The sequence below is a fragment of the Cornus florida genome, unplaced genomic scaffold (assembly GCF_030987335.1).
Source record: "Cornus florida cultivar Cherokee Brave unplaced genomic scaffold, ASM3098733v1 CherokeeBrave_3.0.0_Hap2_Chr05, whole genome shotgun sequence".
NCBI lineage: Eukaryota > Viridiplantae > Streptophyta > Magnoliopsida > Cornales > Cornaceae > Cornus > Cornus florida.
Genome location: NW_026775575.1, coordinates 73,157,132 through 73,229,220, shown reverse-complemented (window position 1 = coordinate 73,229,220; position 72,089 = coordinate 73,157,132). Strand labels below are relative to the sequence as shown.

The 72,089-nt window shown below is 33.3% G+C and overlaps 2 long non-coding RNA genes across 3 annotated transcripts; one reads left to right on the top strand and one right to left on the bottom strand.

Moving 5' to 3' along the window:
* The first annotated feature begins 2,701 nt into the window (after positions 1–2,701).
* LOC132306834 (uncharacterized) lies at positions 2,702–9,920 on the top strand. 2 transcript variants are annotated; one of them, XR_009482113.1, is made up of 3 exons: positions 2,702–3,125; positions 3,433–3,583; positions 8,459–9,920. It is a non-coding gene; the product is annotated as an uncharacterized LOC132306834 (long non-coding RNA). The 2 variants fall into 2 exon arrangements; XR_009482112.1 differs by having other exon boundaries at positions 3,433–8,796; positions 9,670–9,920.
* A 24,967-nt stretch (positions 9,921–34,887) lies between these two features.
* On the bottom strand, positions 34,888–38,250 carry LOC132310225 (uncharacterized). Its single transcript, XR_009482578.1, has 3 exons — positions 37,764–38,250; positions 37,537–37,652; positions 34,888–35,359 (listed from the first exon to the last, which is right to left on the bottom strand). It is a non-coding gene; the product is annotated as an uncharacterized LOC132310225 (long non-coding RNA).
* Positions 38,251–72,089: the final 33,839 nt, after the last annotated feature.

The following is a 72,089-nucleotide window of genomic DNA, read 5'->3' as shown; positions in this document are numbered from 1 at the left end:
TTTTGTTTCGTTAAATAGAAATAAGTAAGAAAAGAAAAGAAATAGAAAATAAATGAAAAGTGAAATAAATGAAAAGAAATGTTATTTTCTATCAAGCATTTAGTTAGCATGAAAATTTATTTAGGAAAATTGTATGAAAATATTAGTTGTTAGTTTGGATAGTATGAAAATGAAAAAAAAGTGATTGTGTATACCAAAATTACCCTTATGATTTCAAATACTAAAAAAATAAATAAATTTGTGTTTGATGATGTATATTTTTATCTCAGTTTTAATAAAATTTATTAAATTTAATAATATAATTATTTATATTGTTTAAATTAAAATAATATTTCAAGACTTCTTATGTAGAAGTAGAACTAATTGTTGGGTTTTAATCAAATTAATCTATATAGAAATCAAGAATACTTTAATTAATTAAAGAGTAATTTAGACTCGTACCTGATTGATGATTAATGCACATATACATTTAGAATATCTATGTAATCTTCTGTGAGTTCCTACAAAACATTAGAGCGCTTTATCCCCTTCTGAGAATTGTCGATACTATAGGTCTGAATATGGGTTTTAAAACCCTTATGTATAACAACAATAGGGGGGGGGGACAACTTCTCTATAAATAAGCATATCTAAGTCTCTCTTTCTATCATGAAAACTTAGATATCAATGGTTAGAATTAAATCACACTAAATAAGTTGGAAAACTACAATCCAACAATATAAAACCATACTTCCAATTAGACCACCAAATTGGAAAGTAAAACCCAATTCATCAAGTATCAATAATCACATTGCAATCCTATTTTAGAAAACATAGTGTATAGGACCATAAAATAATTTTTAGTATTTATATATAAAAATTTCCAACAATCTCCCACTTGGTCCATGGATTCTAAGTTTTATAAAAATGGCATTATGGATTGCAACACACTTTAGAAAAAAAAACAAGTGGCCAATCATTTTTATTTTATAAAAAATATAATTATCGAAATAGATGGATTGATACTTTAGAACACTCTACTCCGTAGACTTCCTCAATAGTGGATTATGAATGCGTAGACAAGTAATATATTAATCTAAACAGTTCCATAATCATAAAACCGATTACATCTAAAATTCAAGCAAATATAGTGGTTTTTACTATATTTCATGAGATGTGCAAGCTGCATGCGATCTAAACGCACACCTCACTATTCGTCCCACTTCATACCATTACGGTATGTCACCTGAATATATTACAACAAACCGCCAACATTCTATTCAATGTGAGGGTTTACCGATATGGAACCAATCCCATATTTAGCCCAAGCTATCCTCATGGAGTGTGAAATACTCCCACAGGCAAACTTTAATATTTATGTTTGGATTTATCAATGCAGTATCAATCTCACATCTAGTCCAAACAATCTCATGAGTGAAACACCAGTACCCCCAGACAAATCTTATATTTGGATTTACCGATATGGTGTCAATCTCATATTTAGCCCAAACAACTGTATAAGTGAAATATCACTCTCAGACAACCTTTACTAATTATTTTAGACTTACCGATGTGGTGTCAATCTCACATCTAACCCAAACAATCTCATGAGTGAAATACCACTCCCAGACAAACATTATAGCACGTGCATAAACCATATATATTAAGATAATAATAATGATGCATCATAACTTTATTTTGGATGCAAATAAATGTCACTATAAGGTGTAAAATGGAGGAAAAATATCTGCCACCACAAGGCATAAAAAAAAATAACTGCAATGTAGCATATACAAAAGAAATACCAGACATCATAATATAATGACTCTCGAACACTTATCCAAATCACGTGCTCTTTAAATAGTTTATAATCTGCGGCTGAAGACTTTTAGTGAGAGGATCTGCAATAATCTTTCTGTAACCATATGTGGAAATCTTAATGGCATTTAAACCTTAACCTTCTCACGCTTGAAAATGTACTTTATGCCTATGGGTTTACTACGCTTGGTCACCCTTAAATTGTTTCCATATACTTAATTAATATAATCCTTTAGTGCAAGTCCAAGTATTCTAGTAGTGTAATCTCACTACAAGAAAAACAGTTTTTTACCACGCTTTTTTTACCACGGTTTTAAAAAAACAGTGGTAAAAGACCCATTCTATCACGGTTTTAAAATAACCGAGGTAGAAAGTAAATTTTTTACCAAGATTATTTTAAAACCGTGGTAGAATACCTTTTCCACCACGGTTAATGAATAACCGTGGTAAAAAGTATAATCTTTTACCACGGTTTTAAAATAACTGTGATAGAAAGTATATTCTTTTACCACGGTTATTTTATAACCGTAGTAAAAAGTGAATTAGTTTTTATGTAATTTAGGCGGGTCTTTCTACCACGGTTTTAAAATAACCATGGTAGAAAGTATATTCTTTTATCCCGGTTGAAAAATAATCGTGGTAGTAAATATATGATTTTACCACGATTATTTATAACCGTAGTAGAAAGACTTACTAATTCACTTTCTACGATGATTATTTTATAACCGTGATAAAAAGTGAATTATTTTTAATAATTTAGGTGAGTTTTTTTACTACGACTATTTTAAAACTATAGTAGAAAAATGAAATTTTTTTACTCGCCTCTTGGCGGGTCTTATTCCCGCTAGCGTCAATAAAAATATATATCTATGTAAAATATATATACTCCTCACATGTACAAAAACCACACACTTTACAGAACACACTTTACAGAACACAAACCTATATGTCAAAAGCCGGCCGCCCCTTTCTCGATCTGGTTCACGATTCGGAGGCAACAACGCAGGAGGAAGCTCCACCGCCTGTTGCCGAGGAGAAGCCACCGAAGAAGGAAGAAGATAAGAAATCAGAGCAAGGAGATGAAGAGAAAGCCGGCCACCCCCTTTCTCTCAGACCGTCCAAGCCGTCATTCCTCTTTCTCTCTAAGCCCCACCCTTCTACCGAAGCCACTGAGGGTTGAATCGATGGTCAGCGCAGCGTTAGAGTCGAGAAGATAGCGGCACAGCTGATTGGCGTCGAGATTGAACAAGGATTCGCCCCTTTCTCCAATCCCTAACCCTAGCTCCCTCTCTCATTCGAAGCCCTAAATTCGAAGGACACGAATTGAGGTTTGTATTTTCATCCCCTGTTATATTCATCAAATTGGTACTCAAATAGGTATGGTATGGGATTCGCCCCATACTTCTAACAGAGACTGGTTAATTTGGTGGGATTCGCCCTATACATTTATACATACATAAGATTATATATATATCTATATATATAGCTGATTTTTTTTTTTTTGGTAATAAAAAGCTTAATCACATATCTATACGTATAAAAACTCTACATTTTTATCATACAAAGTCTTTCATTTGCTATGCTCATCTTTATGCGAGCTTATATATCAATATTTATGTGTGTGTTTGTGTGTAGGGTTTGGTAGTGCTGTAGCAGGAAGAGGAATCAAACTGAAATGGAGCAATTTGATGCCTCAAAGGATTCGTCAATGGGTGTAGTAGGTGATTCTCAGTTTGCTTGAACAGAAAAAGGCTGCAATTCGCCTTGGGGTCCCACAAAACTCCAGGTACTCTCCCGCATTTTCTCTATCTTCTCGATCCTTGTTTGTGTGTATGTGTGTGTTTTGGTGATCAATAATTTTATTCATACACGACCATTTTTGTTTGCCTAATAAGTTATACCATTTGCTTGGAGGATATGGGTTGTTCTTTATTTCACGATTGTACATATTTGTGATGTATGTTACAATTGTCCTTGGGCTTTGTTATCATATACAGAGTCTCTGTTTCTTTTTCATACTTTGATATTCAAATTTAATTTCTATACTGGGATTTCACTTAATTTTGACTATAATGAAAATGTTGCTGATGCCGATTGCAGTTGGCTGAAATTTTTGTGTGATTGGTTGTAGTTTTTTTTTTTTTTTTTTTTCTTCGGCAGGAAAATACTAGTTTCATTCCTTATGATGATAATGGTTGTTCACAATTAGAGTTTTTCCTTTAAAAGTATGATGCTTTGTTTGAAATTGATAGAATACTGGATAAAAAATGAACAATTAGAATCTTATGTCTGGTTCGGATCTGTGGTCTTTGTAGGATTCAAAAGTTTTGTTTTCTGAAGATATTTCAATGATTACGAAAACACAAAATTCATGAATTTCAAAACCCATAATCTGCTTGAATTTAAAGCAAAATTCAAAAATCTAGTGTGCTTCCAGATAGCAGTAGATAGGGCATCTGAATTTTTTTTTTTTTTTTTTTTTTTGCGCACTTATCTAGTTTAGTGTATAAATCAGTTTTTCATCATATATATATATATATATATATATATATATATATATATCCATAGCTATATATCTCTTATTGCTCATCTATCTTTGATAAGGATATCAAGTTTAATAAAGTATTGGATGATTATATAATGCATGTCTCCTATAGTTATCACATTTTTTAATGGTACTGATCCATGATGTGTTAGTGTTCTTCATTTCAATAAATTCAGGAAGAATATATAGATCCAACCATATTAATTATATGTATGTTTAATGTATATATATGTGGTTGTTACCAAATTATATATATCAGTCGATCAATGTATGGAATATAATTGTTTCCACCAAACATTCCAAAAGGGATTTGAGTTAATTCCTACAAAATTCATGAACGAGTACTATATTGTTATATAAATGGAAATATAATTTATTATGTATCCAAAAGTTATACATTTATGTTGCATTACATGTAAATTTTTACTAGTGTGCATACATGTGTATGTGAATATTGTAAGTTATATGGTCTTTATGTGCGATAAAATTCTTTTATGATTGCACAATTTTAATGCTTTTTATACTCATACTAAGGGGGGTCACGTGCCTTTAAGTGACCAATTTTGCGGTGTATCTTGAATTTAATTACCTTATTGGTACATCGGTCTGTGTGGAGGCCATTTTTATTTCTTGTTTTAAAATGTTGAAAGCATGGGAGTATGGGATCATTTTATGTGGAGGTTTTGATTGATTGTTGTGGAGAAGTTGTTGATATGTTGTCTATAACTTTACTTAAATTTTTTAGTTTTACATGGAATAGTAGTTTACTTAAATTTTTTACTTTTACATGGAATAGTAGTTTGTCTTTGCATGAAAATTTTGAAGCCTTTCCATCTATTATTGGAACCATACTTTATTTCACAAATTTTATTAGTTAATGCTTTTTTAATTCATGTTATATTCTATCTAAAACACTCACCAAGAATAATTGAAATTTAGAATTCAAAAACTTATAAATCCTATGAAAAATTAATTAAGTTTCCAAGACATTCTTAATTGACAGAACAGAAAAATTAATTAAGTTTCCAAAACTTGTATTCTAACTAAAGTTTTGTTCAAATCCAAATTTTAGTCGATTCAAATCTATAAAAATAAAAAATAAAAATAAATAACTCCAAATTTTCTCATCAACCCCATCTGTTAGGAATGATTTCCAAAACTCTTACTAGAAATTGCAGATGGAGAGATCATGACGATGATTATTTATGGTTTGGTAATTATTGCAAAGAAAAGAGAACCAGTAAGGTAGAATCATGAGTCCCCAATACATAACCCAACTCTGGTGTCGCACGTGTGAATTCCTTAGCCAACTCTCTAGCGTTAAGTTCCTAAATCTCCTTATGTACATCATTTCTCTCCAGTGTTGCTAATAAGGTCCATTTTCTACATTACAGTTAATATGTAAAAGGCTATATGTATCAGTGTTACAATCTCATAAGTGGCCTTTAGAAGTCTCTGTGCTTCATCCGTATGAGCAATACCATCAATAGGCTCTCGAGAGACTTGTTTCTTTGAAGAACTTCCATGACCGGCTTTAGTTGAAACTTGAGAGTAGTGTGTATTGGTATTTCGGAAATGGACTGGTTCAGTCCCTGGAATTCCCAAGCTTGCAGATTTCGATGTCTTTGGCTCCAACATGTTGCTATTGTTCTGTCATTAAAACATTAACATTGATTTAAATGTTAGCGAGGTCACATAACAAATGCATCCATCTTCCTAAGGAAGATTTTGGTGCTTAGAAGCATAAAACATCTATTTGCACACCCTCAATTTGAGTACAAAAAATAAATTGAGTTGCAGACCTATGTGAACGAGTGCAAGTGCGTGTGTAAGATCAAGAGACAGACAGTGAGAGAAAGGGAGAGAGAGACCTGATCAATCGAGCGATATTGAGGTCTTTTAAGTGATGTATTTGAAGCATTTGTATCCTTTCCTGCATCCAATTAACCAAATAAAAAAGTTGGAAACATAAGCTAGCGAATGGACCTTGTCCGAAAACAAACATCTTGATTGAGTTGGTATATATATATGTATATATATGTTACCAAGTAACACACTACTAGGTTTAGAAATGAAACTGAACAATGGAATTAAAACAGAATTTTCTAATAAAACCGAGCACCTTCAGCATTATAGTGAATCAATTCCTCTAGAAATTGAGATACGTGCATTACATATATTTATTTCCACCTTTTCTCCAAGGCATCAATTGGGGTGAAGGGAATTAATTGAAAAATTGGAAGATAAATTTTTTAGGTAAATAAAAAAATACTTACTGCTCCCAGCTGGGCAGAACAAAGAAGGAATCATCTGCCTTTTCAGGCTCTATTACAATACCCTGCTACAGAAAGCAAACAATCATAACTTATGGCAAGAGTAAAATAAAGGGGAAAAAAAAAGAAAAAAGAATGGTACACGATTTTACTTTAAGAGGTTTTCCACAACAAAATGAAAAAAGTTGGAGAAGAATGCTAGGCATGTCATATTTATGACAGATACATTATAACCAAGAAGTAATGCACATGCTTAGAATGAATTCTTGGAAAGCGTTTTGCAAATTGTTATTCATCTTTATCTGTCTTCCTACTTTATTGAAAGCTCAATTTTACTTCTTTAACAAAGCAACTCTTATTTGATTCTCCTAAGACACAATCCGTTTTACTTCAATTATTTAAAAACAATTTTCAATAATTTGAAATTATTTAGAGAACTACAAAGGCTATTTACTGAAATTAAACATTACTATTAAACTAAGATTTTCATAGAACAATTCTCAGAAAATTATCAACAATTTCAAAAAATGCTAGCAGCTGGTTCCCAGTCCTCGACCCATCAACAGAATTCTCTCTCATGTTCTATTCCCCACCTCTCTTTCTCTTCTTTCTAACTTGAAATCTCCATATATAGACTACATTTATATATAAACCATTTGATTTCCGAACCTACCATACATATCACATTAATGTGTCATCATCAACCAGATAAAAAAATAAAAATAAATAGTAAATACTAATAAATAAAAAACTGAACAAACAAACAAAACAAACATTTACACAAAAAAATATGAGCAAATACCAAAATGCATTTCTAATGCTTAAGGTATGAACTTTAGGGCATGTCCATCATGAGGGCACTCTCACCATGAGCACGCCCTCTCAACAATTGAATTGAAAGGCTTCTCTCAATTCAATGTCTGACCGTAGCTTTTTCCTAAATTTCAAATTTCAATTTACAATAAATAATTCGTTTTAGGTCGCATAACCAGTAGTTCCAAAATGGAAAAACCTAAGCTGGTTAGGTGTCTTACCGGTGAACCTTGTGCAAGCAACTTGGGACAGGTTTGGCTGACCAAACTTGGAGAAAAAGCAACTTACCAGGTTTAAAATAGCAGCGTTCCACTGAACTTCTGAAATAAAAAGTTAGTATTTTGATTTTTTTTTTTTTTTTTCACAGCTCACTGTTACTCATTAGAAGACATTTTCAGGGAAAACTTGTCATCTGGATAAACAAAATTTTAGACAACAAAACAAGCCATTCTACAAACCTAACTGAGAGTCTGGGATAGCTGTTAATATTAGGTAGCCTTGTCTAGGACTCAATGTCACATAATTTCTATTTCCAAATCCTCCAGTAAGTATTGTTATATCAAAACATGAAAAACTGTAAATCAGATAACTTTTAAGACTAACTATTTTCCAAATATGGTTATCAATAACAACAATGGCAATAGGTAAAGAAACATGAGAAGTATAGTTAATATCTCCCAAATATAATTCTGATCATGCTTCTCCAAGTTATATTTTATGCATGTTTAAATATTTATAAGAACCAAGGACTGTAGGTTAACAAAAACAAAAAGACCCTCCACTTCTACTTTTTACAAGTAAAAAGACCATTTTAAGTCAAAAATGGTATGAAAGATAAGAAGTGACCTCTCAATAAGAAGTGAGATACCAAAATAAGCAGTAAGCAATAAATTTTTGGTTAGATCTAATCACGTGATATCAGAATAAAACAGAAAGGCGAATGAAAGCACCTTAGCCAACAAATTATTCAAATTATTCACACTGGTAGACAGCTCTTATGATTCTTGTATCCTTTGCTTTGTTGTTATAGATACTGCCAAGATTGCTTAATATTGGGTCTCTCAGCAAACTAGTTGAGGAAATTGTACAGAATTGTTATTTGTAGATGGAAGCACGTGGTTTCAAGATGATAATATTATTATCTTGCACTTCTTTGTGACTTGCATGAGCTAGAAGTTGCAATGGGCTACATATTCAGGTGTTATCATTTACGTACCGGATTTAATCTCTACTCACCTATATGACTTCTTGTCATCTTCAGATTTATTAGCTTTATCGATGCTATGCCAGAAAATTGACGCAGATTTGTTTGTTATCATTATTTGGTAGGCTGACATGATTGTTGTCCATCCTTCTCCTTGTCGACAGGTATGAATCTGCCCCTGACGTCATGCAATACTTTCATAAATTTATCTTTGTTGGAAGCTTTTGCTTTTATATTGTCTAATTTGAACTCATCTGTCATGAAAGAATCTTCCTGATTGTCATTCACGAACTATGTATAAATGTCTTCTGTCATGCTCTTATCGAATTCACTTGTGATTGAAAAGTTTTTTTCCAAATTTGTCGATATGAAACACTTGTGAGAAAAAGGATAAAAAAGGAACTAAATGTTCATTATGCGTTGATGCATTTACTAAGAGGTTATTTAACAAAAAAGTTATAAACAATAATCTGGACTTTCTATCTTGGTGATTAATGTCGGGAACAATGGATATATTTTCCTCGTCGGTAAGTATATAATTTTATAATTGGATTCATTTTTTTCAATGGGTTGCAAACTTAATAGTCACTATTTTTTAGTTCTTTTTCTTTCCTAGCTATGTATGTTTGTTGCTCAGCAACCAAAAGAGAAGAAAAATGAAAACACAATGTGAATTTTATAGAATTCAAACCTCAAACCAGAGCTAGGGTACCAACACCTAGCTTTATAAAATATGGGTCCCGACTCCTCGGTATGCGCAGGGCCTAGGGAAGCCAAACATAAATATTTAATTAAATAAAATAATATATATGTTCCGAAAGAAAGAAAGAAAATCAGCCTTCTTCATTTCAAATGTTTGAATATGGTGTCATGATTTCTTTTGGTGACGGGATGTCAATGACTCAAGATATTGAGTTGACACGAAGAGTAGATCTTTCAATGTACCTTTATTATAATGCTTCCTTTGTTGGGTTTAATTTTGACAATTTTACAACTTGCTTTATATTCTCTAAACTTCAACTATTACATTTTTGTAGGCTAGGATTGCGGTTGCCGTTATATTTTTTGTTGCCGTTATATTTTTTGTATGGCTCATGAAAAAGTTGCATATATGTAATGGAAGAGAGACTAAAACAGAGCAAGAAGATATAAGAATTTTTGTTTTATTTTGGTATGGCATAAGAAGTTAGAAATTTGTATATGGTTAATTTTTGTATAAAACAATGATTTGGAATTGGTTATATATATATATATATATATATATATGATATTGATTAGTTGCAAGTTATTTTGGTTATGATGCTATTTTTAATTTATTTAGTGTTTGCTTCTGGAGTCCTTGCAAGGCTAGTAGTAGGGAAAAAAAAGGCTTCGTGGGGGCTGCACTATTTTTTTTAAAAAAATATATTATACTTTTTACCACGGTTTTGAACTGTGGTAGAAAATTCGTTTTCAACCACGGTTTTGCACCGTGGTAGAAAATTGACTTTCTAACACGGCTTTGCACCGTGGTGCAAAATCGTGGTAGAAAGAATGACTTCACGGTTGGAAAACCTCTTTCTACCATGGTTCCGCACCGTGGTTGAAAGTCTTCTTTCTACTATGGTGAGACCCCGTGGTAAAAAGAGGACTTACTATAACGGCTATTTCTACCACGGTTCAAAATCGTGGTAGAAAGTGTTTTACACCGTGGTGAAAAGTTAATTTTCTTGTAACTCTATGGATCTTAATATCAAGGACATACTTTGCATACCCATGTCTTTTGTTTTAAAAACTTTACATAAAATTCTTAATATTATGTATCACATGAATATCATTGTTACCTTGTAAATTATTATTAACATACAGGATAAGGAAAAACAAAAATGACTCCCATTGAACTTGAGGTATATGTATTTATCTATAATATTCTCTTTGAACATACAATTAATAACCACTGTATCAAAATTGGATACCGCTGCCATAAAACTTGCTTAAACCATAAATGAGTGATAATAAAAGAATGACTCTTAAAGAGTTCTTTAATGAAACTGGAGAAAAAATCTCAAAAAAATTAATATTTAACTTTTGTTTAAGCACTTGGCTATCAATTTTGTCTTATATTCATCATACACTTTTAAAACACCAACTATAGTATACTTTCAAGCTCTAGAATATCTCCTAAGCTAAATAGGCTTAGGAACTAGATTGGAAGTTGAAAGAAGAGACTGCAAGTGAGAAATAACTAAATGAGTGAGAATAGCTGAAAGAGTGAGAATAGGAACTATAAATAAAATCACTAAAAAAAAATGGAATGAAGTCTGAAATAAATGAAATCGATACTGAAAGTTGCTCCTCTGCAAAAAGAAACTACAATATCTTAAACTCCTACTGGATTTAACACTCTCATTAAATATGCATGACATATTCCAATAATCTCCACAGCTCTATAGGACAGTAAAATTTCAAATCCTTTAATCTTTCAAAATGCCCAATAAAATAATCATTGATAGTGTGAGTATTAAGTTCCTTGATATTTGCATTATATAACTCTGTTTCTATAAGACATTCCGACACTTTATATTTTCTGCAACTTTATTCTGCGCAGGAGAACTAGGAATGATATACTGTTACACAATGTCATGCTCTTTAAGTATGTACTGAAAGTAGTACAATTTACACCCTCCTTATCCATTCTACTAATAAAACTCACCACCTTAGTCCGTTCTTAAAACCATAATCACTATACCCAACTACTTTCAACTTTAGTCTAGTATATTTTACACACATCAAGTGCTTCGGACTTCTGGTGAATTAAGTATACAATCATATCTTGAGAACCCATCAATGAAGACAATAAAATACCTTTACCGCAAACGAATTACAATAAGAAATGGACTACAAAATTTGGTATAAATATAGTCTAAAAGACCAAATGACCGACTAGCCTCAAAATTGCGTTTCTCTGCATTTATCCTTTGATACAACTAACGCATAAAATTTGTGACTCAATAATCTCATCCTTGACTAAGCGTTCAAGTCTCTTTTAAGAGACATTCCCAAATATCCTATGCATGACATAGATGAATCCTCTTTAACCAAAACACAATTTTATTCAAACGGTATAAGTCAATTGAAAAATAAGAAGCAGATATGATCACATCCGGATCCATCTATCATGTCTACATCTATACTTTTACCAAGTTTGGCTCGAATATTAACATGACAATTTTCTTTCCTACTTCGTTTTTCTTTTTCCCCACAATAGCCTTTTCCTTTTTTGATGTCTTTTTATTTTTACAGAACCAACATTTATCATTCCATGATCAATGTTTTTTCATGTATTGTTTTGTCTTTTTTTATTCTTTTTAGTCATACACACTTTCTTGCCGCCTAGTTTCTTCTTGAAACTATTCTTGATGTCACGGCAAGTTGAGCTGACTCAATTTTAACGCCTTTGAGTCGCTCCTCTTCAATCACACAAAGTGCTAACAGTTGGTTAATATCACATTTAACTTCTTGTGAATTATAATAGCAGAGAATAGATCACCATGTGAACTAATAACTTATCATCATATATGATTCCCTACTACCTCAGATCATTAACCAGCTTGCACATTATATAGATAGGCTCCCTTACTGAACCATTGACATCATAGTTAACTAACATAAACCATGTCAGATAATAGTATTGTAATTGCTTCTTAATGCCCATTAACTATTTCTTGATAAAATCAAAAAGCTCATTAGTAGTATCAAAAATCAGAATCCCTCAATAGTATCACCAATAGAAGCATAAATTAACCTAATGGCATAGTAGTACCTTTAGTCTACATAAAAAAATGTAACAACTTTTCTACCTAAGAAGATTCTGCATTGGGCATATAGGTTTCTTCCTAAAAAAAAAAAAATACAGACTCGTAGTCCAAGAAACCCAATTTAATATTAAAACCTGTCTTCTAAGCAATATAATTTTAACCATTCAATGGTTCAATTCCTAAGAGCTATCTTTAAATTCCGGAAGTGTCTGTAACCTGAATAAATGTTATATTGAATAACACCACATAAACAACATATAAAATAATATGTCACAATTTTAGGGATTATTACTTTAATTCGTGCTTGGGGTTTTAAGCCGAATTTCTCAGGGTATTTTACTATGTGCAAAATTGTCCACCCTGCGAGAATAGATACAATGCCATCTAAAAATCACCTTTTAGTAAAATTTTAGATTTTACTTTACCTCACAAACCTGCGATAAAATCTCACATAGACTTATTTAATTATACTTCAATTATTGCTAAACACTTCCACTACTTTTTGGTAAGGGGGGGTTAGTTATAATACAAGCACTCTCAAATATTTTACTTACTTATCATACATTAAGACATTGATCACCTTTTGGCAAGACAAACGCCCTTATGTAAGTACGTGCAATGTAAGCCCTTAATAAGGTCAATGCCTTAAAATTTTAATAAAATAATAACCTCCATGGGCGTGTCACCTTTTGGCAGACATCACCCACTTTAGCTATTACGTTTGATACAGTCACCTTACTGGTCTTCCTAAACCCCAAGGAAGAACCTATATTGCAGAAGTTCTATTTATTTAAGTTCAACTTCTTTATAAATATTATAAATTAAATCCAAATATTATGGAATACTTAATTTCACTATAATATAAACGGCTTTAATACGAATAAAGTAAAGACTCCTCATATATATTAAGAAATTACAGTGAACAATATAATAATAACATGCACATCAATCGAGATTTAAAAAAATCTCAATTCTTTATATACTTTAATTAAAATAAAATAACAAAAAAACTTGATGCATGTATATTATATCACATTATATATCCAATGAACAATTTAAAGTACTTAAATTTTTAAATCAATTAGATCAAAAATACTTGCTTATGGCACACAAGACCCCATAAGTTTTTCAATTTGAAATTAAACAAATATCACGAATTACTCAATAAAAGCATTAGATGTATGGCTAAACCGCCATGCAACTTTACATTAAACTAAAAATCACTTGCGCATGTAAATTCAAGATATATACAGTATCCTCATAACAAAGATTTCAAATAATACTTCAAGAAGTATATGTATAATTGTGCATGCAAACCAATTTTTAATAACCCAGTGTACAGTCATTTGAAAAAGAATTTTAATCTCAATGTACATGTGTGCATTTGATGTATGTATATGTAAACACATGCAAACAACTAAACTCACTTTAGATTCATGAAACCACAAATTTTATTATCCTTCATGTTCGTACTAAGCATATGTGGTCGTTCATAACTTCAAATAATGTACTAAAGCCAAAAATTTTAAACGGTAAATATAATATCCAATCATACTTGAGACTTTATGTAATCAAACTTCACACTTGAAGTCTCCTCAAATAGTCTATTAACATACATATTACAACCGTATATATGTAATGGGCAGATTAATCTCTCCTTAATCTTATTTAATTATTCAAGGTGTCTCAGAACACAAACTCATTCATTTGGGTTAAATACTCATCAAGTTTTGACTTGGCATCCCCTAGTTTATTAATGCATGCATTAATACATAAATTGGATATTATATATAAATTAAATATTAAATAAACATAAAATTCATATATCTTTTCAAACAGATTTATTCAAACATATAAACAATAGTATATATGCTGGACAAGTCATGTTTCAAAAAAAAAAACATGTATACCTAATTCTTTAGTTCAGTACAAACAAAACTCCATAATCATTCTCGTTCCGCGTGTCATTCAATTCAAGTTATGCTTTGAAATCGAGATTAACAAACCCAAATAGCTTTGTTTAGATTCAAGAATAATGTTTCAGATTGTTACGGTTACTTTGCACCTTGTCAAAGATCTTTACCTATAGATTCATTAATATAGACTGCCCTCAATGTAGACGAACTAACATATGTAAAGTATTTCAAGAACAGACCTGATGCCCACGCCATATAGCATTCGAATCACTTTAGACCGAAATAGTGAACGTGAACAATAATGAATCAACTGAAACAAAAATTCAAGCAAGAGTGCAAAATCGATACACCCAATGGATGTATGCACCGAATAGATTCGTTTCAATTGCACAACTACAAATAATAAAATATATTCAATTATTTCATCTTGACTTCTACTATAATAATCCTAAGTTTAATCTTGGCTTTGATATCAATTGTTGGGTTTTAATCAAATTAATCCATGTAGTAATCAAGAATACTTTAATTAATTAAAGAGTATTTTAGACTCGTACTTGATTGATGATTAACGCACATGTACCTTTAGAATATCCATGTAATTCTCTGTGAGTTCATGTAAAACATTAGAGTGTTTTACCCCCTCCTGAAAGTTGTCGATACAATGGGTCTGACAACAACAGGATGGGACGACTTCTCTACAAACAAGTATATCTAAATCTCCCTTTCTATCATGGAAACTTATATATCAATGGTTAGAATTAAATTACACCAAATAAGTTGGAAAATTACAATCCAACAGTATAAAACCATACTCCCAATTAGACCACCAAATTGGAAAGTACAACCCAATCCATCAAGTATCAATAATCACATTACAATCCTATTTTAGAAAACATAGTGCATTATTTATATATAAAAATTTCCAACACAAACTATTCATTTAAGAGAAATAAGGAAGCTTAAAAATACAAAATAAATAAATTTTGGGCTCATGGACTCATGGGTTTTCAATCAAAGAATACAAAAAGAGCAAAATATATATTATTCTCTCTATAAATAATAGAAGTGTATATATATATATATATATCAGATACAATGTATATATTTGGAACAAAAAAAAAAACAAAAAACAAAAAAAAACAAAATACTCCAAATAGTATTGCAAGAGAACACGTTTAGACACCTTTTATAAGTCCACTAAAATAGAAATTGTTAGAGAACTTGCCTCTTTAAAACTCAGTAGAAAAGAAACTCAGTTAGAAAAGAAAGAAGTTAATTGTTTTGCATGATTCAGTTGTTGGATAAAATAGGAATGTCAAATAAAGAAAAACAGCTTTCACTTCACGTGTTTTGTGTGAGAAAATTTTGAAAGAAACTAGTTTAATGCAGGAAAACTATATTTTCTATTAGGATTCTTTTTCCATTTATCCAAATTTTAAAAAAATTTAAAAATTTTCTCTTTCCTTTCTTTTATAGTTGATTTCATCTAATCAAAAGAAGCGTTATATGCCGCGTAAAAAAAAAGAGTGAAAGTATTTGTCACTAAGGATCCATTTGGTTAGACGAAAAATTATGCCGGAAAGTGAAAGTGAAAGAGAGGAAATGGAAATCAAGTTTTTATCATGCATTTGGTTAGCAAGAATTTTTTTTCAAGAAAATTATGAGAAAAATATTATTTTATGAGTTTGGAAAGCATGAAAGTGCAAAGAAAGTGATTGTAGTTACCAAAACTACCCTTTTAGTTATAAGATTACTTTATACTCTTTTGAAACATTCTCTATCTTCTGAATTATGAACAAAATTAAAATTTTAAGTTCAAAATGAAACTGATATTTAATAATTTTATATATGTGATTATAAGTACAAGTTTAATTAATAAAAAAATTTGTTTTGAAAAATATTTAGGAAAAAAGATTGAAGTTAATATATATATTTTTAGTCATAGACAAAAAAAACAGTTGAGTCTAAACGAAATACAATGCTTCAACTAAATTATACGAATTAAATTATAAATTGTACGCTAATCCTAATTTTTCACCTAACACTCTGCTCTTAAATATTTAGATTTATATACATATATATATGACTCTAAATCATTATTAATTATGGAAAGAAAAAAATATAATAAAACTTTAATTTTGTATGCACATATAAAACTATATACAATTAAAATAGTATTACATTATTATATAAGCAATTTACAACAGAAAGGAACTGACTTATTAATGAAGTTTGTAGAGAAAGTGGCATGGGCATAATAGGAAATTAAGATATAAAGACACCACTTTGACGAGAAAGTAAAATTTTCCTGTGTTTTTTACAAGAAACATTTTGAGAAAAATTAAGCGGTTACGAGAAATTTACTTTATAAAAATTTTCTCTTTTACGTTAACCAAATTCCTAACAGATTTAAAAAATTTCTGTTTCTTTTCTTTTCTATATATTTCATACTAACCAAACCAACCCGAGAAAAGGAAGAAAATCAAGAATAATTATTCTAAAATCCACCTCACAAAAAATTTGCTATAAACTATTTCCACTATCAAGCATAACATTACAATTTTTTTCAAACCAGACTTGCTTTCTTACACAGTTTTATACACACACACACACACAATTATATGTGTATCCATGCACTTTCACTACAAGTGCCTGATCTGGGCATTTGTCATGGAGCCATTGGTCATATTTGTTATTAGAGTTCGGCAATATATATATGTATATAATAATATGCATAATTATTTGGTCAATATGAACATCATACATGACCATTGCTCAATGACATAATCACAATATTGAATTTGACACGGACAGGCAGCTTACCATTAAGCATTGTGTGACCACTTTAAGTTGAATCAAAATAATATGTATAATTATTTTCTCTGTATATCATTAAGGTTCTAGAATTTTCACGTTTTCAAAATAAAAAAAAAAAAAAAAATCATTTCCAATCAACAACAGCTCATTATATCTTGCATGATACTAACTTATAAATTAAATCTCTATAAAAGAGAGTGGTCGGTAAATGAACCGGTATGCAAAAAAAAAAATTTAAGCCCTTAAATAATAATAAAAAAAAGTTAAAGGAATTAGGAGCCATGACCTCTAAAACACCAAATAAGAGCTTAAGCCTACTGAGCCATAAAAGTAACTCTTCATTCTTAGCAATTACTGTATTTATTATATAGAAAGAGAGCCTTTTATTTTCAGCACACTATTCACATGCCCCTAAAGTATTTTATGTCTATGTATTTTACACTTGCAACTATTGTAATATAAATATTTGCCTATATTTATTTGTTCACCAGTAAATAAATAAAATAAATTTCTTCTTATTATTATTTTTGAGTAGCAAGTGTGACAAAGAATGTATATTTGATTATTCTCTATTATTGTTTTTGTTAATATGTCAGGTTAAAAATAATGCGTTAGCGATCCCACACTTAACAAACAAGTTTGGGAACGAGGTCAACTGATATAAAGCCAAAGGGTAAGATAAATTCAAGGAGATATGGATAACTACTTACCATCATCTCGAATGACTTTTTGGATTCGTACTTGATTAACAAGAAAAGTGAACATGTCCCCTAGGTGGACACTACCATCAATCTCATATAAAATGATTGGCCGGGTAACTCAAAAGGGACTACACAAATTAAATACAAAATTAATTTGGCTGTCGGAGTACACCTGACTGGTACCACATCAATCATTACTTCTCTTGTCTTGCAAAGTTTTGACGCTAAAACTTACACTCTCATACGTTTCGAAGCTAAAAAGGAAAAATTAAAAAAATGCCCTCTGAAATCAAGTCCCAGACTTTTCCATCTTCTCCCCCAATTTCTCTTAGAGGAATGTGGAGAATAATGTTTGAATCTCTGTAATTCAAATTCCTCCTAATCAGATCCATCTCCATTTGCCAGGCCCCAACTATTCATGCTCTCTCTCTCTCTCTCTCTCTCTCTCTCTCTCTCTCTCTCACACACACACACACACACACAAAACTACCTTTTAGTTATAAAAATAGATAATAAAAAAATGTTGAAAATAAGATCCCTCCAATTTCACGAGTTCATTTACGTTTAGAGAGAGGCAAAAAAAAAAAAAAAAAAAAAAAAAAAAAAATTGTCTCTTTAAAAGGGAGAAAAGGATATAGGAAATCCAACTGATAATTATAGGTATAATAGGAATTTAAAATATAACTTCACAACTTTCTCGAGAAACAAAATTTTTCGCGTGTTTTATATAGGAATCGTTTTTCTCGTTTAAGAGAAAATTAGCTACTTGCGATAATTTCAGTTTTCTAAAAATTTTTCGTTTCATCCTAAACAAACGCACAAAAAGTCTAAATTTTTTTCAATTCATTTCCTTTCTTGCTAGTTCTATCTACCAAACGAATGCAAAAGTAAAAAGAAATAAGTAGTCAGAAGAGAGTAGAATGAATAGTAGCTGAGAGACAAATTTTAGAAGGATTTGAAGCAAAAAGGGTGGAATTCAAATCCGCGGAGATTACTCAAGTCAAAGACCTGACCCAAATTCCTTCCAACTTCACGTTCAATATGCGTGTTAAGAAGAAGGATTTGAAGCTGAAACAGATCAACACCCTTTTAAGATTCCACATCCCAGAAAAATGAAAGAGGAGTTGAACGAGTCCCAGTGGAGCAGTGCAACATCCATAACTATTTGAGCCAAAGTTAATTTGAGGATGCCTCAATCGATCAAATATTTTATCAACTAATTTTCTTTAAATGGAAAGAGAATCAAAGCATCAAAACCTAGTGTAACTAGGGTCAACCAGTGTCTATTTGGATCTGAAACGCTCTCGTTGTAGTCGGGTCATTTTACCTACACGGGTTGGCGTACCCGACATATCCAGGCGGGGCCCTTGGTATGGCACCCGATTAAGGACTAAGAATGGCTCTAATACCAACTGCAACGAGCTTGGTGATTCGTAATCCAACTCAAAAAGTTTAAATTATTAGATGAAACTAATTCACAACTCATATATACTCATCTTTTTTTCATCCATATTCAATGTTGGACAAATCTCCTTCTGTAACACCTAATTACATTGTCATGTTTGGCCCTTGGTCAACAATTCCATCCCCTTTTAAGGTCCAAGGTGAATTTCGAAGAATAATGTTCAACAATACTTGCCTCATCTTTACCTAATTGTCAAATGATATGTGTACATTTTAAACTTTAAATAAGAGAGAAAGTAAATATATATATATATATATATATATATATATATAATATATATTATTCTATCGATTCATATTTTAAATTTAAAAAAGAGTACAAGTTATTTTATCTTTGTGTTATGTAGGAGGTTTCTCCTCATCAGTGTAGAGGCAAGTGAAACACTTCAATATCACCGCGAAAAACACTATTTTCACCTTCCACATATGACATTTGTGTGTACAAATCTACAGTATTATCTTTAATGGATTGATCTAGAAAAATAAAAAGTGATCAGCTAATTTTTTTTTTGTCACATCTTCCAAGTTCCTTAATATTTGTCTCACAAGGCATGCCAAAATATGTTTGTTTATAATACTTGGTCTTCAATTGCGAACGCAGGTCCAAGAACATAATAAAGAATACCAAATACAAAATTCATTTTTTTTTTTGTTGTAAATGGCCAAGAAGATTACGCAAATGTCGAAGAGAAGGAATATATATATATATATATATATATATTGGTAAGTAAGAAGGAATAATATTCTTCTTAAGCTGGTTTTTTTTTTTTTTTTTCCTAATTTCTCAGAAAAATAATTAATAACAACAATAACAAGCAAAAACTTATCCTTTAACTAAAAAAAAAAAAAAAAACAATGACAAGCAAAAACTTAATCACAATTTACTTCTTTTTACTCCAATTCTTCTGTCATGAGATTCCAAAAACACAACACAACATACTCTTTTTTTGACACATTACAAATAAATAAATAAAAAACACCTCAACACGTATAAAGAACAAAAAAAAAAAAAATTACAAATTGGTTTGTTCCTGTGTTATTGTGGTGTGTGTCGAGAGAGGTCTTCAATTCTTTAGATTTGTTTTGCGTGTGTATATATATACACACACTTTTTCTCTGACCGATTATAACTCTGCATGCCGATTGGCCCAATTAAATAATTAATAACAACTATAACAAGGAAAAACTTAATCACAATTCACTTCTTTTTATTCCAATTCATGAGTATACAAAAACACACAACAACAGCATACTCTTTTTTCTACACATTACAAATAAATAAATAAAAACACCCCAACTACGTATTAAAAAAAAAAAAATTACAAATTGGTTTGTACCCATCTTATTTAGTCCAGTGGCCATTTTGTTTATGAGGTTCTGCGCATGAGATTGTTATTAATGGCAGCTTGCAGGATTATCTATTTACCAAATAGAACCATGAGCACGCTGTGGGTATGGAGGAGGAGGATGACGAGGCATGGCATGGCCGGCAAAGCCCTTCTGGCTGATGGTACTGGTGCTGGGATTCTTGCCGGTGCCCGGGTTTGGTGCCGGACGGACGACTGGACGATTCTGCAGGGATTGCATTAAAAGATATTCATTTTTCATCAAACCTAACCCTACTGTCCCTTCATTCAGGACCCTACTAGCTTCATATGGTTTGATGCTTAGAAGGAAAAGTAGTGCCATAATGGCTAGTACAACAGTACTTGGAGGCTTCATGTTGTTGATAATAAGCATGCAAAGAGAATATATATATATATATAGTTGTTAACACTTAACACTACAATTAATGGAGAATAGGTGCAGGGATAGGGTTGTATAACTTGTATTTATAGGCATCAAACAATCAACTTATATTGCATTGTGTCGTGACTTGCATTTTTCATGGTTTTAACTTGATCAAAGGGGCTTTGACTGTTGACTAATAGAATTTGACTTTGAATGCATATGTATTGGGAAGTCCTAAAGGTGGAAACTGCGTTTCAACCTGAATCCCATTTTTATATTCTTTTTGGCAATTACGTACGTGAATCCCATTTCTTTCTCTTTATCTTCTTCTATTAATATTTTCAAATTTCACCATACATTTGCTTCTTTGTCCACAAAGCTGTTGTGATCTTGAGTTCAAACCATATTAAATTTAAGAAAAAACACATCAAATGTCTTTGGCCAATGACATACCTAATTAACCATCCTAAAAGAGGACGGGAGGTGTTCCAGTGGCAAGTTTATTTTTCAAAATAAAAGGTCAAAAATTCAACTGGACCAACGCAAGTGTGTGTCTTTTGCCATAATAAATAAATAAATAAATAAGAGACCAGAAAGAGTAGAAGTTGAGGCAAACCATAATTTTGGGAGAAAGACCAAACCGGCCACCAGTTAGAGTAGATAATATAATAACAGTGGAAAGGATTGTAAGGGTTGGATCACAACGTCTAAGTATACGGATCAACTGTGTTTCATTATTTAATTAAGTCCTTTCATTTCAATAACTATCTCGATCTCTTATTATTTTTTAGTTTAATTTTTAGGGTCTTGTTTTGAGTTTTATTGGTGTATACATGTTCTACTTCTTTGATGTACCTAGAACTGATTTTAGAAACCTTTCTTTTTTTTTTTTTGTTTTTTTGTTTTTTTTTTTGTTTTCCAAGAACGTTGATAAAACTGAATGTGGAGAGGATATATAAAATGCATGGTATATATAGGATGTGTATTTATATGCATCAATTAACCCATTAATCAGTATGACTTGAACTTTTCATATTTTCAGTTTTGACTGTTAACTAGTAGGGTAAACTAATGGTTTAGCTTGAAATTGAATGGGTCATAGAGGGGAAAAAACTGGGTTCAACTTCAACCGAAGAGCTTATTGGATCAAACACCTTACCCCTCCCTCCCTAACAAATGCCTAAACAGTGTATATATATCTTAGTAAAATAGAAATAAAAATAAAAAAATAAAAAAATTTACAAATTAAATTTAAACTGAATTTGGACAAGATCTGTTGAAAAATCTCCTTTTTGAATAATTTTTAGTGTAAAAATGAACAAATAAAGGGCAATTAATCTTGCTCCACCTCTCTTTTTCAGGTTTCAAAAGTATCCACGTGGATGGACCAAGTCTCGTGTTTCTTTATTTGTGGAACTGTGTATATACGTTTGCTAAGGTTTTATGCGACATTCTTATGAAAAAAGGAATTCAAATCCGCGGAGATGAGTCAAGCTACTCAAACACCCGACCCGTATTCCCTACCAAGTTTATGTCCAATTCAATATGCTTACTGTGGAGAATGTTTTGAACTATGAAGCACGGATACCGACACGGGTACGATACGACACGGACACGACAATACGGCAAATTTCAAAAAAATAGGACACGGCCACGGCAAGGATACGGTAATAAAATAATAATATATATTTTTGGGAAAATTACATATAAACAGAGTCAAAGTTCCATATTTACTTAGAGGCTGAGTCAAAGTTCCATATTTTTCTAAAATGGATTGCTGAGGTGGCACATGGTTTTTTACTGTTTAAAAATTGTGGTACCTAAAATACCCTTCCGCGAAGGTATTACTTTTTCTTCGAAGGTACTACTTTTTTGAACTAAAGGTACTACTTTTTGGTGTCCAGGTACCATGTTTTTTAAACACCCGCGAAAGTACTACTTTTTCTCCGAAGGTACTACTTTTTTGAACTGAAGGTACTACTTTTTTGAACTAAAGGTACTACTTTTTTGTTAGGGAAGGGCATTTTAGGCACCACAATTTTCTAAACAGTAAAAAACCATGTGCCACCTCAGCAATCCATTTTAGAGAAATATGGAACTTTGACTCAGTCTCTAAGTAAATATGGAACTTTAACTCCATTTATATGTAATTTTCCCTATATTTTTATTATATATAAAATTTTAATTTCTCTTAATTTTTAATTTACATTAATAGACATGATCCATTTAAATTAAGTCCAATCCAAATTTTATTAAAATTCAAACAATAAATGCGTAATATATCTTTATATCCAATACTAGAATTTGTATCAATACTGGAATAGTTTTAACTTTGTAACCAAACACAACAGAAGATAAGATTAGCTTTGTAACCAAACACAGAAGATTGCAATCTTATCTTTCTATCTTCTTCCTCGGTCTTCCCAAGTTTGACTGTTTCTCTCTCTCTTCAAAATTGAATTCCTCTTTTATTAACCAACAACCATTCACTGACAGAGGAAGAAAAAGGCGATCAAGCCTTTGGTTGAGATCTGTTCGCAACCGGACAAGAGAGACTTTAGCAGAATCGGAATTCTTGCCGGACGCCATCTCCTCATTCTCTTAACTTTCTATCTTCCTTCTCCTCCATCAATAACCAACCAGAGCATGATTCTTCATCATCTCTATGTTGATTTCCCTTCTCCCTTCCAGTATTTCTCTCATCCCTTCCATTTTTTTTTTATTAATTTGAACTACCGTGTCCTACACCGGTGTCCTCCAGTGTACCAGCCGTGTCCTCCAGCGTATCTCGACCGTGTCCTCAGGCGTGTCCGATTTGAAAAAATGAATAAAAAAATAGGACACCGGTAGATCCGTGTTGGACACGTGTCGGACACCGGTACTTCAGCCCTATAACACGTGTTCGTGCTTCATAGGTTTTGAAGCTAAAAGAGAAGGTATGTTACTATAGCTTACCCTTTAAAAAAAAAAAAAAAAAAAAAAATGTTACTACACTTCCCAAAATAGAGTTGAACAGTCCTAAATAGAGCAGTGTGGCCAGACATATGTAATGATGGATTGATACATGTTCATTTTGAATTCTAAATACAAGTTGAAGAAAATTAAAGGTTTTTCTTATTTTTTCGTTAAACATTTCAAATTCCAAAGAGAATAGTATCATTTTGCAATTATGTCATATTAATGATTTGGACAAAATACCTACTCAGACAAGTAAGACATTTGAATAGTTGCATGAAATATAAGATTATTCACCCTTTATTTTTTTTTGGATAAAGTACAGAGACACCGCCTGATATTTGAGCTAAGGATATGCATATAAAAGTTTGTCTATATTTGGACAACCATACCCCTTTTGAAATTTGTTATCAAAACAGAGCCTTAAAAAATATGAAAAGTTCATTTTACCCTTCTCCATCTCTCTCATAACCAAATTATAAAATATCAAAATACTTAATAACCAAATTATCCTTCTCCATCTCTCTCATTATTTTATTAAATTTAATTATAAAATATCAAAATACTTAATAACCAAATTATCCTTCTCCATCTCTCTCTCCTCCGCACCTCCACCCTTCGTACTAAGGAAAATGATAAATGCGAGGAAAGAAAATTCAAAAGATTGAAAAATTATATAACTAAATATTTCATAACAATCAATACATCGGGAGTGAAAGAAAGGGAGGAGCTTACAAAAAAAGCACATATCAGTTTAACGGCAGAGAGCAGTAATTGTGATGTTCCTATATGTGGATTCGTTCACATTCCTACAATAGTCTTTGGTTTTACTTCAAGTTTCAAGTTTGCAAAGGATCAATTGTTGTTTAGCTAACTGTCCTTAAAGTGATGGTTTTGTATAAATATGCATCTTCTTGTCTTTTGATTCATTTGTTGCATCTTGCTGGCTGCTGCATTAAAAGGAGAAGCACCCCCTGGACTCCCTCTCTTCAAGACCTCAGCCAAGATAAGAAACCCGATCGTCCGGACGCAAAACTGATCGTTCCTAGGTTCTCGTCCCAATTGGAGCACTTATCGTCCAAGTTTCCACTTCAAAAATGCTATCAAGGATGAGTTGAAGTTCTTTCCTATATCTTAAAGAAAAACGAATACAAAACATCTCAGTTGTAGAACCTTTGATTTGGGGCCTAATAAACACCTCTGGCGTGGGAAGAGCTCCAGAGATCTTCGGCCGACGGCAGAGGTCAGCGGCGGCGGTAGAGAGTTGGTGATGATCTGCGAGGGGTTGACGTCACCAAAAAACAAGGCTGAAAATGGAGCGCATGGGTGCGTTCGGCACGAGTTAGATCTACTTGCAGGAGCGTGCCGGGCGCCTGGGTGGTGTTGATGAACTCCATCGCCGTCTTGTGTGTGTGTATATATATATATATGTATCTGTATATACATATATATATATATATATGTGTGGGTGTGTGTGTATAAATTATGTTTCACCAGTTTACTTACATATGGCCACAAATTTTGTGTACCATATGATCTGCGAGACAGGGCTATCTATTGAAGGTTGGCATACTGGAAATTTACATCCCCTGAGAATTTGTGTGACAACATATGTGCGTTGGTGTTGGGGTGGAGGAAGAGAGAACGGAGAGGAGGGAAGGAAAGAAGTTATGGGTACGAGGTTAGAAAGAACATTTCAATATTTAAATTGGTCAATATAAAAATTAAAGGGACCCAAAAATCAGGTAAGTTTTACCCGTGTGTCCTTTTGGCAAATTCCAGAAGGTATTGTTGTACTTTACCCTTCTTTTTTTAATTCATGGATAAGAAATTTACACACACCTATTATTGTTAATGGATTGATTTGGGAAAATAAAAGTCATCAAGAAACGTAAATGGATTGATTTGAAAAAATAATAGTGGTCTTATTAAAAATAATCTTTAAATTCGTAAATTCTATCATTTCAAAAAAAAAAATTAAATGATTAGCTAAGAAAATACAGATATTGAAGACTTTTTTTTTTGTGAATGACCCATGCGTTTTTTATTTTTTATTTTGTTTGTAAATGATCACCCATTTTAATTAGATAATGAAGTTTTATTTTGAATTGTGACATACGTCAAGAGGTGATTATGTTTGTGACTCAGACGAACGCATGAATTGTGGCAGAAACTAAACTACAGGTTATGAACTATTTCCTTCTGCAATACCTCACATGTAACAAATGTCGGACTCGTAAAATTTTGTTAGGGGGTGGACGAGCTTTTATTTTGTGGGACCAAATTTATATAGTGGATCCATTTTTATAATTTTAATAATATCTTCATCATAAATTCTCAAAAAATTAAAGTATAAAATGCGGTGTGGGAAACTGAAATTTTAGTGGACATCTTCCTAAATTCTTTAAAATTTAAAATATAAAATGAGAAATATTAAATATTTGCATATAGTTTTTAGTCATGGAACCGGCTCGAGATGATTACGTACGTAGTACCATCTCTTTGAATATTTAATAGGAAATGTATTCTTATAGTAGTGCATGCATGTCAGTTTCTTTTTGATACACTCCATACATAAGAAGAAAAAATTTACAACAAACAATAACAAGCAAAAATTTAATTACAATTAATTCACTTTTCCTTTATTCAAATTGAGTATGCAAAAATACACACCAACAGCATACTATCTTATTTTCACACAACAAATAAAAAAAAAAAAAAAAAAAAAGAATACCCCAACTACATGCAGAGAACAAAAAGAACACCTATTGTGTTTGGGAGAGACTGAAATTGTTAATGATGAATTTAATTATTTACCAACGCTATATAGCCACACCAAATGGAGCCATGGGCTTTGAGTGGGCGTCTGGAGGAGGAAGAGCATGAGCAGCAAAGCCTTTTGGGGTGAGGGTGCCTGGGTTTGGCGACGGAAGGACGGGTACTGCACGTTTCGGCAGGGATTGCATCAAAAGATTTTCATTTTTCATCCACCCTACTGTCATCCTACTAGCTTCATTCGGTTTGATGCTTAGAACGAAAAGTAGTGCCATAACGGCTACAACAATACTTGCAGACTTCATAATCTTGCTGATAAACATGCAAAGAGTATAATGTGTGTGTGTATATGTAGCTGTTAGAACAAAATTAATGAAGAATAGATGCAGGATAGGGGTGTATTTATATGCATCAAGCGGTCAACTTCATATGGTATTATGACTTGATTTTTTCATGGTTTTAAGTTAACAAGGAATTTGACCGTTGACTATATGGCGGGGTTAATGAGTAATAGTTTTGAATTGAATTGGTATCCCTGCGTGTTGGTAAGTCTAAGGGAAAAAAAAAATCTGATCAGATTGAAATCATACAAATAAATCAACAACCTTTTGATTTCGTTTTCGTTTTCATTTTATTGCTGTAAGTAGTTTGGGTAATTCCATTAAAATGACACAGCAAATAATAGTTTGGGTAGTTGAAATAAATAAAAGTTATTTTTTAGTTTTATAAATCCAAAAAAAAAAAAAAAAAAAACACATCTCATCAGATTGAAATCATACAAATAAATCAACAACCTATTGATTTCGTTTTCGTTTTATTGCTGTAAGTAGAAAACACAATGGAGAAATGACTAGAAACATTATATTTTACAAGGTTGGTTGTGGAAAGGATACAAAGCTCTGGCTGGTTTTTTGGTTACCAAATGGCCCAATTGTAAAGTAGTTGGGATTAAATGACTTGAAAATTCTTCAACTGGACTCTTCAGTCACATTTGATAGCCTAATTTCTAATGGACATTGGATGGTACCTCCAAGGGCGAATCCAGAAATTGTTAATATGGGAGCTAATATTAAACAAGGGGGAATTGGGGATCGAAAGATTAAAAAGTTTGAAAATTTTAGAAAAAATAGGATTAGACTTTAGAGGAAGAGAAGGAGTGAACTCTCTGATTTGTGCAAGATTAAGAATTTAAGAATTCTCTGTGCTTTGACTTAGTGATTGTTTAGGGTTTGTTTGACTTGGCCCTATTTAGTTGGACCTTTGTTTTAAAATTGTGGCTTAAATATTGGGCTTGTTTGGATAGGTTAAAATTGAGGAGCTAATACTACTACTACTAATTTTTTCTTTTTTAAAACATTGGGCTAAATATACCTATACTAAAATAAATATATAAAAAATTAGGGGGGGGGGCTCAAGCCCACCCAAGCCCCCCCTTGGATCCGCCACTGGGTACCTCTAAACTTCCTTTTTCAGCAGTACTCTATGCAACCACCCTCAGAGGAAAGTGATAATATTATGTGAATGCCTAGCTCATCTGGTGCTTACTCATTCTCCCAAACATTTGCTTACTTTGCTCCTCCTTCCCCATCCTTTATATGGCACAAATTAATGTGGTTCAAATACCATATCCCTAAGCACAGCTGCATTGCTTGGCTTGCAGTAAGGGGTAGGCTGTCTACATTGGATTCAAAGCCTATGCTTAATAAGCATTATGTTAACATGTGCTATCTCTGTCTGGCTTAGAGTGAATCACTGGACCATTTATTCTTTAGATGTAAGTTCAGTTCGCATGTATGGAATGCTATACAAGAGGTTACAGGCTTCTACATTCTTCCCAACTCCTGCAATGAACTAATCTATTGGTGCTCAACACATTGGTCTTCTGGTAACTTTCTGGTTCACAAACTCTTGTTGTCTACGGCAATTTATTATCTTTGGCTTGAGAGAAATGGAAGAGCCTTCAGGAATTCATACACTAGCCCTAATCACATCTTCTCCCAAGTCTAGTCTTGTGTCCGAGCTAAGCTTACAACAACCAAGATGAAGAATTGTGTTGAACTTAGGAGTATTTCAACTGAGGATGATCTTCACAGCTTTTTTGTTCAAGCTTGTGGAGCAAAATATGGGCACTCTTGGTTGATAACATAAAGCTGATATTAGAGATATTGGTTGGATGGATTGAAACATAGCAGCTGCCCTTTGGGTCAATCACTTTGTCTTAGTCAGTACCAGCAAGTTTTGTTCTACCATACTTGAATGGTTGTTGTGCATTGTGTTGATGGCATCGGCCTTTTTGTTGTTTTGTTTTCCCCTCATTGTGGGCACCATGTAATTACTCTATTACCTTCAATACAAGCTTACCCTTAACTTAAAAAAAAAAAAAAAAACCCACTGAAGATATTATCAAATTTAACAAAAACACAAGAAATTGATTTTTTCATGCACTTTTTTAATAAATTCCTGTACTATTTCCTGGTTCCCAGCTAGGTTAGTTTTGGTTTTGCTACTTGTAGCTTTTGCCCTTTGGTGGCTGTCTTTGGAATTTTTCTATTTTTATTGTTTTATTCATTGAATTTTTTCCTTTAGGCAAGACTCAACAAAAAGGGGGAATAAAATTCTATTTTTTCAATTGCTAAAAAGATGAATAAAAAATATATAGATTAAAAAGAAAAGACTATACAAGAACTGGACCAGCCCAAAAACAACTTATGATAAGTAACAAAGCCCATGAATGGGGAATAACTGCCAAAAATAGAAGTATAGTGGCATAAGGCCCAAGATACTGAGTAAATAAAATGTACAAGGATGGTGTCAGGCTAGAGCTTTCTCGTCACAAGAGTAATGAATTCTCTTTATTTAATTACGAATTGTAAGATGTAGAAAATAATTTATTGAAATTTTTTATATATTTCAAAAACTATTTCAATTTAGTTGGGTATTATTCAATCCATACCTCAACACATGCCAAATCAATTATCTTTTAGGAAAACCCTGAATCCTTTATGTGCAGTGGGGAGATCAGGTGTCTTTCCTGTCCGAGCTGAATCGATCGATGTCTATATTCCAAAAATATGTGGTATAACTATACCATATACTATAGTATTATTTACTTAAATATTATCTAAAAATATAATGTATATAAATATAATAATTATTCTAAAATAATAATTTATAACTATATAATTACTTTTAATATAGTTTAATATAATAAAATAAAACTATAAGATAATATAACCTGATTAGAAGTCGAGACTAGAATTTGATTCTGTGACCTTAAGATAGATTCGCCCCGCTATGGTGCTAACAGACTCAGTGGTGTCTATCTCCCAGGATACAACTACTTTTACTTCCTTCGATAGTAGCACTGCGAACCAAAGGAATAGGCGAACCGGCTCGGTGTAGTACTCTCTGACTCAAACTCGGAAAAAATAAGGGCTCGTACCCACAGACACTTATAGAAGAAGAGAGAGGAAGGAGAGAATTCAGAATTAGAGAAAAGGATTTTGAATTGGAGTACTTTAGAATGAACCCAAGGGGGGTTTATATAGGCGTCATAGTGCCTTTTGGTTTTAATATTTTTTCGATGTGGGACAAACATTTATCACATTTTGCAAACCCATTTAGGCTTATCAAACACTTTACTTTGGAGCTAATTTCTCATTTATCTAGAAACGGATTTGAGAAAGTAAATATACCACGTTTATTTCCTTGCAGAGAGGAACGTTCTCGTCTATAGATCCGCAAAAAATTCTTAGTGGAATCTATTCAAAATCTCATCCAAAGTTTATGTTTTTAATGCCCCCATTTTCAACAATCCCTCACATGAATGGAAATTTGCGTAAATTACAAATGAAAAAGATGAAGAAGATACAGACACTAGAGATAGTACTATTGAAAAGTAACTGCATCAGGATAGGCAGCTTTTGGCCTTAAACCTTCCCTAGTGTATTACTATTGGATTTACTGGCTAACCAGTGAACATGATGTCTTGAACTGTTCAGCCGTTAATGTAAACCAAGACAATAGCAAACACACAGTTCCTTCCTGCACAAAGTTTGTTCTCATGGTTGTGTTCATATGGCCCTGAACAATTCCTGTTATTTTATAAGTGCTCTAGAATACTTAGCCTTAGAAGTTCTCATAGAAGCGGCCCCACTTCACACTCATATAGGTGACTTTTTATTAAGAGTATCCTACTATACCTCACTTAAATTTTCAAAGTATAAGAGTCATTAAAAGCATTGCATTTCCTACTCATCGATGTAGGTAACACTGTCTCACTATAGTAATGGGTTGAAGATTAAATCTTCTCAGTGCTTCTGGTGAGCCATTCAAAATTTCAGTTGTCCCTTTGAACCTAGATCTTGGGAAATCCAGTCAACTAGGTTGGGTTTCCATTAAGACGACTTTTTAGCTTTCGGCTTTAATCCCATTCCTCTCGATGAACTATACACTTACTCTCTTGTTAAACCTTTTGAAAACGGATCCGCTAAATTATCTTTTGACCTGATATAATCTATTGAGATTATCCCATTTGAGAGCAATTGTTTAACAGTATTGTGTCGTCGACGTATATGTCGAGACTTACCGTTATACATATTACTTTATGCCCTTCCAATTACTGATTGACTATCTTAATGTATACACATAGCGGGCACAGGTTTAGGCCAATTTGGAATATCATCTAAGAAATTACGAAGCCACTCAGCTTCTTCACCAACTTTATCTAAAGCAATAAATTTAGATTCCATAGTGGATCTGGCAATACAAGTCTGTTTTGAAGATTTCTAAGATATGGCACTTCCTCCAATAGTAAAGACATAGCCACTGGTGGATTTAGAATCCTTCGTATCTGATATCCAATTAGCATCACTATATCTTTCAAGTACTACTAGATATCTAGAATAATGTAATCCATAACTTATGGTATATCTTAAATATCTTAGAATCCTGATTATTACAGTGCAATGGTTCTTTCCTGGATTACTTGTATATTTACTCAATTTATTAACTGAGTATGCTATGTCTGGTCGTGTGCAATTCATCAAATACATTAAGCTTCCTATAATGCTAGAATACTCAAGTTCTGTTATGTTAGGACTAGTATTTTTCGACAAATGAAGATTTACATCAACAAGAGTCTTTACAAGACTACTATCTTTTTTATTAAACTTTTCAAATATTTTCTCAATATAGTGAGATTGAGATAATACTAGACCATCTGATGTTCTAGAAATCTTAATTCCTAGTATGACATTAGCTATGCCTAAATCTTTTATATCGAAGTTTTTGGTCAATATCTTTTTAGTAGTTTTGATTATAACATCATTACTACCCATTATTAGCATATCATCCACATATAGGCACACAATGACATATCCATTTTAAGTGTTTTTCACATAAACACATTTATCACACTCATTAATTCTAAAACCATTTGACAACATCACTTTGTCAAATTTTTCATGCCATTATTTAGGTGCTTGTTTTAATCCATATAAGGATTTTATAAGTTTGCACACTTTCTTTTCTTTTCCTGGGACAATAAAACCTTCAGGTTGTTCCATATAGATTTACTCCTCTAATTCACCATTCAAGAATGCAGTCTTAATATCTATTTACTGTATTTCTAAATTTCGCAATGCCGCAATAGCTAGTAACAATCTAATGGATGTTATTCTTCTGACTGGTGAATATGTATAAAAATAATCCAAGCATTCTTCTTGCCTGTATCCCTTAGCAATAAGCATAGCTTTATATTTATATATTGAACCATCAAGCTTCATCTTCCTCTGGAAAATCCACTTATACCCTAAAGGTTTAGTACTAGGAGGAAGATCTGCCAACTCCTAAGTACGATTTTGCATGATGGATTCAATTTCACTATTTATGACTTCTTTCTATAAAGGAGTTTCAAGAGAAGACATAACTTCCTTATAACTTTGTGGCTCATTCTCCAATATATACGTCAGAAAATCAGGACCAAATGACTTAGACGTTCTAACTCTTTTACTACTTCTAGGTTCTTCCTTATTTTCATCCTATAGAGACTCTTGATCTATATTTTCTTGTATATTTCTATTAGCAATATCATGATTTTTTTTAAGAGGATTTTTACAAGGAAATATATCTTCAAAGAAACAAGTATTCCTTAACTTAATAATTGTATTGATATGGATGTCAAGAATGTCTGATTTATGCATAAGGAAAACGATATGCATTATTATTCTGTGCACATGTAGCCTATGAAAATACCATCAAAAGTTTTTGATCCTATCTTAACTTTCTTAAGAGTAGGAACCACAACCTTAGTTAAACACTCCCACACTATTAAGAATTTATAGGAAGGTTTTTGGCCTTTTCATAATTCATAAGGTGTCACATATTTTTTTTTTTTTTTTTTTTTTGAGGTATTTTGTTGAGAACATAATTAGCAGAAAAGAAAGCTTCCCCCCACAAATTCTTTGTTAAACCAGAACTTATGAATATAACATTCATCATTTCTTTTAAGGTACGGTTTTTGCATTCAGTAACACCGTTCTGTTGATGTGAATAAGGAGTTATAGTTTGATGAATAATACCATGTTCTGAGCAAATGTCAGCGAATGGTGCTTCGTATTCACCACTTCTATCACTTCTAAACACCTTTATATTTTTGCCAAGTTGATTCTCAGCCTCATTCTTGTAATGTTTAAACATTTCCAAGACTTCATCTTTACTTCTTAACAAGTATATATAACAATATCTTGTGCAATCATCAATAAAAGTAATAAAATACTTTTTTCTCACCTCTGGTTGGCACAGATTTTATGTTGTAAGGTAGAACATTATTTTCTGTTGCCACATTTTAAACTCCGCCCCATTAAATTTTTCGGGCTTCTCCTCATGACTGACGGGAACATTAGGCATAGTAGTACTTGTACTTGCCATTCGTCTTATATATATTAAATATATATACCATAGTTAAGTCAAATTTACAGAAATAAGATAACAACAATAGTTAAATAATTAAATTATAGTATAAGCCAAATATGTCTTAAGATTATATTCCAAAAATATGTGGTATAACTATACCATATACTATAGTATTATTTATTTAAATATTATCTGAAAATATAATGTATATAAATATAATTATTATTATAAAATAATAATCTATAAATATATAATTACTTATAATATATAGTTTAATATAATAAAATAAAACTATAAGATAAAAGAACCTGATTAGAAGTCGAGGCTAGAATTTGATTTTATATCTTTAAGACAAATTCACCCTGCTATGGTTTTAACGGACTCAGTAGCATCTATCTCTAGTATAAGCCGAATTTATCTTAAGATTGTATTCCAAAAATATGTAGTATAACTATACCATACATTAAAGTATTATTTATTTAAATATTATCTGAAAATATAATGTATATAAATATAATTATTATTATAAAATAATAATCTATAAATATATAATTACTTATAATATATAATTTAATATAATAAAATAAAACTATAAGATAAAAGAACTTAATTAGAAGTCTAGGCTAGAATTTGATTCTATGTTCTTAAAACAGATTCACCCCGCTATGGTGAATGGACTCAATGGCCACTACCACAAATTAGGGTTCTTGCCACAAGACACTTCGTGACAAAACTTTCAAATTTCGTGGCGAAATCCTTTTAGCCACGAGGAACAGCTTGTGACTCGATCGTGGGTGTAATCCCGTCACAGAATGCCAATAACCACGACTAAAAATTTTCATGGCAAAATGTGAAACTTTTGCCACAAATTTGAACTCGTGGTAAAATACCTTCTATTGCCACAAGCTATCTCATGGCTAAAATATTATACTTTCGTGGCAGGTAGCAATCCCGATATAGGAATTCATCGTCGCTAATTCAATCCTTTTGCAACGAAAATATTTATCGTGGTAAAATAAATCTTTTCCCCCACGGAATTTATTCGTGGCTATAAATTTAATTGCCCACGAATATATGTCGTGACAAATATCAAAAATAGGCCACAAAGTTTATTCGTGGCTCTAATTATAATTATCCACGAGTATATGTCATGGCAACTATCCAAAATAGGCTACGAAATTTATCCGTGGCTATTCTATTATTAATAAAATAAAATTTAATTTAATAACCAAAAATATATATTGTGACAAATACCAAAAATAGAATACATATTTTATCGTGGCACAATAAAAATTTATGACAAACCTATAAATTATTAATATTATAAACAAAAGAAATAATATATAAAAAAAAAATTATCACATCAACACGATTATGCAAACAAATGAATACTTGATATTGCATAAGTTACACCAACCAAAAAATGTATTGTTTAAAGTCCATCGCATAACAAAATGAGTCTTAGCTTCTAAAACAATTCAACTCCAATAATTTGGGCCAAAACAAGCTAGTATCTTAAATAAAATGTTTCAAGATCTTAGACAAAAATGAGCTATAGATTCCTAAACAAAGGGTTCAAAGACCTGGACATAAAATACTTAAACCATCTTAAACAAAAAGAGCTTGAATTCTTGTAACATGAGCCCATCCAACAATCTGCAAAACCAACGATGATTAAAATACAATTAGTACCTATGTCAAAAAACAATAAAAAATAAAAAATAAAAAAAGAATCCGAAGCTGAATTTATAAAATATATTACATGAAAGAAAAAGAGAATAAAAATACCAATAGAAAAGATTATTCAACTTCTAGAGGTTAAGGAATAATATAAATACAGAAGACAAAATATTATTAAGATTTTGAAAAATCAACATTAAGTAAGAATATCTACTTTGTGAAACAAAATTGATCATATTACTTTTTTATAAGCTTGTCACTTCTTAATAACTTACAATTTCTATTAGGTGGAGAATTAGACCATGAGTTTTAATAACTCAAGTCTCGATTTTTGACTATTTGGCTATTCATTACACTAAGTAAGAAGTTACTAACTTTATTTTTAATCAACCAACAACCATTCCGAGACAAAAACTTAACTAATGAAAAATTAATCAATAGCCTTGTATTGATGCATCACAGAAATCTTCTCCTCTTTTTCTTCTCCCACCCCACCCTCAAAGAAACAAAAATAAAAAAGTTATAGACAATTGCACATTTATAAACTCACCTTACAAGTAAGTTCTCCTTGAAAGGTTAAGCCTCCAGTAACCAAAAAGTTTCCACTCACTGCTGATTTGCGCTTGTGTAAAACCTTCTCACACTCTCTCTTTGTGAACAAAGCTTATGTTGCTGGGATTTATATCATTGTTCCTAACAGTAGGACAAGGTCCCATTTCAGATATCTGTGTACCAAAGTCCACTGGAGCTACTTGGCATCCATGTAATAAGAAGCAAGAGAGCAAGTTCGACTAAAATAAAGACTCTGGTGATCAATACCGGAGAAAGCTTCTCGAACTTCTGGACTCCGATGGGAGTGATAGACGTGTTTTAGCTGCTGCCAAATATGACAAATGCGCAATTAAGGCATGGTCGATAATCCCCCCTTTTTTTTTCTTTTTTTTTTTTTTATATTATTATTATTGCATCCGTAATCAAAATCCTAATGTTACAATAATTTAGTTTGTACTTACTTGTCACTTAGTTATTGGAATCTAGAAGATTATGTATGTTCGAAGAATAAATTGATCAATCTAGTTGAAAATTTTGACTAACGACAATTAAACAACATTGAAATTAGTTGTTAATGAATTATGTGTTTTTTTACTTATTAATGAAGTAAGTTTGTGTTGACTTTAAACAGGATAAAGTCCATTTGTCTCCACTTATGGCATCCACCAACTGCACATATTCATCTTCGTGTTAGCAGTTTTCCATCTACTTTATTCTATAATCACCTTGGCTTTAGGCAGATTAAAGGTATATTATTAAACTCTCTCTCTCCCCCTCTCTCTCTCTATATATATATACACGTGTATCAGTAAGTATATAAATTTTACGCGCGTATACTTATGTATGTGTGTGTATATAAATATACATTGAGTTTCTAGCAATGAATTGTAGATGAGGAAGTGGAAGGCATGGGAAATGGAAACAAAAACAACATAGTATCAGTACTCACATGGTAATTTTTTACTTAGCAAGTAATAGGCCTCTTCTAACATAATAGTGCACTTCTAGTTCTACCTCATGACTAGCTAATATTATCTGCAGTTTGTTTTATTATTCAAAAATTGATCTATTATATACATTAATTGTTACTACTTATAGGCTTTATATGGAACCATTATGCCACTATTTACTTAATTAATAATATCTGATGATGCATCTTAAGCATTCTTACAAGTACAGAATTTCAAATCAATATGCAAAAGCACAAACATTTAGACTAATCATGCAATAAGCATATGTTGAAAATGAGTCAATGAAGACAATGGGGTTGTGTCCCGCAGATCCAGAGAGATTTAGGTGGACCAAAAATATTGTATTTCTAAAGGGAGAAAAATCTTAAAACCTGCAACATATTGGCAGAAAACCAAAGGATATATCAAATGTTCAAAACTCTCAACATATATCAGATTTTCAACTCATATAAATTATTCTTAAAAATCTATCCAAAACAAAAAAAATTTGCAATTGAAGCGCACAAAACAAATTCACATGAAAAAAATCAAGATAGACCCAAATTCATTCTTGAAACCCTAAATACAAAATTAAAACTTCAAAATCCCCTGATTGTAAATCAAATCCCCAATAGAGGTGAGAGTTCTTACTAGTTATAGAGAGGTCGAGTGAAATATTGACGTAAAGAGCGGATGGATCAAATCCCCAGTAGTAGACCGTTAAAGATTAGATATAGACATACCAGGAGCAGCAACACCAAAACTCACTGCCAAAATTAAAAATAAAAAACATTAGGCATCTCTTGATAGCATATATCTTGAAAACATGTATGATTAATACATAAAACCCTAAAGAAGTTCTCAAATTTTTTACTTACAAAATGGAAGCCTAGCATTAACTTCGGTCGTCTATGGTGATGAAGAAGTAGCCGATGACGGTTGTGCGCTCATGAAGTGATTGTGAGTGAAGGTGGAGCGAGAGATTCGGTCTGAATCGTCTTCCGTAATCTATATATGAGATAAGATAGAGAGAGGCTGGGATATATTGAAAAGTCCATCGTCGAAGTAGGAATCGAATAGAAAACTAGGGCTTGAGTTCTGTTAATAGAGAGAAGGTTATGTTTGGCGAAGAAAGGGGCAGCAATACCAAAACAATTAAAGGTTGGGTTAAGGGGCGGGAATTTTAATTAATTTAGCTAGCGCGCGAGGCCTAAGGGGCGGGAATTTTAATTTTTTTTAGGTTTTTGGAACAAAATATAAAGAATTTCTTGCGAAGTGTTTATTAAAAAACTAATTTTTTTCATATAAATAGAATTGCTTTTTACTTTAATAAAAAATATTCATCTATTTATAAAATAAAATAATATTTTATTTTATTTATTTAATAAATTAATTAAGGCTGGAATTTTATATTTTTAGGTGACAAAATATGAAGAATTTCTTGCAAAATGTTTATTAAAAAACTAATTTTTACATAAATAGATTTTTTTCAAACCTAATATTCTCATTTATTTCAGTATCTCACTTTGTCTTTGCATCTTTTTTTTTTCCCTTAGCTCCAGCCGTCAATCATTACAAACCTAATCTTCCTTACTAGGACCTCTACCTCTCCGCTTCAAACTGGATTTTAATTTCATCTTAGCAAGGATTGATTTATTTTCTTCAAACAGATATGTTAAAACATTATATTTGCCCATGAAAATTTGAGGTAGATTTTGAAAAGGGAGAAATATAAATAGTTAGTTCAATTTTTTTTAAGAATAGTTTTCTATCTTAAAAAAATTTAAAATAACATAAAAAGGTAGGAAAGACAATTTTTCATGAGTTGTTTTCTAAAAACAGAATTAAGAGAAGATACATTCAATATTAGGATTTGGAATGATTGGTGGTCAAAGCTAAAGGAAAAGAAATATGTGGATGACAGATACACAGATGGGACCAAAAAGAGGGAAAAAAAAAAAAAATAGACATGTTGGGTTTTACACTAAAAAAATGAGTATAATCCATGTTTTGTATTTTTTTTTTTTTTAAGTTTAAAATAGGTATCAACCTCTTATTAGGACACGTTAGTATGCAGGACAAAATTTGTCTTGATGGCCAGGACTGAAGTATTATCCTTATATATATATATATATATATATATATATATATATATATATAGGGAGTAAAATTTGTGATAGAAATTATAATTAAAATAATATACACCATAAGTATAATTTAATTAGTGGAATAAAATCCCATTAAACCATAATTAATATAATATAATTTTGTTTTTATAAAAATATTCCCAACAGGAACTGCTTCCCTCTTTGGCTAACACGTGTCCTTACGTAATTACTTGTACCAAATGGCTTCCTTTGATGAAGTCACGTGTCGCTTCATGATTGTACCTTATTTGCACATTACTTTTCCAATTGGAAACATTCTCTTTTTGTTCATGCTAAGAAACATACTTATGTACATACCCATCGACTCCCATTGAGACTTGAAACACTTTAAAAGGTTAGCGAGTACCACTAGGCTACATCGTTTAGTATTTCTCTCTATTGACAGTAATATAAGTATCATTCATTATCTCTTAATTAAAATTTTTATTGTTATTGTACTATTTTTCGTCGATTGATCAATAAAATTGTTAAATAAACATATGTGTGTGGAATTATTATGTTACATTTGATTTATTAATATTTTTACATACATTTATATTTGGTTTCGTTCATTATGTCTAATAGAGTACATACCTTAAGTCTTCTTCTCAGTGACACCAATTTAAGTTTATTCATTATCTATTAATTAGAAAACTGAAATAAATGAGTACATATGGGCTGAGTGTTAGTCATATCTAATAACTTCAGCTTTTTAGTCAGAATACGAAGCACCGGGCACGTTATAGTATAATGTTATAAGGGAAGATTTGTTCTACATCGGATCCAGATGGGAAAGTAAATTGGTATATATGGGTTGTATGTTAGCCACATCTTTTGGGTCAGATCGCGAAGCACGTACTTGGCCTGTTACATTTGATATCAAAGTCAGACTTATACTTTAATCCAGTGTCATGCCAAGCGCCCAGCCTATGCCCTTTTACCCTGTTTAATGACTAAAAAATACATAGGTGGGATTACTATGTTCCATTATTTGACTATATTAATGGATTTATATCTATAATTAAAAATTAAAATCATGAAATTACTTGTAATGAAAAGAAAAAATTATAATCAAGTCCTAATATCTTTTATTCCATTTAATTCCTAAATCACTAAATCTTTTATTTATACCCTTACTAAATAGAAGTAAAATTTTGTAGTTGTAAATTTATTCAAGATTTGGTATATGATCTATATTTTTTATTATATCTTTAATTTTTAATTACTTAAAAATATTACACTATGGATTTATATATATAAAGATAATGATTAATTTAAATTCAATATAAGAATGTTTGGTATTTTTTTTTTTTTATCTTTTCTGTATGACAAGGAGTGGTATTTAAAAATGGTCAAATTTAAAGGAGATGCCATTTTGGAGTTTATTAATAATTAATTAATTTTTTTAGGAATTTGGTGTTGTAGACCCCTTATTTAAGGAATTACAAAAACTAAATAAATAATTAATTAATAATAGTCAACAAAGTTATGGATTGCGTGGCAAAATAGTTCCTAATTGCCACGAAAATAAATTCGTTGCAAAAAATGGCATTTCGCCACAAGGATTGAAAATTCGTGACAAAAGATACTATTTGCCACGAATAAATCATCGTTGCGAATTACTAATAAATTTGCCACGAAAATAGTTACGTGGCAATAGACCATGTCATAGCCACAATTGATAATTCGTGGCAGAATCTATCTTTTAGCCACGGGAAAAAAAACTTCGTGCCAAAAAAATATTTTTGCCACAAGAATAACATCATGGCAAATTGTAAAGCGATTTGCCACGAAAATATATACGTGGCAAAAGAAACATATAATTGCCACGAATTTTTATTTGTGGCACAAATAGCATTTTACCACAACTTTTTATGTCGTCTCTAATTCAGCATGGCAAAATTGACATTTTACCAAAAGTTTTTAGGTTGTCCCTAATATTCGTGGCAAGAACTAGTATTTGCCATGAAAAATTTACTCCGTGGCAAACATTCATATATTAGCCACAAGAAGTTAATTTTGTGGCCAAAAGATACTTTTTGCCACAAAATTTTACGCGTGGCAAAAAATTTCGTGGCAAAAACCCAAATTTGTTGTAGTGGGCGTCTATCTCCCAAGATAGAACGATTTTTACTTCTTTCGGTAGCAGTACTATAAATCAAAGGAATAGGCGAACCAGCTCAGTATAGTACTCTCTAACTCAAATTCGGACTCAGAGTGACTGACTAAACTTAGACTAGGGGTGACTAAGGCTCAAACCCAAAAATAAGGGCTCGTACCCACAGACACTTATGCTACGTTTGGCTTGTAGGAATAAAATGGAATGAAATGCCCATTCCAACCATTCATTTGTTTGGTGTGCATGAATGAAATGAAATGACCATTCCAATGGAATGAAAATTCATTCCAGGGAATGAAAATCCATTCCATTACTAAACCTATGGAATGGCCATTCCATTCCATAGTAAGATTAAATATTTTTGTAATATTCCCAATAAACCCTTCATCACATTCCAATAAGGAAAAAATATTTTGTATAGACCAAAAATCTTTCACATTTCATTTTTTACGTTTCTCGAGCTTTTTTATTAGATGTAGTAAAGGTCGTTCACATTTCCTCTCTGCTGAATATACCCAGAGCTGCCATTGACAAAAAGTTACAGGACCTTCAACCATATATATATATATATATATATATATATATTAGCCTTTACATCAGCTTCTTAGGTTAAGTATTCAACCCGTTTTTAGATAAAATTGTGCTGACAGAATATTAATTAGATTGATTTTATTAAAAAGTAATGAAAAGGGTATTTTTAGGAAAAAAATCATTCCATTTCAGATTTAATGATAGTCAACCAAACAATTGAATGCTAATAATTATTTCATTCCATGACGATTCACCATGTCACACCAAACATTAGAATGGTAATACTCATTTCATTCCATTCTCATTTTCATTTCAAGTTATATTCCATTTCATTCCTGCACACCAAACGTAGCCTTATAGAAGAAGAGAGAGGAAGGAGAGAATTCAGAATTAGAGAAAATGATTCTGAATTGGAGTACTTTGGAATGAACCCAATAAGGTTTTATATAGGCCACATGGTGCCTTTTGGTTTTAATATTTTTCAGATGTGGGACAAACATTTCTCACATTTTGCAAATTCATTTAGGTTTATCAAACACCTACTTTGGAGCTAATTACTCATTCACTCGGAAACGGATTTGAGAAAGTAAATATACCACGTTCATCTATTTGAGGAGAGGAGCGCGCTCGTCTATAGATTCACAAAATTTTTTTAACAAAATCTATTCAAAATCTCATCCAAAATTTATATTTTTAATGCCTCCATTTCTAACAATTTCGATGCCCAGCGTAATAGTTAATCTAGGCCTTGCAAAGCCTCATCCCAGAACTGTATTTATTTGTTTGTGCCTGTGCACCGATTCCTGTATCCTGATTGCTTCTATATTTGAGATAACATTTTATAGTCAATTTAGGTTGTTTTGGGAAATTCATTGTAATATAAATTAATAAAATAAAAATAAAAATAAAAATAAAAAGACAAAGATCATTCCAAAAAAAAAGAAAACCACCAAATGAAAGTCCCATAACTGAACAGTCAAGTATTTGTAAAAAAAAATAAAAAATTCAAAGGTCAGAAGAGACCAGAATGAATAGCAGCTGAGACAAATTTTACGAAAACGATGGTAATCAAATCTGCGGAGATTACTTAAGTCAAAGACCCGACCCGTATTCCTTCCAATTTCGTGTTCAAAATGCGTGTTAAGAAGGATTTGAAGCTGAAAGATCAACGCCCCTTTAAGATATTAAAAAAAAAGAGTTGAACTAGTGACAGTGGAGAAACATGTGTAAGTTTGTGCTTAGTTAATTAGAGGATGCCTCAATCGATCAACTAATTTTTAAACATAGTTGAACTAGGGTTAGGTAGAATTAATATTTGACTCAAAAGTTTAAGTTAGTAAATGAGACTAATACCCAACTTATATAGTTATGCACTTTTTTATTCGTATTCGATGTGGGACAAATTCCCCACCCGATATCCCTGATTCTGTTATGTGTACCTTTTTAATTTTAATTAAGAAAGAAAGTTTTATCTATATATATATATATATATATATATATATATATATATATATATTATTCTTTTTATTCATATTTTAAATTTTTTTTAAAAAAAACACAGGTCATTTTGTCTTTATGTTATGTAAGAGGTTTCTCCTCATTAATGAGGAGGCAACCGAAATACTTAAATGTCCCCATAAAAAAAATGATTTTTCAATTTCCACATGTAACATTTGTGTGTAAAAATTTACAGTATTATCTTTAATGGATTGATCTAGAAAAATAAAAGTGATTTGCTTTGGGTGTTTTTTTTTTTATTTTTTATTTTTTCACGTCTTCCCAGTTCCTTAATATTTGTCTCACCACTGGGCATGCCAAAATATGTTTGTTTATAATACTTGAATTTCAATCGTAAACACAGGTGTACCAAAGCTAGCATTGCTAAGAACACAATGAAGAATACAAAATTCATTTTTATTTGGTTGTAAATGGCCAAGAAGATTAGGCAATTAAATGTCGAATTGAAGGAATAATATTCTTCTTAAGCTGGTGTTTTTTTTTCCTAATTTTCTTAAGCTGGTTTTTCTACCTTGAAACAAGGATTTTATTAATGAAGAAATCTAAAGGGAAGGGAGCTGAGAGAGAACTAATGTAAAAAATAAGTAGAGTTGTGTTGTTGCGGTGTGTGTAGAGAGAGGTCTTCAATTCTTTATGTTGGCCTAAGGATTTTATCTAAAGGTCAATCTTATGTTTTGATGATTACAAACCATTAATGATGTTTAAGTACTAATGTTTTCATTGAGTGATATATAGTTGATCAATATTCAATCCTCAATGTTGAGCTAGAAGATTCATTCCAAGCATTACAAATACTCAAGCTATGGATTCAAGGAAGCCTTAAAAGTTGCAAGAGATCAAAGGCATATTCAATTAAAGAAAAACTCGAACTTTAAAGATCATTCAAGCATTTCAAAGAAAGAAAACAAATCTTCATCAAGCCTAAATGATCATGGTCAAGAATGAAGAAAAGGGGTAGATAAGATGGTGAGAGCTTAAGATTTAATGTCAAAGTATTTTTGAATTCATTTGAAGCTCATCTCTATAGGACCATGCATATCATACATCATATGCTCCTACATCATTAGCAATAGACTTTGAACTTCAATACACATATATTTAACATATGAAGTCTTTGCTAAGAATGAGTTAGTTCAAGCTTGCATAAGCTTTAAAAGAACTCAACTTAAGCTAGAAATGCTAGGACCATGCACATTAATCACAATACTTATTTTGGTCTCTAAAAAGAAAAGGAAAAGGCATTGAATTAATTTTTCATCTTTAAAGCCTTTGTTGCCAAAATTTGGTAAATAACTCTTGGACACAATGCACTTGAAATTTATCATCTTCATATGTCCTAAGACTCTTAGAAATAGGCCTTGAACTTAATTGAATCATTCATCAAAGTCCTAGGTGCTAGAAAGATGGATATCTCAAAAGAAGCTATTTTCAGCTTAGAAAATTTCAAACCAGCTTGCACTAAAACTACTATAACTATTTGTGTAGTTGGAATTTTTACACAAGGTCAGTGGCATTGGAAAGCTGACTTCGAGCCCTTGAGTTTAGACTCAAATTTCACCTAAAAAGGATTTGAATTGAGAGAGATATAACCATCGCAAGATGACTGATTCTGCTCTGCGAAAATTCTGACCAGGTTGCACTAAAATGGCCATAACCATTTCTGTGTTTAGAATTTTTGAGCAAGGGTAGTGGCATTAGAAAGCTTACTTCAAGGTAATAAATTTAGACTCAAATTTCACCTCATTTGGAGTTTTATGGACTGAGTTATGTCCATCTGAAGTCATGAACTTTTTCTGTCCAAACCAATTCAGCAGTAGCCTTCATGAAGCAAGAGCCACCTCTATAAGAAATAGAGCCAGCTCTCTTAAGGCTAATAGAGCCTGCTCAATGAAAAATTAGAGAAGGCTCAATGAGATGGAGAAGGCTCCATGAAATAAAAGAGAAGGCTCAATGAGATGGAGAAGGCTCCATGAAATAAAGGAGAAGGCTCTTTTCAATTCCAGTAGGCTTTTTAACGAAGGACTAATGTTTCCAACCAAAGAGCAGGCTCCAAAGAAATATAGAGCAGGCTCTCAAAGCTAGGGAGCCGCCTCTCTTGTTTTACAGAGCAGGCTCTTTCTAAGGAATAAATGAACAAAGAGACGGCTCACTTGTTTTAAGAGCAGGCTCTTTCTGGGTTTTGAACTGCAACGGAATTATTTTCATTAAATGTTTCCCAACAACCTGTAACAGCTATATTGAGTCTCAAAATTCTATAAATACAGAGGGCTAGCATGCTAAATAAACTATCATTGTTGAGAGACATTATATTGCATCAAAGAGAGCTGTTGTTCTCATATCTTCTATTCTTCTTTCTCATTTCACGCTTATTCTATTTTTGAGAGATTCAATCAAGCATAAAGATCAAAAGGGCTTTTGCTCTTGTCTTAATCTTCATAGAGTTTCTGCTCTATTATACTTCTTAAAAGAGCATTAAAGAACATTCATTCAAGTGCATCCCAAGAGAGCTTTTTGCTCTACCATTATACAGAGCTTTTGTTCTGCATTTTTTTCTCATCATCTCTCATACATTTCATACTTAGAGTTTGAGCTTCACTTGACTTCATATATACTCTATTGTGAGGTTTGATTTGTATCAGTTCTTGAGAGGATTTCTTGTACTACAAATTCTATCTACAAATCTGCTGTAAGACTAAGAGGAAGAGTTTCCCTTAGCAAAGAAATTGTAAGGGCTGGTGTGGCCAATGTAAAACTAAGAGAGGTGGTCTCTTAGCAAGGATATTGTAAGGGTTGGTGTGACCCAAAGGAAGACTAAGAGAGGTTTTCTCTTAGCAAGGAGTTACTTCTAATCAAGGTTTGCTCTCCACCCGTAAGGAGAAGCTATATTGGATTGGGAAGTCTCAAGAGGGATCTTGAGCCGAGGAGTAGGAGTTTTCCGAACCTCGCAAAAATCGCCGTGTTATAGTTTGCAATTTCTCTTCCCTTATCTCTTTTATAATTGTGCTATAAATTGTTTACTTTCATATCTTGATTTCATATGTTGATTATTGCACAATAGGTTATATTGTTAATTAGAAATTGTATTTCTATAATTTGCGAAAATTGGCCATTGACTCTATTCACCCCCCCTCTAGAGTCAATTCTTGAGTAACACTTTAGATTCTCTCTCTCTCTCTCTATATATATATATATATATATATATATACACTTATTCTCCCGTTATTTCTGTCTTAAATTATATGTTTACAGTTCTGCATGCCAATTGGTCCAATCCTTTTTTATACAAAAAATTATTAAATAGTTTTGGGACATTTGACACTGATAATTAATTCAATAAAAACGAAATTTATATGTAATATGTTAATACCTTTTGTACATGAGAAAAAATATTAATTTCTCATAATTAATAACAAACAAAAACTTAATCACAATTCACTTCTTTTTATTTCAATTCTTCTGTCATGAGTACACAAAAACACACCACAACCGAACGAAAAAAAATATATATATATTACAAATTGGTTTGTTCCTGTCTTATTTAGTCCAGTGGCCATTGTGCATGTTTATGAGGTTCTGTGCATGAGATTGTTATTAATGGCAGCTTGCAGGATTATTTATTAACCAAGTAGAACCATGAGCGCATTGTGGGTATGGAGCAGGAGGAGGATGACGAGGTATAGCATGGCCGGCAAAGCCCTTCTTTCTGATGGTACTGGTGCTGGGAGTCTTGCTGGTGCCCGGGTTTGGTGCCGGAAGACGGCTGGACTTTTCTGCAGGAATTGCATCAAAAGATATTCATTTTTCATCAACCCTAACCCTACTGTCCCTTCATTCAGGACCCTACTAGCTTCATATGGTTTGATGCTTAGAAGGAAAAGTAGTACCATAATGGCTACAACAATACTTGGATATTTCATCTTGGTGATAAGCGTATATGCAAAGAGTATAAAGTTGTCAAAACACAATTAATGGAGATTAGATGCTGGGAGAGGGGTGTATTTATATATGCATCAAGCAAACATGCAACTGGTGTGTGTGTGTGTGTGTATATATATATAGATATGACATTTGGAGTTGAAATCTTTCATGGTTTTAACTTGATCAAAGGGCTTTGAATGTCGATTATGCAGCAGGGTTACTAATAGACTTGAATTTGAATGGGTACTTTACGTTTGTATTGGGAAGTTCTAAAGGAAAAAATGCTTTTCAACGTTAATTTTTTGTTTTGGCAAGTATTCTCTCTCTTTAGGATGGCGATTTGCCTAAATTTGTACATGTCTTATTTAATTTGGACAAATTTATACCACTCTCATTCCCGCGATGGGTTTTGATTTCAGAATCCATACCCACCCCGGTATGAGATACGTGTACCTGTGCCCGACCTGCCCAGGCCAGCCCCGTTTACAAATTTTTTTTTTTTTTGGTTATCTAAATAAATAAATTGATAAAATCTATAAATTCTATATAATGAAAACAATGATAATGTGCATATATCTATTACAAGACGAGTTTGGATTTAGATATTAAACTCGTCCCAGGTTACGAGGTGGGTATGGGTTTTGAGAAACATTTGTCCCGTCCAGCCCCGCTCTTTATTTTTAATATAATATATATCGTTACGAGGTGGGTATGGGTTTTGAGAAACATTTGTCCCGCCCGGCCCCGCTCTTCATTTTTAATAGCTTTTGAGAAACATTTGTCCCGCCCGGCCCCGCTCTTTATTTTTAATATAATATTATATTAAAAATAAAGAGCGGGGCCGGGCGGGACAAATGTTTCTCAAAACCCATACCCACCTCGTAACCTGCTACAAGTTTAATATCTATATCCAAACTCGCCTACATAAACAATTCTTATACTCGTACCACTAGGGCCAGTGCAAAGCGGGGCTCTGGTGGGGCGGTACAAATTGTAATCCCTATTTCTCTTTGTCTTCTTCTTTTATATATATATATTTATTTATATTTTAATTTCACCATAGATTTGCAAGCAATTTCATGAACAATTCAGTTATTTCATAAAAAGAAATAGAACAAAAGAGAAGTGTGATATACATAGAGTGATGTACTAACGTTGTCGACCTATTCCACCACATAATATGATATTATTCACTTTGAATCCGAACCCGCACGATTTTGTTCTTGAATTTTGTATATATATTTATATTTTAATTTCACCATAGAATTTCATTTTTCATCCACCCTACTGTCATCCTACTAGCTTCATTTTTCATTTTTACTTATTTATTTAATTTCACCTTTCATTTGCAGGTAATTCCATTAAAATGACACTAGCATGTAATAGTTTGGGTAGTTAAAATAACTAAAAGTCAATTTTTATTTTTATTTTTTATAAATCTAAAATAAAATTAAAAAAAAAAAAAAAAAAACATGTAATCAGATTGAAATCTTACAAATAGAGAGAAAAAGAAAAATGAGGTGGGTATGGAGCGGATTTGCCTAAATTCATATAATTATGGACAAATCTATACCTGCCTCGTACCCGCGACGGGTTTTAATTTCAAAATCCATACCCACCCCGGTAAGAGATGCGTATACTCGTGCCCGCCCTTACCAGGCCAGCTCCGTTTTTAATTTTTTATTTATTTTTGGTTATCTATATAAATAAATTGATAAAATCTATACATTCTATGCAATGAAAATAATGATATATATATATATATATATATATATATATATATATATATATATATAATAAAGTATAAAGAGCGGGGTGGTATAGATGTTTCTCAAAACTCGTACTCGTCCCGTAATCTGCGATGGGTTTAATATCTAAATCCATACTCGCCTATAAAGGAAAAATAAACGCGAATATAAATTTTCTGGATCTTAACTACGTGATTTTTCATCAAATCGAGAAAGTATGGAAAAAGAGATCTCATACCTTTTAAATGATTGATTAATCGTCAACATTCCGAGAATAACAGTGAATTGGATTGCTCATCTTTTAGCCTTGAATACCAGTAAACCTGTAACGACCCGAAAAGATACTAAAATAATAATAAAAATATATAAAAAATTTGGCATGACCTTCGCAGAAAATGTCCCTCAACAACCTATTGAAATACAAAAATAAATGTAATGGCCTCACTGGACCTTAAATCTAACTTATCATGTCCCAACGTACAGTTCAGATATTATACTACATTCCCAAAATGGTTACATACATACAAAAGTCCCGTTCCTCCATCTCATCCAAACATGGAACCCACTTAAGTTACATCAAATTACAGTCCATAAAATGTAGCTAGAATTAAAAGTCCATAACTTACAACATTATACTAATTAAACTAAAGTTTTACGAGTTAATTAATATTACATTTATAAAATATTAGAGAGTTTTAATACAAAAGATAGCAAAAATAAAATAGGTCTCCGTGCTCGTCTAAAATCGTGGTGGATCGTGGTTCACCACCTCTTTTCCATGTCCTGAAATATGTTAAAAATAATGGGGTGAGCATAAGCTCAGTAGGAAGTGTCTAAGACACACTTCTTATGACTCCGTGAATTTACATAAGGAAGAGGTAAAAAGAAATGGGGTCATACTATGAGGAATACATATTCTCAACCACAACAATAAATATGTAACAAATGTCAACCATCACCATTTTACTAAAATACCATTAAGTGCAATGTTATGCATATGTCGCTCCCCATTTCCAAAACAACTCCGTTTCAACAAACAAACCGTTAGTGTAATCCGACCCAAGGCACCTTCAAGGCGTCACGAATGGAGGGTTGACTAACTATCCACGACCACAAGGCACCTCCAAGGCGTTGCATCCGGCCTAGTTAGCTCAACCATACTTCATTCTAGACTACACTAATAACACGGACCACTAGGCGCCTCCTAGGCGTCCGGTTTTCGCAAACTCCTTTAAAAAATATTTTTTTCCAAGAACAATTCATTTATTTTAAAATATTTTTCCCCTTATTTATTCCCCAATGGATGCATGAATGCTCCATGTTTCATTTCATCAATTCCACTATAATGCTCCCACATACTTATTCAAATAAATTAATAAATTACTAAAAGTACACAATTCATTTTCTCATCCCACATTTTGATAGCAATTTAAATATATAATTCACAAATTTATTTCCATAATTATACCATAAATTTTTTTATAGCAATTGAGATCATGAAAACAAACCAACACTAAGCATACTTCTTTACAAGTTAAAAATTATCATACTAATAAGCCATTTAACACACAACGCACATTTATCACCATCAACATAAATAACCCTAACAAATATAATCAAAAAAAAATTAAAATTAAGCATGCTTAAAGTCAATTTAAAGGGGAAATTCACAAGAAATCCAAGAATTAGTGGATTAGAGCACCCCTACCTCAAATTGATGAAAACCCCCAATTTGATCCCAAGAACCCTAGAATTTCGAACTCCCTAGAGAGCACTAAAGTTGAAATTGCTGGTACCCACACGTAGATCTCGCCGTACTCTCTGACTTTGCTTCACAAGGTTCTACCAAACTCCAATCGAGTGAAGTTAGATCAAGTCTTGAACTTGCAAAAAGAAAAAAAAAAAAGAAGAAACTGCCGAGGTGAGAATGATGCAGTAGAGAGCTAATGATCTGCGAAATGGCCTTATAGCCTTTTGTTATGCTTTTAACTTATTGGTGGGGCCCACTTGCTTTTTGAAATAAAAGAATTATTTTATAACTTTAATATATATGTACATATACATATAGAATTATAACTATTACATTCTCCCTAACTTTAAAAGATTTCGTCCCTGAAATCAAGCCATACCTGAGGGAGAAAACAACTCTGGATACTTGGAGCGAACCTACTATTCGAGCTCCCAAGTAGCCTCCTCAACTCTGTGATGCCTCTAAAGAACCTTTACCAACGATATCGTCTTTTTCCTGAACACCTTCTGCTGTGTGTCAAGGATCTGAACTGGTCCCTCCTTGTAGGAAACATCCTCATCAATGTCCACATCAATCCAACTCAAAATGTGAGACGGATCTGTCTTGTACTTCCATAGCATCGACAAATGAAAGACATTATGAACCCTGTCCATCTGTGGTGGCAATGTTAGTCTATAGGCAACCTTTCCTACAAGGTCTAAGATCTCAAAAGGTCCAATAAATCGTGGCGACAACTTGCCACTCTTCCCGAACCTCATCAACCCCTTCCTTGGAGAAACCCGAAGAAAAACGTGGTCTCCCACCTCAAAGGATAGCGGTCGCTCCGCTTATCTGCATAACTCTTCTGTCGGCTCTGAGCTGTAAGCAATCTCTGTCTGATCAGCTTAATCTTCTCAGTAGTCTCGAGTATAATGTCGGGTCCTAAGGCGACTGTCTCGCCCACCTCAGTCCAACAGACAGGAGACCTACAAGGTCTACCATACAACGCCTCAAATGGAGCCATCTAAATACTCGCCTGATAACTGTTGTTGTAGGCAAACTCAATAAGTGGAAGATGATCCTCCCAACTACCACCCAAGTCAAGTAAACAGGCTCGAAGCATATCCTCCAAGATCTGGATGGTACGCTCCGACTGGCCGTCCGTCTGTGGATGGAATGCAGTACTAAGGTGCAACGCTGAGCCAAACGCTGCTTGAAGTCCTTCCTAGAACTTCGAGGTGAACTTAGCATCCCTATCCGACACAATAGCCACTGGAACTCCATGCAATCTCACAATCTCTTTCACATAAAGTACACCGAGTGCCTCTGCATCATCTGTTGCCTTAATAGGCAAAAAGTGAGCCGTCTTGGTCAATCTATCGATAATGACCCATACGGCTTCATTTCCCCTCCGTGACCTAGGAAGACCCGTCACAAAATCCATTGCTATCTCCTCCTATTTCCACTGCGCTACTGGCAATAGCTGCAATAAACTAGCTAGTCTCTGGTGCTCGACCTTCACCTGCTAACAGGTAAGGCACTTAGTTACAAACTGTGCAACATCCTTCTTCATTCCATTCCACCAATACTGACGTCTTAGATTGTGATACATTTTGGTACTACCCGAATGAACTGTAAAGCGGGAAGTGTGAAAATCCCGTAAAACGTCCTCACGACAAACTATGGGAACAACCAACAAACCCCTGAACCGTAGACCTCCATCTACATGTAAGGTCCAATCCTTTACGGTCTCGCCACTGGAGATCAAGGTGTAAATGGCATCCAATCATGTATCTGTGACTCAATCACCCGTCTAACAAGAGTGGGCTGAGCCACGAGACTAAATAAGAATGCTGACTCACTGCCATCATCATTATCAAAGCAATACAATCCCATTTCAGCCAAATCTTCAAGCATCTTCCACTTCTGAATGGCTAAACTAGCTAAAATCCCATGAGATTTCCGGCTTAAAGCATCAGCTACCACATTTGCCTTACCCGGATGATACTGCAAATCAAAGTTGTAGTCTTCTAAAAACTCAACCCATCGCCTTTGTCTATTGTTCAAGTCCTTTTGGGAAAAAAGATACTTGAGACTTTTGTGATCCGAGAACACCTCGAATCTCTCACCATACAAATAGTATGTCCAACATTTCAAGGCAAAAACGACTGCTGCTAGCTCTAAGTCATGAGTAGGGTGGTTATTCTCGTGAGTCTTCAACTGTCGAGACCCATAAGCCACTACTCTACCATCTTGCATCAGTACACAACCCAAACCATCACATGAGGCGTCACAATAGATCACGTAACCCAAGCCACGCTCAGGTATCACCAACACTGGAGCCGTAGTCAACCTTGTTTTCAACTCTTGAAAGGATGACTCGCAGGCCTCATTCCATGCAAACTTGATCCCTTTCTGGGTTAATCTGGTCATAGAAGCTGCCAAACGGGAAAAATCCTTCACAAATCTTCGATAATACCCCGCTAGGCCAAGGAAACTCTGGATCTCAAAGACATTCTTGGGTTGCTCCCAATTCAGAACTGCCTCTATCTTTGAAGAATCAATTGAAACCCCACCTTTCGAGACAACATGTCCCAAAAACTTCACCTCTTGTAGCCAAAACTCACACTTTTCATATTTGGCGTACAAACGGTGCTCCCGTAAAATCTACAACACTATACTTAAATGGACCTCATGCTCCTCCCGAGTTCGTGAATACACAAGAATATCATCCACGAAAACTATCACAAACTGATCTAAGTAATCGTAGAAGACACGGTTCATCAAGTCCATAAATGCCGCTGGTGCGTTAGTCAAACCAAAGGGCATGACAAGAAACTCATAATGTCCATACTGCGTACGAAAAACGGTCTTTGGAATATCCTCTTCTCTAACCCGCAACTCATAATAACCTGACCTTAAGTCAATTTTCGAAAAACAACTGGCTTCCCTCAACTGATCAAACAAATCATCTATCCTTGTCAAATGATACTTGTTCTTAATGGTGGCATGATTCAACTTCCAGTAATCAATGCACAACCTCAAAGAACCATCTTTCTTCTTAGAGAACAAGACCGGTGCACTCCACGGTGACACACTCGGTCGGATGAAGCCTTTCATTCTCAATTCATCAAGCTGCTTCTTCAATTCTTCTAATTCAATTGGTGCCATACGATACGGTGCCATAGAAATTGGCGCGGTACCAGGCATCAAATCAATAGCAAACTCCACCTCTCGGTGTGGAGGCAACTCAGTTAAATCCCCCGGAAACACATCCAGAAAATCGCGCACAATCACCGGATAATCAACCCCACAAAACTCAACATCATCATCGGCGAAAAGGCTAGCCAAGAAGAATGTATGCCGATTCCGACCTCTAACACCATAAAACGCAGGAATGAGAGAATTACATCGATCTCCCACAAAGCAAAAACAATCCCCATCCGGGTACACACTGAAACTCTGCCCCTAAAGCAATCAATAACAGCTCTGAAGGATGACAACCAATCCATCCCAAGAATGACGTCAAATCTTGTCATCTCGAGAAGGATGAGATCGAACTCCAGTACTCGTCCGGCAATAGTAATGGAACAACCCTTACAAACTCTACTAAGAGCAACTGAACCCCCGATAGGCGTGTCAACACAAAGCTGTCTGTCTAACTGACTGACCTCCAAACCCAATGCCCATGCAAATGATGAAGCAATGAATGAATAGGAAGCACCAGAATCAAACAACACACGAGCCCAAGAATGGGACACAAGAAACGTACCCCTGACAACTGAAGGACTGGATGGTGGCTCGGCTGGAGTGAGTGCAAACACACGACCCTGGGTCCTCTGCCTCTGAGAACCGCCTGCCTGATAACCAGACTGTTGAGTGGGTGCATTAGAAGAAGCTCCCCTACCCGGTCGAGAGCTCTGGGCTGGCATAGCTGGCTGAGATAGCTGAGGTGGTAGTGGCGGTCGAAACCCTGACTGAACTGTGGCAAACTGCATTTGCCTCTGCTGTGAACCTCCACCTCTACCCAAACCACTTCCTCGCTGTGGACAATCTTTCACCCTATGGCCTTATTGGCCATACCCAAAACATCCACCAGATCCCACCTGAATCTGAGTACACTAGGACTTGTGATGCCCTGACTGCCCATACTTGAAACAAATCACTTGAGCTACCTGAGCCTGAGTGCATTGGGACTTGTAATGTCCCGGCTGTCCGCATTTAAAACAAGTAACATTCGGTCTAGAAGACCCCATGGACACTAAAGCTGTGGGTGCAGATCTGGCTGGCTGCTATCCCCTGAACCCTGACTGCTCATGCCTCTGTTTCTTACTTGATTGACCCTCAGAGAAAGCACTTATACTCCTGTTGTGCTTGTAGGATTCCTTAATAGCCTTAGTGTCCCTATTTTCAGCCTCAACTACTAAGGCCTTTCGTACTGCTTTTGCATACACTGTCGGTTCTGAAGCGGCCACAAATGGCCTGATGGTAGAATCAAGGCCATCAACAAATTTCTCTATCTTTCCTTCCTCATCATTAGCAATCCCCGGTGCAAACCTCAAAAGCGATGTAAACTTGTTCTCATACTCTGTAACTGTCATGCTTCCTTACTTCAACCCATCAAACTCTTTCTTTAGTTCCCTCCGCTTAGGTGCCGGAAAGTACTTCTCATAGTACAATTTCTTAAAAGCATCATATGTCATAGTATCCAAATCATGCGTGTCTGAAACAGTCTTCTACCATATCTTAGCATCACCAATAAAATTGTAAGTTGCCAATGTGATCTTCAACTTGTCCGTTGCCAAATTCATGGCATTAATATGCTTCTCCACCCTATCCATGAAACTATCCACAATAAGCGGATCTAGGCCTTCCTCAAATAGAGTTAGCATCAATTTCACAAACTTTGCAATGTGGTAAAGAGGATCATCTAACTCATTTGTCTTTGGAGGTGGTGGTGGTGGTGCCGGTGGTGGCACAAACTGTGACGATGATGCACCTGCCAGTCGATATGCATAAAAAATAGTCGCCTGAACGGCTAACCTAAATTGCTACCTATTTATCTGAAAAGGTGGATCAACGGTCCCCCTCATTTGTCCCTCTCTTGGTAGGACCAAATCACGCAACAAGATATCTTCCTCAACTTGCTCCTGATCCCTTTCCACGGGATTGGAGCTAGAACTTTCCCCGAGATCCCTTCATGTTGGCATGACGCTATAAGAAAAAAGGAAACGGATCAATAACGATGACAATAAAATACGCACGAGAACGGAATCCTCACATGAATGACTTGACAAATATAGAAACACATAAACACCTTCCTTGCTCTCAGAATACTCAACTAATGAGAAACATGATCATGCTAATAATATACAACAACATTAAGTACTTAGCCCGTAATCATATAAGCAATTAAACAATTAAGCATGCCTTTCAAATAATTAAGCATCTTAACACATAGGCATATAAGCATGCAATCACGTAAGTAATTAAGCAAGTAAGCAAATAACCAAACTCCCCATGCAATCCTAGGTAGGCCTCTACCCGTCGTCCTAATGGTATTCGAACCATCACTCTGATACCAAATTTGTAACGACCCGAAAAGATACCAAAATAATAATAAAAATCTATAAAAATTTTGGCATGACCTTTGTAGAAAATGTCCCTCAACAACCTGTTAAAATACAAAAATAAATGCAATGGCCTCACTGGGCCTTAAATCTAACTTACCATGTCCCAACGTATAATTCAGATATTATACTACATTTCCAAAATGGTTACATACATACAAAAGTCCCGTTCCTCCATATCATCCAAACATGGAACCCACTTAAGTTACATCAAATTACAGTCCATAAAATGTAGCTAGAGTTAAAAGTCCATAGCTTACAACATTATACTAATTAAACTAAAGTTTTACGAGTTAGTTAATATTACATTTATAAAATATTAGAGAGTTTTAATACAAAAGATAGCAAAAATAAAATAGGTCTCCATGCTCATCTAAAATCGTGGTGGATCGTCGTCCGCCACCTCTTTTTCATGTCCTGAAAGATGTTAAAAATAATGGGGTGAGCATAAGCTCAGTAGGAAGTGTCTAAGACACATTTCTTATGACCCCGTGAATTCACATAAAGAAGAGGTAAAAAGAAATGGGGTCATACTATGAGGAATACATATTCTCAACCACAATAATAAATATGTAGCAAATGTCAACCAATCACCGTTTTACTAAAATGCCATGAAGTGCAATGTTATGCATATGTCACTCCCCATTTCCAAAACAATTCCGTTTCAACAAACAAACTGTTAGTGTAATCCGACCCAAGGCACCTCCAAGGCGTCACGAATGGAGGGTTGGCTAACTATCCACGACCACAAGGCACCTCCAAGGCGTCGCATCCTGCCTAGTTAGCTCAACCATACTCCATTCTAGACTACACTAACAACACGGACCACTAGGCGCCTCCTAGGCGTCCGGTTTGTGCAAACTCCTTTAAAAAATATTTTTTTCCAAGAACAATTCATTTATTTAAAAACATTTTTCCCCTTATTTCTTCCCCAATGGATGCATGAATGCTCTATGCTTCATTTCATCAATTCCACTATAATGCTCCCACATACTTGTTCAAATAAATTAATAAATTACTAAAAGTATACAATTCATTTTCTCATCCCACATTTTGATAGCAATTTAAATATACAATTCACAAATTTATTTCCATAATTATACCATAAGTTTTTTTATAGCAATTGAGATCATGAAAACAAACCAACACTAAGCATACTTCTTTATAAGTTAAAAATTATCATACTAATAATTCATTTAACACACAACGTACATTTATCACCATCAACATAAATAACCCTAACAAATATAATCACAAAAAATTAAAATTAAGCATGCTTAAAGTCAATTTAAATGGGAAATTCACAAGAAATCCAAGAATTAGTGGATTAGAGCATCCCTACCTCAAATTGATGAAAACTCCCAATTTGATCCCAAGAACCCTAGAATTTCGAACTCCCTAGAGAGCACTAAAGTTGAAATTACTGGTACCCACGCGTAAATCTCGCTGTGCTCTCCGACTTTGCTTCACAAGGTTCTACCAAATTCCAATTGAGTGAAGCTAGATCAAGTCTTGAACTTGCAAAAAGAAAAAAAAGAAGAAACTGCCGAGGTGAGAATGATGCAGCAGATAGAGAGAGAAGCTAATGATCTACAAAATGGCCTTATGACCTTTTGTTATGCTTTTAACTTATTGGTGGAGCCCACTTGCTTTTTGAAATAAAAGAATTATTTTATAACTTTAATATATATGTACATATACATATAGAATTATAACTATTACAAAACCTTCACCTTTATATCCCCGAAATACATAGTTTTGTGGAAACCCTATATCTCTCACTCTCGATTATTCTGTATTTTGTAGGTTTGTGCGTGAATAACCGAATAATCAACGTGAGAGATATATCATGCATATAGATCGGGCTAGAGATTAGGATCAAAAGGGATTCTTATTCTAGTTCCAATTAAAGAACATAGGTCGTTTTGTCTTTATGTTATGTAGAAGGTTTCTCTTTATCGATGAGGAGGCAACCGAAATACTTAAATGTCCCCATGAAAAATATGATTTTTCACTTTCCACACATGTAACATGTGTAAAAATCTACAGTATTATCTTTAATGGATTGATCTAGAAAACTAAAAGTGATTTGCTTTGTTTTTATTATTTTTTTCTTTTTCCACATCTTCCAAGTTCCTTAATATTTGTCTCACCACGGGCATGCCAAAATATGTTTGTTTATAATACTTGGACTTCAGTCGCAAACGCAGGTATTACCAAAGCTAGCTTGCTAAGAACACAATGAAGAATACAAAATTCATTTTTATTTGGTTGTAAATGGCCGAGAAGATTAGGCAATTAAATGTCGAATTGAAGGAATAATATTCTTCTTAAGCTGGTGTTTTTTTTTTCCCCTAATTTTCTTAAGCTGGTTTTTCCACCTTAAAACAATGATTTTATTAATGGAGAAATCTAAAGCGAAGGGAGGAGAGAGAGAACTGATGTAAAAAAATAAGTAGAGTTGTGTTGTTGTGGTGTGTGTAGAGAGAGAGGTATTCAATTCTTTAGATTTTCTCTCTCTCTCTCTCTCTCTCTCTCTCTCTATATATATATATATATATATATATATGTATATTTTTATTCTCTGACCCATTATTTCTGTCTTGACATAAAAAAAATTATATGTTTATAGCTCTGCATGCCAATTGGCCCAATACACTTTTGATACAAAAAAATTGTTAAATAGTTTTGGAACATTTGACACTAATAATTAATTCAATAAAAATGAAATTTATATGTAATATGTTAATACCTATTGTACATGAGAAAAAAATATTAATTTCTCATAATTAATGACAACAATAACAAACAAAAACTTAAACACAATTCACTTCTTTTTATTCCAATTCTTCTGTCATGAGTATACAAAAACACACAACAGCAGCGTACTCTTTTTGTTACGCATTACAAATAAATAAATAAAAACACCTCATCACGTATAAAGAACGAAAAATAAAATAAAATAAAATAAAATAATTACAAATTGGTTTGTTCCTGTCTTATTTAGTTCAGTGGCCATTGTGTTTATGAGGTTCTGTGCATGAGATTGTTATTAATGGCAGCTTGCAGGATTATTTATTTACCAAATAGAACCATGAGCACGCTGTGGGTATGGAGGAGGAGGAGGATGACGAGGTATAGCATGGCCGGCAAAGCCCTTCTGGCTGATGGTACTGGTGCTGGGATTCTTGCTGGTGCCCGGGTTTGGTGCTGGACGGACAACTGGACGATTTTGCAGGGATTGCATCAAAAGATATTCATTTTTCATCAACCCTAACCCTACTGTCCCTTCATTCAGGACCCTACTAGCTTCATATGGTTTGATGCTTACAAGGAAAAGTAGTGCCATAATGGCTAGTACAACGGTACTTGGAGGCTTCATGTTGTTGATAATAAGCATGCAAAGAGAATATATATATATATATATATATATATATATATATATATAGTTGTTAACACTACAATTAATGGAGAATAGATGCAGGGATAGGGTTGTATAACTTGTATTTATATGCATCAAGCAATCAACTTATATTGCATTGTGTTGTGACTTGTATTTTTCTTGGTTTTAACTTGATCAAAGGGACTTTGACGGTTGACAAATGGAATTGGACTTTGAATGCGTGTATGTATTGGGAAGTCCTAAAGGTGAAAACTGCGTTTCAACCTGAATCCCATTTTTTAATTTTTTTTGGTAATTACGTACGTGAATCCCATTTCTTTCTCTTTATCTTCTTCTACTAGTATTTTCAAATTTCACCATACATTTGCTTCTTTGTCCACAAAGTTGTGATCTTGAGTTCAAACCATATCAAATTTAAGAAAAAACACATCATGAAATGTCTTTGGCCCTATGGCATACCTAATTAACCATCCTCAAAGAAGACGGGAGGTGTTCGAGTGGCACATTTATTTTTCAAAATAAAAGGTAAAGAATTCAATTGGACCAACGCGAGTGTGTGTCTTTTGCCATAATAAATAAATAAAAAAGAGACCGGAAAGAGTAGAAGTTGAGGCAAACCATAATTTTGGGAGAGAGGATACGCATTTGCGAACCAAAATTCTATATGGAGAAAGACCATTAGAGTAGATAATATAATAACAGTGGAAAGGATCTATAAGGGTTGGATCACAACGTCTAAGTATACGGATAAATTGTGTTTCACCATTTAATTAAGTCCTTTCACTTCAATAACTAGGTCGATATCTTATTGTTTTTTTAATTTTTTAGGTACATGTCCTACTTCTTTGATGTACGTAGAACTGATTTTCGAAACTTTTTTTTTTTTTCCAAGATCGTTGATAAAACTGAATTTGGAGAGGATATATAAAATGCATGGTATATATAGGATGTGTATTTATATGCATCAATTAACCCATTAATCAGTATGACTTGAACTTTTCATATTTTCAGTTTTGACGTACTGTTAACTAGTAGGGTAAACTAATGGTTTAGCTTGAAATTGAATGGGTCATAGAGGGAAAAAAATTGGGTTTCAACATCAACGGAAGAGCTTATTGGATCAAACACCTTACCCCTCTCTCCCTAACAAATGCCTAAACAGTTTTACTCTACTTCCCAAAATAGAGAATGATTTGAAGCTAAAAGGGAAGGGAATGTTACTCTACTTCCCAAAATAGAGTTGAACAGTCCTAAATACCGCAGTTTGGCCGGACATATGTAATGATCGATTGATACGTATTTATTTAGAATTCTAAATACAAGTCAGAGAAAATTAAAGGTTTTCCTTATTTTTTCTTTAAACATTTCAAATTCCAAAAAGAACAGTATCATTTTGCAATTACGTCATAGTTAATGATTTGGACAAAATTCCTACTCAGGCAAGTAAGACACTTGAATAGTCGCATGAAATATAAGATAATTTATCTTTTTTTTTTTTGGTAAAGTACAGAGACACCCCTGATGTTTGAGGTAAGGACATGCAAATGAAAGTTTGTCTATTTTTGGACAATCATACTCCCATGAGAAATTTGTCATCCAAACAGAGCCTTAAAATATATAAAAAGTCCATTTTACCCTTCATTATTTTATTAATTTTAATTATAAAATATTAAAATACTTAAATGACTAAATAACCCTTCTCAATCTCTCTCTTCACCGCAACCTCCACCCCTTGTATAAACGAAAATGATAAATGCGAAGAAAGAAAATCCAAAAGATTAAAAAATTATATAACTAAATATTTCATAACAATCAATAAATCTGGAGTGCAAGAAAGGGAGGAGCATACAAAAAGAGCACATATCAGTTTAATGACAGAGAGCAGTAATTGTGATATATGTTCCTATATGTGGATTCGTTCAAATTCCTACAATAGTCTTTGGTTTTACTTCAAGTGTCAAGTTTGCAAAGGATCAATTGTTGTTTAGCTGACTGTCGTTAAAGTGATAGTTTTGTATATATATGCATCTTCTCATTTTTTGATTCATTTGTTGCATCTTGCAGGCTGCTGCATTAAAAGGAGAAGCACCCCCTGGACTCCCTCTCTTCAAGACCTCATCCAAGATAAGAAACCCGATCGTCCGGACGCAAGACTGATCGTTCCTAGGTTCTCGTCCGAATTGGAGCACTTATCGTCCAAGTTTCCACTTCAAAAATGCTATCAAGGATGAGTTGAAGTTCTTCCCTATATCTTAAATTAAGAAAAACGAATACAAAACATCTCAGTTGTAGAACCTTTGATTTGGGGCCTAATAAACACCTCTGGCGTGGGAAGAGCTCTAGAGATCTTCTGCGGACGGTAGAGAGCAGCGCAGAGGGCAGCGGCGGCGGTAGAGAGTTGGTGATGATCTACGAGGGGTTAACGTCACAAAAAAAGAGGCTGAAAAAGGAGCACATGGGTGCGTTCGGCGCAAGTTAGATCTACTTGCAGGAGCGTGTCAGGCACGTGGGGTGGTGATGATGAACTCGATCGTTGCCGCCGCTCATCGCCGCCTTGTGTGTGTATATATATATATGTATCTGTATATACATATATATATGTGTGTGGGTGTATATATATACATATATATATGTGTGTGTGTGTGTGTGTATATATATATAAATTGTGTTTCACCAATTTACTTACATATGGCCACAAATTTTGTGTACCATATGATCTGCGAGACAGTGCTATCTATTGATGCTTGGCATACTGGAAATTTACATCCTCTGAGAATTTGTGTGACAGTATGTGTGTGTTGGTGTTGGGGCAAAGGAAGAGAGAACGGAGAGGAGAGAAGGAAAGAAGTTATGGGTACGACTGGTTAGAAAAGTTATTTCAATATTTAAAATGGTCAATATAAAAATTAAAGGGTAAAAATGTCAATTTATTACCATTGGGGTGTCTTTTGTAGCTGTATCAAACTTGAGGGAGTGTCTTTGTCCAAAAATCAGATAAGTTTCACCCGTGTGTCCTTTTGGCAAACTACAGAGGGCGTTGTTGTACTTTACCCTTTTTTTATTTTTTATTTTTTTATATTTTTTACAAGAAATTTACACACACCTATTATCATTAATGGATTTATTTGGAAAAATAAAAGTCATCAAGAAACATAAATGGATTGATTTGAAAAAATAATATTGGTCTTATTAAAAATAATCTTTAAATTTGTAAATTCTATCATTTCAAAAAAAAATTTAAAAATGATTAGCTAAGAAAATAAAGATATTGAAGACTTTTTTTCTTTTTCTTTTTCCTTTTTTTTTTTTTATTTTGTTTTTTGTGAATGACCCATGCATTTTTTATTTTTTAATTAGATAATGAAGTTTTTATTTTGAATTGTGACATACGTCCAGAGGTGATGACGTTTGTGACTCAGACAAATGCATGAGTTTGTGGCAGAAACTAAGCTACAGGTTATGAACTATTTCCTTCTGCAATACCTCACATGTAACAAGTGTCGGACTCATAAAATTTTGTTAGGGAGTGGACGGGCTTTTAATTTGTGGAGGCAAATTTATATAGTAGGTCCATTTTTATAATTTTAATAGCATCTTCTTCATAAATTCTAAAAAATTTGAAGTATAAAATGCAAAAAAAAAATTCCAGTGTGGGAAATTGTAATTTTAGTGGACATCTTCATAAATTCTATAAAATTTAAAATATTAAATGAGAAATATTAAATATTTGCATATAGTTTTTAGTCCTAGCACTGGCTCGAGATGATAACGTACGTAGCACCATCTCTTTGAATACTTTAATGGGAAATGTATGCTTATAGTAGTGCATGCATGTCAGTTTCTTTTTGATACACTCCATACAGAAGAAGAAATAATTTACAACAAACAATAACAAGCGAAAATTTAATTACAATTAATTCACTTTTCTTTTATTCAAATTGACTATGCAAAAATACACACCAACAGCATACTATCTTATTTTCACACAACAAATAAAAAAAAAAAAAAAGAATACCCCAACTACATGTAGAGAACAAAAAGAACACCTATTGTGTTTGGGAGAGACTGTGAAATTGTTAATGATGAATATAATTATTTACCAACACGGGTACGATAAAGGGCAATTAATCTTGCTCCACCTCTCTTTTTCAGGTTTCAAAAGTATCCACGTGGATGGACCAAGTCTCGTGTTTCTTTATTTGTGGAACTGTGTATATACGTTTGCTAAGGTTTTACGCGACATTCTTATGAAAAAAGGAATTCAAATCCGCGGAGATGAGTCAAGCTACTCAAACGCCCGACCCGTATTCCCTACCAAGTTTATATCCAATTCAATATGCTTACTGTGGAGAATGTTTTGAACTATGAAGCACGGATACGGACACGGACAAGGATACGGTAATAAAATAATAATATATATTTTTGGGAAAATTACATATAAATGGAGTCAAAGTTCCATATTTACTTAGAGGCTGAGTCAAAGTTCCATATTTTTCTAAAATGGATTGCTGAGGTGGCACATGGTTTTTTACTGTTTAAAAATTGTGGTGCCTAAAATACCCTTCCGCGAAGGTATTACTTTTTCTTCGAAGGTACTACTTTTTTGAACTAAAGATACTACTTTTTGGTGTCCAGGTACCATGTTTTTTAAACACCCGCGAAGGTACTACTTTTTCTCCGAAGGTACTACTTTTTTGAACTGAAGGTACTACTTTTTTGAACTAAAGGTACTACTTTTTTGTTAGGGAAGGGCATTTTAGGCACCACAATTTTCTAAACAGTAAAAAACCATGTGCCACCTCAGCAATCCATTTTAGAGAAATATGGAATTTTGACTCAGTCTCTAAGTAAATATGGAATTTTAACTCCATTTATATGTAATTTTCCCTATATTTTTATTATATATAAAATTTTAATTTCTCTTAATTTTTAATTTACATTAATAGACATGATCCATTTAAATTAAGTCCAATCCAAATTTTATTAAAATTCAAACAATAAATACGTAATATATCTTTATATCCAATACTAGAATTTGTATCAATACTAGAATAGTTTTAACTTTGTAACCAAACACAACAGAGGATAAGATTAGCTTTGTAACCAAACACAGAAGATTGCAATCTTATCTTTCTATCTTCTTCCTCGGTCTTCCCAAGTTTGACTATTTCTCTCTCTCTTCAAAATTGAATTCCTCTTTTATTAACCAACAACCACTCACTGACAGAGGAAGAAAAAGGCGATCAAGCCTTTGGTTGAGATCTGTTCGCAACCGGACAAGAGAGACTTTAGCAGAATCGGAATTCTTGCCGGACGCTATCTCCTCATTCTCTTAACTTTCTATCTTCCTTCTCCTCCATCAATAACCAACCAGAGCATGATTCTTCGTCATCTCTATGTTGATTTCCCTTCTCCCTTCCAGTATTTCTCTCATCCCTTCCATTTTTTTTTTAATTAATTTGAACTACCGTGTCCTACACCGGTGTCCTCCAGTGTACCAGCCGTGTCCTCCAGCGTATCTCGACCGTGTCCTCCGGCTTGTCCGATTTGAAAAAATGAATAAAAAAATAGGACACCGGTAGATCCGTGTCGGACACGTGTCGGACACCGGTACTTCAGCCCTATAACACGTGTTCGTGCTTCATAGGTTTTGAAGCTAAAAGAGAAGGTATGTTACTATAGCTTACCCTTTAAAAAAAAAAAAAAAAAAATGTTACTACACTTCCCAAAATAGAGTTGAACAGTCCTAAATAGAGCAGTGTGGCCAGACATATGTAATGATGGATTGATACATGTTCATTTTGAATTCTAAATACAAGTTGAAGAAAATTAAAGGTTTTTCTTATTTTTTCGTTAAACATTTCAAATTCCAAAGAGAATAGTATCATTTTGCAATTATGTCATATTAATGATTTGGACAAAATACCTACTCAGACAAGTAAGACATTTGAATAGTTGCATGAAATATAAGATTATTCACCCTTTATTTTTTTTGGATAAAGTACAGAGACACTGCCTGATATTTGAGCTAAAGATATGCATATAAAAGTTTGTCTATTTTTGGACAACCATACCCCTTTTGAAATTTGTTATCAAAACAGAGCCTTAAAACATATGAAAAGTTCATTTTACCCTTCTCCATCTCTCTCATAACCAAATTATAAAATATCAAAATACTTAATAACCAAATTATCCTTCTCCATCTCTCTCATTATTTTATTAAATTTAATTATAAAATATCAAAATACTTAATAACCAAATTATCCTTCTCCATCTCTCTCTCCACCGCACCTCCACCCTTCGTATTAAGGAAAATGATAAATGCGAGGAAAGAAAATTCAAAAGATTGAAAAATTATATAACTAAATATTTCATAACAATCAATACATCGGGAGTGAAAGAAAGGGAGGAGCTTACAAAAAAAGCACATATCAGTTTAACGGCAGAGAGCAGTAATTGTGATGTTCCTATATGTGGATTCGTTCACATTCCTACAATAGTCTTTGGTTTTACTTCAAGTTTCAAGTTTGCAAAGGATCAATTGTTGTTTAGCTAACTGTCCTTAAAGTGATGGTTTTGTATAAATATGCATCTTCTTGTCTTTTGATTCATTTGTTGCATCTTGCTGGCTGCTGCATTAAAAGGAGAAGCACCCCCTGGACTCCCTCTCTTCAAGACCTCAGCCAAGATAAGAAACCCGATCGTCCGGACGCAAGACTGATCGTTCCTAGGTTCTCGTCCCAATTGGAGCACTTATCGTCCAAGTTTCCACTTCAAAAATGCTATCAAGGATGAGTTGAAGTTCTTTCCTATATCTTAAAGAAAAACGAATACAAAACATCTCAGTTGCAGAACCTTTGATTTGGGGCCTAATAAACACCTCTGGCGTGGGAAGAGCTCCAGAGATCTTCGGCCGACGGCAGAGGTCAGCGGCGGCGGTAGAGAGTTGGTGATGATCTGCGAGGGGTTGACGTCACCAAAAAACAAGGCTGAAAATGGAGCGCATGGGTGCGTTCGGCACGAGTTAGATCTACTTGCAGGAGCGTGCCGGGCGCCTGGGTGGTGTTGATGAACTCCGTCGCCGCCGCTCATCGCCGTCTTGTGTGTGTGTATATATATATATATGTATCTGTATATACATATATATATATATATGTGTGTGTGGGTGTGTGTGTATAAATTATGTTTCACCAGTTTACTTACATATGGCCACAAATTTTGTGTACCATATGATCTGCGAGACAGGGCTATCTATTGAAGGTTGGCATACTGGAAATTTACATCCCCTGAGAATTTGTGTGACAACATATGTGTGTTGGTGTTGGGGTGGAGGAAGAGAGAACGGAGAGGAGGGAAGGAAAGAAGTTATGGGTACGAGGTTAGAAAGAACATTTCAATATTCAAATTGGCCAATATAAAAATTAAAGGGACCCAAAAATCAGGTAAGTTTTACCTGTGTGTCCTTTTGGCAAATTTCAGAAGGTATTGTTGTACTTTACCCATCTTTTTTTAATTCATGGATAAGAAATTTACACACACCTATTATTGTTAATGGATTGATTTGGGAAAATAAAAGTCATCAAGAAACGTAAATGGATTGATTTGAAAAAATAATAGTGGTCTTATTAAAAATAATCTTTAAATTCGTAAATTCTATCATTTCAAAAAAAAAAAATTAAATGATTAGCTAAGAAAATACAGATATTGAAGACTTTTTTTTTTTGTGAATGACCCATGCGTTTTTTATTTTTTATTTTGGTTGTAAATGATCACCCATTTTAATTAGATAATGAAGTTTTATTTTGAATTGTGACATACGTCAAGAGGTGATTATGTTTGTGACTCAGACGAACGCATGAATTTGTGGCAGAAACTAAACTACAGGTTATGAACTATTTCCTTCTGCAATACCTCACATGTAACAAATGTCGGACTCGTAAAATTTTGTTAGGGGGTGGACGAGCTTTTATTTTGTGGGACCAAATTTATATAGTGGATCCATTTTTATAATTTTAATAATATCTTCATCATAAATTCTCAAAAAATTAAAGTATAAAATGCAGTGTGGGAAACTGTAATTTTAGTGGACATCTTCCTAAATTCTTTAAAATTTAAAATATAAAATGAGAAATATTAAATATTTGCATATAGTTTTTAGTCATGGAACCGGCTCGAGATGATTACGTACGTAGCACCATCTCTTTGAATATTTAATGGGAAATGTATGCTTATAGTAGTGCATGCATGTCAGTTTCTTTTCGATACACTCCATACAGAAGAAGAAAAAATTTACAACAAACAATAACAAGCAAAAATTTAATTACAATTAATTCACTTTTCCTTTATTCAAATTGAGTATGCAAAAATACACACCAACAGCATACTATCTTATTTTCACACAACAAATAAAAAAAAAAAAAAAAAAAAGAATACCCCAACTACATGCAGAGAACAAAAAGAACACCTATTGTGTTTGGGAGAGACTGAAATTGTTAATGATGAATTTAATTATTTACCAACGCTATATAGCCACACCAAATGGAGCCATGGGCTTTGAGTGGGCGTCTGGAGGAGGAAGAGCATGAGCAGCAAAGCCTTTTGGGGTGAGGGTGCCTGGGTTTGGCGACGGAAGGACGGGTACTGCACGTTTCGGCAGGGATTGCATCAAAAGATTTTCATTTTTCATCCACCCTACTGTCATCCTACTAGCTTCATTCGGTTTGATGCTTAGAACGAAAAGTAGTGCCATAACGGCTACAACAATACTTGCAGACTTCATAATCTTGCTGATAAACATGCAAAGAGTATAATGTGTGTGTGTATATGTAGCTGTTAGAACAAAATTAATGAAGAATAGATGCAGGATAGGGGTGTATTTATATGCATCAAGCGGTCAACTTCATATGGTATTATGACTTGATTTTTTTATGGTTTTAAGTTAACAAGGAATTTGACCGTTGACTATATGGCGGGGTTAATAAGTAATAGTTTTGAATTGAATTGGTATCCCTGCGTGTTGGTAAGTCTAAAGGAAGAAACTGTGTTTTAATTAACGTGAATAACATTTCTTTCTATTTATCGTATTTTTTTTATATTTATTTAATTTCACCGTTCATTTGCAGGTAATTCAATTAAAATGACACAGCATGTAATAGTTTGGGTAGTTAAAATAAATAAAAGTTATTTTTTATTTTAATAAATCCAGAGAAAAAAAAAAAAAAAAAAAAATCTGATCAGATTGAAATCATACAAATAAATCAACAACCTTTTGATTTCATTTTCGTTTTCATTTTATTGCTGTAAGTAGTTTGGGTAATTCCATTAAAATGACACAGCAAATAATAGTTTGGGTAGTTGAAATAAATAAAAGTTATTTTTTAGTTTTATAAATCCAAAAAAAAAAATCTCATCAGATTGAAATCATACAAATAAATCAACAACCTATTGATTTCGTTTTCGTTTTATTGCTGTAAGTAGAAAACACATTGGAGAAATGACTAGAAGCATTATATTTTACAAGGTTGGTTGTGGAAAGGATACAAAGCTCTGGCTGGTTTTTTGGTTACCAAATGGCCCAATTGTAAAGCAGTTGGGATTAAATGACTTGAAAATTCTTCAACTGGACTCTTGGATGGTACCTCTATTTCTAGCATACCTTCAATTTTTCCAGTCTCTAAACTTCCTTTTTTAGTAGAACTCTATACAACCACCCTCGGAGGAAAGTAATAATATTATGTGGATGCCTAGCTCATCTGGTGCTTACTCATTCTCCCAAACATTTGCTTACTTTGCTCCTCCTTCCCCATCCTTTATATGGCACAAATTAATTTGGTTCAAATACCATATCCCTAAGCACAACTGCATTGCTTGGCTTGCAGTAAGGGGTATAGGTTGTATACATTGGATTCAAAGCCTATGCTTAATAAGCATTATGTTAACATGTGTTATCTCTGTCTGGCTGAGAGTGAATCACTGGACCATTTATTCTTTAGATGTAAGTTCAGTTCGCATGTATGGAATGCTATACAAGAGGTTGCAGGCTTCTACATTCTTCCCAACTCCTGGAATGAACTAATATATTGGTGCTCAACACATTGGTCTTCTGGTAACTTTCTGGTTCACAAACTCTTGTTGTCTGCAGCAATTTATTATCTTTGGCTTGAGAGAAATGGAAGAGCCTTCAGGAATTCATACACTAGCCCCAATCACATCTTCTCCTAAGTCAAGTCTTGTGTCCGAGCTAAGCTTGCAATAATCAAGATGAAGAATTGTGCTGAACTTAGGAGTATTTCAACTGAGGATGATCTTCACAGCTTGTTTGTTCAAGCTTGTGGAGCAAAACATGGGCACTCTTGGTTGAAAACATAAAGCTCATATTAGAGATATTGGTTAGATGGATTGAAACATAGCAGCTGCCATTTGGGTCAATCACTTTGTCTTAGTCAGTACCAGCAAGTTTTGTTTTACCTTACTTGAATGGTTGTTGTGCATTGTGTTGATGGCATCGGCCTTTTTGTTGTTTTGTTTTCCCCTCATTGTGGGCACCATATAATTACTTTATTACCTTCAATACAAGCTTACCCTTAACTAAATAAAAAAAAAAAAAAAAAAAACCACTGAAGGTAGTATCAAATTTAACAAAAACACAAGAAATTGATTTTTTCATGCACTTTTTTAATAAATTCCTGTACTATTTCCTAGTTCCCAGCTAGGTTAGTTTTGGTTTTGCTACTTGTAGCTTTTGCCCTTTGGTGGCTGTCTTTGGAATTTTTCTATTTTTATTGTTCTAATCATTGAATTTTTTCCTTTAGGCAAGACTCAACCAAAAGGGGGAAAAAATTCTATTTTTTCAATTGCTAAAGAGATGCATAAAAAATATATAGATTAAAAAATAAAGGCTATACAAGAACTGAACCAGCCCAAAAACAACTTATGATAAGTAACAAAGCCCATGAATGGCGAATAACTGCCAAAAATAGAAGTATAGTGGCATAAGGCCCACGAGACTGACTAAATAAAATGTACAACGATGGTGTAAGGATAGAGCTTTCTCGTCACAAGAGTAATTAATTCTCTTTATTTAATTACGAATCGTAAGATGTAGCAAATAATTTATTAAATTTTTTTATACATTTCAAAAACTATTTCAATTTAGTTGGGTATTATTATTCAATCCATACCTCAACACTTGCCAAATCATTTATTTTTAGGAAAACCCTAAATCCTTTATGTGTAGTGGGGAGATCAGGTGTCTTTCTTGTCGATCGATGTCTATATTCCAAAAATATATATGTGGTACAACTATACCATATACTATAGTATTATTTATTTAAATATTATCTAAAAATATAATGTATATATATATATATAATAATTATTATAAAATAATAATTTATAAATATATAATTACTTATAATATAGTTTAATATAATAAAATAAAACTATAAGATAAAAGAACCTGATTAGAAGTTCGCTATGGTGCTAACAGACTCAGTGGTGTCTATGGTGCTAACAGACTCAGTGGTGTCTATCTCCCAGTATAAAACTACTTTTACTTCCTTCAATAGTAGCACTGCAAACCAAAGGAATAGACGAACCGGCTCGGTGTAGTACTCTCTGAGTCAAATTCGGACTCGGAGTGACTGACTAAACTTGGACTAAGAATGACTGAGTCAAACTCGGACTCGGAGTGACTGACTAAACTTGGACTAAGAATGACTGACTAAGGCTCAAACCCAAAAATAAGGGCTCGTACCCACAGACACTTATAGAAGAAGAGAGGGGAAGGAGAAAATTCAGAATTAGAGAAAAGGATTCTGAATTGAGTACTTTGGAATGAACCCAAGGGGGGTTTATATAGGCGTCATAGTGCCTGTTGGTTTTAATATTTTTTCGATGTGGGTCAAACATTTATCACATTTTGCAAACCCATTTAGGCTTATCAAACACTTTACTTTGGAGCTAATTTCTCATTCACCCAGAAATGGATTTGAGAAAGAAAATATACCACGTTCATCTCCTAGCGGAGAGGAACGTGCTCGTCTATAGATCCGCAAAAAATTCCTAGTGGAATCTATTCAAAATCTCATCCAAAGTTTATGTTTTTAATGCCCCCGTTTTCAACAATCCCTCACATTAATGGAAATTTACGTAAATTGTAAATGAAAAAGATGAAGAAGATACAGACACTAGAGATAGTACTATTGAAAAGTAACTACATCAAGATAGGTAGCTTTTGGCCTTAAACCTTCCCTAGTGTATTACTATTGGATTTACTGGCTAACCAGGGAACATGATGTCTTGAACTGTTCAGCCGTTGATGTAAACCAAGACAATAGCAAACACACAGTTCCTCCCGCACAAAGTTGGTTCTCATGGTTGTGTTCATATGGCCCAGAACAATTCATGTTATTTCATGAGTGCTTTAGAATACTTAGCCTTAGAAGTTCTCATAGAAGTGG